The sequence below is a fragment of the Natator depressus genome, chromosome 2, assembly GCF_965152275.1.
Source record: "Natator depressus isolate rNatDep1 chromosome 2, rNatDep2.hap1, whole genome shotgun sequence".
NCBI classification, from domain to species: Eukaryota; Metazoa; Chordata; order Testudines; family Cheloniidae; genus Natator; species Natator depressus.
In genome coordinates, this window is record NC_134235.1 from 7,972,033 (window position 1) to 8,044,121 (window position 72,089).

The following is a 72,089-nucleotide window of genomic DNA, read 5'->3' on the forward strand; positions in this document are numbered from 1 at the left end:
ACCCCATGTTTTTGTGCCTGGTGACTCAGCCGTCCAGCTGAGTCTCCGTCTTTAGTTCATGCTTTCTGAGGTCCCAGTTGTCCCAGACTGAGTCCAAGAGTGTCTTCAATACAAACAAAAACCCTTCCTCCTTCTCTGGGGTGCTTCCTCAGCCAGTCTTCAGCTCAGCCTGCGGCCCCCTTACAATGGACTCATGCGCCCCCTTCTTAGGGGGCCAGCAGGGGCACTCACTCCCATCCTTGACTTTGGGTTCCAGCCCAGGGTCCTGTACTGCAGAGCTAGGCCAGCTCCTTTACCTCTATTGCTGTTTTCCCTGGGCCACTTCCTACCTCACCTCTTTACTTCCCCTCTAGGTCTCCCAGTCTCTTCCCTGCCTGATGAGATTCTTGGCTTCCCTGCCTAGAAAGCCTTCCTTACTGACTCTCTCCCTGCAGCTTCCTTTCCTGCTCTGAGCTTTTCCCTACAGATTCAGGACCCTGCCAGAGCCTTCTTGTTCCCCACCTGACTTTTCCCTCCAGCTATTTCCTCCACCTGAGCTCTGTGAGCACTTAAACCAGGCTCCTTCTATACAAGAATCCCCTGATTTCTCACAGGCAGGGCTCATCCTGCAGTCAGGGTTGGTTTAGCCTGAGGCTCTCCAGCCCAAGGGCAAGTCACCCTGTTACACAGTTATTTAGAGAAGGACCTTCACCAACTTGGAATAAGAAAGAACATTAATAGAAACACATCTGCTTGGCTGATCATTTTTCTGTGTCCGTCAGCTCTTGAATTCTGCATTCCAGGCCTTGTTGACACTGGGAAGTTATACCAGTAGAAACTAAAGTCTGAATTTAAACTGATATAGTTATACCAGTCTAAATATATTGGCTTAACTAACTGGTAAACGCTTTTCTGTGAAGATAAGCCTTCAATCCAGCTTCTCGTAGGAACAGAGGAATTGCCATACCACGAGGGCTGACAGGAAATTTCCTATAAAAACTGGTTTCTGCAGATGCATCACAGTCATATGACTAGAGTGACCATATTTTCCTAAAGGGAAAATGGGACACCAAATGGGGCCAGCCCAGGCCTGCCTGCCGCCCACCCAGGGCTGGCCCGGCCTGAGCTGCTCTCCCAAGCACTCCCTCCCACACAACTGATGGCAAGAGAAAATGGAACAAATGCCCAGTTTTGCCAAAAAAGTCAGGATGGCTGGGACATGTCTTAAAAAAGGGACTGTCTAGGACAAAACGGGATGCATGGTCACCCTACATATGACTCGCATGATGCACCATGGTGGTGCAGGAAAAGGGGAAACCATAGTGCATCATGGGAAATGTAGTCCAGTCAGGGAGCACAGTTCATATAGGAGAGTGGGAACATAAGGCACCTGTACTACAGCTCCCATGTGATGCCACAGAAGCATTTCAGAATAGAAAATTACGGTTTTCAACAGAAAGTTCCAGATTTTTGATTTTTCCATGGGGGTTGGGGTCAAATTCCAACCAGCTCTACATATCAGATCAGATCAGTCCAGCATCCTGTCCCTGCATTAACCAGTACCTACTGTTTCAGTCCCCTAATATCATGACTGCATCATGGGCAGTCTAACCTAGTGGTCAGAGCAGGAGACAGGAGTCAGGCTGGGTCCAATACCAGGAAGTCACAGTTCAAGACAGATCAGAGGACAAACCAGGTGTCAGGAGACAGGCAGGGTCAGGTTACCAAGAGATCAGCAGCAGGCAATAGGAGCAGGTATCACAGGGGAGGTAGTCCAGAGAAGGGAGAACCCACTGGCATGGACAACTTTCTCTTCCTTTGCTGGGTTCATATAGAAGCTGTGAACCAATCAGAATGCCCAGCATTCTGCCAATAGATTCCAGGACTGGGTTGTCTGTCATAATTCAGCTCCTATTCTGATGATAGCTAGGGTGGCAGGTTGGAGTGAACTAGTGCCAAAGTGCCCTGTGGACCAGCGTTCAAGACCTGTGGTTCCTGACACCCAGGAGCTTAACATCATATGTGTTGCATGAGATAGAAGAAAGCGATTGAGCCTTATGGGATTCTGTAGCTGCGTCTTTGAGACAGAGCTGCAACTTCCTGTCACGTCCAAGCACAGTGAAAGTCTGTCCATCCTAGTTTACATAATAACCCCCCACTAATAGTGCTGAGTAGGATGTGAATTCAGAACCACAGCACAGACCAACACAACCTATGCTAAATTAGTGATTCCATTGGCTGGCAACAGTAGAAGGCTGTTATCCACTAAGTGGACTAGCTACTAGAATAGGACAATACACATTAGATCTCTGAGTTGATTCAGTTATGCCTCATTCAGTTACAAATGCTGCGGGCAGATCTCAAAGTGTGATCATGGATGGTTTTTTTCGTTGCCATCACTTAAATTAGAATATCCACCAACACAACCAAGCATATCTCCGGACTATATTCTCGCCTGAGACAGTGAGGCTTAGTTACTATTGGAAACAGCAGCTAGTCAAATTCTCAGTCACATTGTCAGGAATGGTAGATTTGAAACTGAATGGTAATTGCTGTGATCGTTCCCGCTGAGTGAAGATTTTCATGAGTACTAGTGAATCATACCACATTTCTAGAGTGGCCAATAGAAAACCCTTACACAAGCCTTCATTTTCATGATCAAAAAGTATAATTTCTACCCCACTCTGTCAATATTAGATTGGGTCAAGAGTGGGATTGTAAATTGTGAATGGCTTTTCCTTGCTTTCCTCGTTTTCCTCGCTTATCTGTGAACGTTCACACAAACGATTCTTTAGTTCCATGACTATTTGAGGAATGGTTGTTCTTTATGCAAATACCCATATTTATATGTGGATAACGTTATTTGCATTGAAATATTTGCACTTAAAGGGCTTTCTAACCTAGCCGGCAAAAGCATAATGAGCTCCAATGGCTGGAAGTGCACATTGGACAATTCAACCTAGAAATAAGATGCACATTTTAAATAATAATCCATGGGAATACCTTCCTAAGGGATACTGTAAATTCTCCATTATTTGAAGTCTTTAAATCAAAATCAGATTTTTTTTAAAGATCTGCTAGAGCCCAACCAGAAGTTCTTGAATCACTTGGTGAAATTAGATGGCTGTGATTATAATAGTCAGTGATTATAATAATCACTTCAGTCCCCGATAAAATCATGGAGTAGGTCCTCAAGGATCCATTTTGAAGCACTTGGAGGAGAGGAAGGTGATCAGGAACAGTCAACATGGATTCACCAAGGGCAAGTCATGCCTAACCAACCTGATTGACTTCTATGATGAGATAATGGGCTCTGTGGATATGGGGAAAGCAGAGGATGTGATATATCTTGACTTTAGCAAAGCTTTTCATACGGTCTCCCAGAGTATTCTTGCCAGCAAGTTAAAAAAGTATGGATTGGATGAATGGATTATAAAGTGGATAGAAAGCTGGCTAGATTTTCGGGCTCAATGGGTAGGGATCAACAGCTCGATGTCTAGTTGGCAGCCAGTATCAAGCGGAGTGCCCCAGGGGTCAGTCCTGGGGCCAGTTTTGTTCAACATCTTTATTAATGATCTGGATGGTGGGATTAACTGCACCCTCAGCAAGTTTGCAGATGACACTAAGATGGCGGGAGAGGTAGATACGATGGAAGGTAGGGATACATTCCAGAGTGACCTAGACAAATTGGAGGATAGGGCCAAAAGAAATCTGATGAGGTTCAACAAGGACAAGTACAGAGTTCTGCACTTAGGAAGGAAGAATCCCATGTGCCGCTACAGACTAGGGACCGACTGGCTAAGCCGCAGTTCTGCAGAAAAGGACCTGGGGATTACAGTAGATGAGAAACTGGATATGAGTCAGCAGTGTGCCACTGTTGCCAAGAAGGCCAATGGCATATTGGGCTGTATAAGTAGGAGCATTGCCAGCAGACCGAGGGAAGTGGTTATTCCCCTCTATTCGGCACTGGTGAGGCCACACCTGGAGTATTGTGTCCAGTTTTGGTCCCCCCACTACAGAAAATATGTGGACAAATTGGAGAGAGTCCAGCGGAGGGCAACGAACATGATTAGGGGGCTGGAGCACATGACTTACGAGGAGAGGCTGAGGAAACTGGTCCTATTTAGTCTGCAGAAGAGAAGAGTCCAGGGGGATTTGATAGCAGCCTACAATTACCTGAAGGGGGGTTCCAAAGAGGATGGAGCTCGGCTGTTCTCAGTGGTGGCAGATGACAGAACAAGGAGCAATGGTCTCAAATTGAAGTGGGAGAGGTCTAGGTTGGATATTAGGAAACACTGTTTCACTAGGAGGGTGGTGAAGCGCTGGAATGGGTTACCTAGGGGGGTGGTGGAATCTCCATCCTTAGAGGTTTTTAAGGCCCAGCTTGACAAAGCCTTGGCTGGGATGATTTAGTTGGTGTTGGTCCTGCTTTGAGCAGGGGATTAGTCTAGATGACCTCCTGAGGTTTCTTCCAACCCTACTATTCTATGATTCTATGGTAGTGCCATCTCATAGGGGCATTATGATCTATCAGGTATTTTCTGTCTCTGGATTTCTATGATCAGTGAAAATCATTACTTACCAGACTTATTGTAAGCCATGTAATTTTTTTTTACCTTTATGCAGTAAAAAAATCAAGTCATCTTCCATCTCCTGCTCAGTCAAAAGGTGAATTACCTTAATTTTCCACTTTGATCTCTTTATTCAATAGGGAGCACTGGAGTGTTGTATTCACAGTGGCCTGTGTTGCTAAACAGAAATACTGTTGCACCTTAAACCAGTTTGAGCTGGTTCAAATGAAGCAAGGTTCCTACAGAGAATAGTGTTACCAGCCCTGCCTATAATGAACTGGAACATTCACGCCTAGAGGTCTCAAATGCATGGATCACCATGGATAGGTCTGTCAGAGAGGATGGGGCACAATCTTCTGGCCATTTACTGATGGATGAGTTTGCTTTGTGCAACCCTGGTCATTTTGGCATCCAGTAGCAGTGAGGAGTCCAAAGTGGCTATGGACTGATTTAAAGATCTGAGGGCAGATGCTCGTCACCAGGAGGCAGGTTCTTACCTGTTCTTACCAGCCTTGCCTCTATTTCAGATTTTAAAAGTCTCTTCCTTTGGGTACTTGTGTTGCCTGCTCTGTGCTGGCTTTTCAGATCAGGCTGAAGACACTTTTACTGCCCATTTTTAAAAATTGTTCTTCTGAATTGCTGGAACCAGGTGATTTCCACACCTGAATGTGTAGCACCCTCCCTTTTTTTAAGAGTGGACACTGTGGGCAAGATTGTGACTTGGAGAAAAGGGGGAGTAACAATTCCACTTACATTCCTGGGCGGGATACCTGGATCTTGGCCCCAGAGGCACAAGAATAAGGAGGCACTGCATGCCTGTTTATTCTCCATCCCCATCCAGAGAAGCTAGGACGGGAGAGAAGTCGGAGGAGCCTTGGATCCAAATCCAGTACCTATTAGCCAGCTCAGCACAAAGTAATTTACTGCTGGTATAAGCCAGGACTAGGAGCAAAAGGATGAACAAAACCATGCTCTGAAGTGTCCCTAGCTTGTGTTTGCCAGAAGCTGGGAATGGGCGACAGGGGATGGATCACTTGATGATTCCCTGTTCTGTTCATTCCCTCTGGGGCACCTGTCATTGGCCCCTGTCAGAAGACAGGATGCTGGGGTAGATGGACCATTGGTCTGACTCAGTGTGGCCGTTCTTATGTTCTTAACTGTGATTCAGGCCCACCTCTGAGTCACACTGTCTCCCAGGGCTACTGTGCGGCTATGCCTAAAGCCCCAATCTAGCCCTACATTAATGTATATTTGTGCTCATTTGGCAGGAGTTTGTGAAAACATGATTTTTCTGCACACCAGAGCTCCTTGCTGATGTAAGAATGCCCAGCACTGCCTTGAAAGTCAAAAACCATTACAATAGCTCTTTGCCGAGGCAACCCAGTTAATCTGAATTTCACAAGCCACATACCTTTTTCAGAAACGATTGCACGCCATATTACATATGGTGTGTGCCTGTTAATTGTTTTCAGTAAAGCAAATGTTACTAAACCCGTGTTATCAGCGTGTTAAACATGTAGTGTGTTGTCTTGCTTTGCTCTGCTGTCCAACCATACTTCATTCATACAAAAACTCATCTGGGCGGAGAGAATTTGACCGAGATCTAATGCAAACCAAACTGTATCAAATAGATTTCTTGGACACTTCTGTGGATGCACTGTGTGTGTAACTCAGAGTAGCTAGGATATGAAGCCTAAATGTGAAGGCTGAAGTTATTTGTAAATAAATGGTTTATCTAAAAAAAAGAGAGAGCATCAAGATTTCCTGTTGAAAAAGACGTCTGTGTGGAATGTAAACAGACATATGTGTGGAATATTCAACAGTGCCGACAGGCAGAGAGGCCGTGACTTACATTTATATCTCACCTTTCATCCAGAAAGATCCCAAAGTGCTTTGCAAGCAAAATTATATTTAGGAACCCACTACTGAAATGGAGTCATTTCTAGGGTGGAACATGGCACTTAGGAACACTGAACAATCTGTTAGCACAGGAGGGGAAGAAGAATTCTGTACAGCAGGGGAATTTTAGGAAGTATGGGCATTGTGGGCCTGTGATGGAGTACGCACCCCACACAGGCCCTGAAAGGGTTAATGTGGGCCTGAGGGGCCAGATAGGGTACCTGGCTGCACCTGGAGGGAAAGCCAGGATTAAATGAACAAGATGCTCAGCTGGGCCGGAGTAGGTTGGATTATCAAGCCAGGAAGTTGCAGCAGAAAGGGGATGCAGGGAGAGAATGTGGGAGCAAAGAGGAGGGGAGGTGAAAACCAAAGAGGGAGGAAAGGAGTACTTGTGGCACCTTAGAGACTAACCAGTTTATTTGAGCATGAGCTTTCGTGAGCTACAGCTCACTTCATCGGATGCATAGCATATTGTGGAAACTGCAGAAGACATTATATACACACAGAGACCATGAAACAAAACTTCCTCCTGGGATTGTAGCCCTAGGAAAAGAGTCAGCCCCAGAGGAGTTGTGGGGAAAGGAAGCCTGAGAGAGCTAGATAGGAAGAAGCCCAGGGAAACAGCAGCAAGGGGTGGAACTGTGCAGATCTTGGCTGCTCGTTATAGGTTCCCTGGCCTGGGGTTGGGGCTGGGTTCCCCCTACTAGTCCTGGGACAGCTGGTCCAGAGACTTCGTTTCAAAAGAAGGGGAGGAGTATAGTGACCTGGCCAGAGGGCTGAGTCATGAAGAGGGAACTCCCTGAGTCTTGGGGAGAGAGAGGGGCCACTGTGTGAGGAAGGGGATGTCAGACGGAGTCAATGGAGCAACATTGATTGACACGAGCTGAGGTTTTAGTCCATCATTTCTTTTTTATCTTTGTGTTATTTAAAAACAAAATAAAAACAAAATGTTATGAAGGTGATTTTTTTTCTCTAAATCTTTTCAGTTTTAAGGTATTGCAGCTTTCTCTACCGTTTGGTAAAAGCAATCCAGTATTGTTGGCAGTGGATAGTGCTACATTTCTCTCCTATTGACTGTTTAAAAATAGTTTTTCTTTTCTTTATCCTGGGGGCAAAACAATCATTTAGATAATTGAGAATATAAAAAGTGATTTTCTTTGACATAACTACAGTTTAAACCCCTGTCAGATAAGAGTGAGGTCAAAGAGAGCATCTGGTAAAAGACTCCCATGAAGGCTTGTATGAGAAAGCTGAGCTGCTCAGAGACTTTTTCTGACCTGGTTAAAACACTCTCTGACATCAGGTTATTTTGTGTTTCTCAAGCTTAGGCTTCAGGAATCGGCATTTTGCAGTATTTTGAGGATATCTAGCTTTCCACTGTGGATAGAGAGAGGAGTGGGTTACCTTGAAGCTGATGGAGTTTTGCTGTTGACTTCAATGGGGCCAGGGTTTAATCTGTTTAGAACTTGGAAGTGCTGGTGAAAGGTGTTAGTTCAACAACCCGGTGGCCCAGATTGCCCAATCATAGAATCATAGAAGATTAGGGTTGGAAGGGACCTCAGGAGGTCATCTAGTCCAAACCCCTGCTCAAAGCAGGACCAATCCCCAACTAAATCATCCCAGCCAGGGCTTTGTCAAGCCTGACCTTAAAAACCTCTAAGGATGGAGATTCCATCACCTCCCTAGGGAACCCATTCCAGTGCTTCACCACCCTCCTAGTGAAATAGTGTTTCCTAATATCCAACCTAGACCTCCCCTACTTCAACTTGAAACCATTGCTCCTTGTTCTGTCATCTGCCACCACTGAGAACAGCCCAGCTCCATCCTCTTTGGAACCCCCCTTCAGGTAGTTGAAGGCTGCTATCAAATCCCCCCTCACTCTTCTCTTCTGCAGACTAAATAGGACCAGTTCCCTCAGCCTCTCCTCATAAGTCATGTACCCCAGCCACCTAATCATTTTTGTTGTCCTTTGAATGACTCTCTCTAATTTGTCCACATTCTTTCTGTAGTGGGGGGCCCAAAACTGGACACAGTACTCCAGATGTGGCCTCACCAGTGTGGAACAGAGGGGAATAATCACTTCCCTTGATCTTCTGGCAATGCTCCTACTAATGCAGCCCAATATGCCGTTAGCCTTCCTGGCACAACAAGGGCACATATCCAGCTTCTCATCCACTGTAATCCCCAGGTCCTTTTCTGCAGAACGGCCACTTAGCCAGTCGGTCCCCAGCCTGTAGTGGTGCATGGGATTCTTCTGTCCTAAGTGCAGGACTCTGTACTTGTCCTTGTTGAACCTCATCAGATTTCCTTTGGCCCAATCCTCCAATTTGTCTAGGTCACTCTGGACCCTATTCCTACCCTCCAGCGTATCTACCTCTCCCCCCAGCTTAGTGTCATTCTGTCTGGCTCAGAATTATCTCACACTGGGATGCTTTTCAGGCCAGGGCTGGCAGGGACAATACCATGGAGACCAACCTTCCTCCCAATACCACCCCTGATTCCTCCAGCCTTCCCCCTCCACAGACATGGACTCTGATCCATATTGATCACCCATGAAAGAACTTCCTTGGGATGGGGGAAGCTCTCCTCTTTCACAGCCCATGGAGGATACACAGATTTGAGTCCATTCTAATAGCAACATCCATTTTCGTTAGGAGACTACATTCCATCCTGGCAGATAAGGACTTGGCCGTGGTTAGTCACACCTTCATCATCCCATGCCTGGACAACAGCAATGCAATATACCTGGGCACAAAGCCATCAAGCCCTTAGGAAACTCCAACCAGTGCAGAATGCTGCAGCTTGTCTCCTTAGCAACGTGGGCTACCATGAGCACATCACACCTGTCCTCTGCTCTCTGCCCTGGCTTCCCACAGAATAATTAATCAAGTTCAGAATCTCAGTCCTTATTGTCCAAATGCTCAATAGCCCAGGCCCAGAATATCTGAAAGCTCTGGGACAGATACCATAGCCAACATATCCACTCCTCAGGCTCAATGGAACTTCCTACCACAAGACTGGAACTCATCTGTGCAGGAGACAGGGTGTACCTGGGAGCTGGTCTGAGACTGTGGAATGAGCTCTCACAGGAGCTAAGGACCATCCCAAACCTCCCCACCCTCCACTCCAAAGTGCGAGGCATACTTGGTCAACCTCCCATCGCTAACAAACAGAGAGGAATGTGTATATTTCAAACAAAACCAAAACCTGACTGAAACACAACTCTGCACATACAATTCCTCCCATAGGGAGGGGAGGAGTGAGAGACTCAATCACACATGACAGATATCAGTCATGTCACTTAATGATGACTGAAGGCACTCAGATACGGCAATGGCGTGGGCCATATGAGAATCTATCTGGAATAGACATGCTGAAGAAAAGGGGATTATCCAGCTCACGTTTATGGATGAAAGAAACATGGTAGGTGGTCAGAGTTCATGAGTAACAAAAAGCACTTAATGTAATCTTACCCTCAACAGTTCATTCACATGGCTATGTAACCAATATGAGATTATGAGGAGGCATTTCATGGGATAGTGCATGAATCACTGTTCGGTCCTATCTTATCCAATCTTGTTATTAAGAGCTAGATGAGAGCACAGTATGAAATTCAATTTTTTTAAAAAATGCATGCTATTACATTTGGGGAGATATAATTTGAACCCCAGAGCAGCAGGGAGACACCTAGGAAACAGTGATGCTAAAAGAGGCCTATGGGTAAACTAGACACCAGTTTGCACTAGCAAAAAATGGTCAGTGAAATTCTGGACTGTGTATATGGAGTCGTGTTACAGAGCAGGGATCAAACAGTTCATTTTTATATGGCTCTGGTGAGATCACATTGGCAATACTGCTTACAGTTCTCAGTACCAAAACTATATCAACAAGATTAATTGACTTCATGAAAGAGACACAGACAAGGTGAAGGAAACGAGCAAGAACACAATATTTAATTGATTAAGGGGGAAAGGGGGTTGACTTGTGAGGAAGAGTTAAAAGGACTAAAGCCCTGATCCAGCTAAGATGTTAAACCCATGCTTAACATTAAGCATGTAAGTAGCCCCACTGCTGTCAATAGGATTTCTCGTGTGTTTCAATGTAAGCATGCAATTAATTGATTTGTTGGATCAGTGCCTAAATAAACGGAGCTTAGCCAATTGTCAGATGAAGTGGAATATAACACTCATTGGAGGATGTGATGACAAAAGAGAGAGATGAATGGTTTAGGGTTTTATAGGGACAAGTGTGTTATAAGGAGGAACCTAGAAGTCATTGGATTCAATTATGAAAGAGAAATTGTAGTCTAAATATTAGGGATAACTGCCAGCTAGTGGACGACAGAAGTGTCTCCCGGGAGACTGGTGACAACATTACTGCATTAAAGTTGGAAAGGACATAATCTAGGGAACCCCCCCTGCCCTGCGCTTGCTGGGGGAGGGAATGCATGACCTAAAAGATCTTTTCCATCTTGTACTTCTAGGGATCTATGAAATAAACTTGCCAGCCTCCTCAAAAACAAAGCATGAGCTGAATCAATCTCAAAATGCACCAATAAGAAAGATGGAAAACAGCAAAATCACATTTCAAGATGATATGGCTGAGAATGACACGGTGAGATGGATGCAGTGAGCACCTCTTGTCAACTGAATACACAACAAAGAGCAAGACTGGGCGGGGCGGGGCACGCATGGGGCTCAATGATGAAGTCAATAGCTAGACTCCCACTGAGTCTAAGAGAAGCAGGATTGGACCCCAAGCAGAATAGGTTGTTGCATTTTGGGGCAGGAAAGTTTACAAATGTAACTGTGATTTCTGTCCACCATCATCTCACTGCTATGCACAAAGCTGTAAAAAGGACTAGGATGAGGCAGATTCTATGGAATACACCCCAAAGCTGGGTGTAAGGAAAACACTCATTGGCAGGGCAGCCTAGCGGTCAGTCAGGCTGGGATCCCCAACTAGGTTCTCTGCTGAAGGCTCAATGTCTGTCATTGTCCTCTCTTTGTTGTAGGGGGAGCCAGGCTCACCCTCTCCACCAGGCTTTGATCTGGAGCCTAATGGTAAGCAGCTACATCTTGGGGTGCTATGCAGCTGCCTCCCTAGATCTATTCCAAACCACTGTCTCCTCTTCTCACAGGGTAAACTAAAAACCAACTACAAAATTAAGGTTTTGGACATTCAAAAATCCCCAGTCCCTCCTTTGCAGGTTTGGTCAGGCCAGAATCTCCAAGGCTCGGGCGGCAAGCCATAAGAACATAAGAATGGCCCTACTGGCTCAGACCAAAGGTCCACCTAGCCCAGTATCCTGGCTGCCAACAGTAGCCAGTGCAAGATGCCCCAGAGGGAATGCAGAGAACAGGTAATCATCAAGTGATCCATCCCCTGTCGCTCATTCCCAGCTTCTGGCAAACAGAGGCTAGGGACACCATCCCTGCCCATCCTGGCTAATAGCCATTGATGGACCTATCTGCCATGAATTTATCTAGTTCTTTTTTGAACTCTGTTATGGTCTTGGCCTTCACAACATCCTCTGGCAAGGAGCTCCACAGGTTGACTGTGCGTTGTGTGAAGTCTTGTAAGCTTCTCTTAGAACAGCTGGTTCATTGACTAACCATCAAAGTCATTTGAGTTACTCGAAGGTACTCAGTCTCTCAGCATACCTAAGGAATATGATCTTAACATAAAACAGACTCAGTAAATATATACCATAATGTAAGTTGCTGAAAAATGCAGAAAGGAATGCTATATACAGTGCTGTTAAAACATGTATTTATATTTTTGCAGATTTCATAGATTCCTAGATTCTAAGTCCAGAAGGGACCATTGTGGTTATCTAGTATGATTTCCTATATTGTACAGTCCATAGAACTTCCCCAAAGCAATTCCTAGGGCAGATCTTTTACAAAAACATCCTGTCCTGATTTAAAATTGCCAGTGATGGAGAATCCACCACAAGCCTTGGTAAATTGTTCCATGATTAAACTCTCAGTGTCAAAATGTAGGCCTTCTTTCCAGTCTGAATTTGTCTTGCTTCAACTTCCAGCCGTTGGATCATATTAGACCTTTTTCTGCTAGATTGAGTAGCCTATTATTAAATATTTGTTCCCTATTAGGTACTTATAAATCTGCAATCAAGTCACCCCTTCACCTTCTCTTTGTTAAGCTAAATAGATTGAGCTCCTTGAGTCTATCAATATAAGGCAGGTTTTCTAACCCTTTAATCATTCTCCTGGCTCTTCTCTGAACCCTCTCCAATTTAGCAACATCCTTCTTGAATTGTGGACATCAGAACTGGACACAGGATTCTGGCAGTGGTCGCATCAGTGCCAAACACACAGGTAAAATAACCTCTCTATTCCTACTCGAGATTCCCCAATTTATGTATCCTAGGATTGCATTAGCTCTTTTGGCCACAGTGTCACAGTGGGAGCTCATGTTCAGCTGATTACCCATCACAACCCCCAAATCCTTTTCAGTCACTGCTGGAGAAGTCACTGCTTTCAAGAAGGTACAAGGAAAAACTGTTAGTACATTTCAAATTACTTTGTATCCATGATCATTTTTGGAGTAACAGCTAACACAGGAGAAGAAGTTTAACATCTGTCCAGTCTATATTTCCACATATTCATAGATTCATAGATACTAAGGTCAGACGGGACCATTATGATCATCTAGACCAGTGACCAAAGACTCTCACTGACTATAATAAAGTCTGGATTTCCCCACTAAATATTTTCCAGGAAAACAAAATTTGGATTTCCCAGCTCTTTGTTTCTTTTGTCTTATTCTGAAAATGATAGCCAGATCTGTTCAAAGCAACAATACTTCTATCGGTGTCACCTGTGAGCTTTTCCATTACGTTTTGCCAAACTACACAAGGGGGACACTTCTCGTTTTAAATTCTGCTTGATGCTGCAGACATCAGGTTTGTGAGCTAATACATCGTGGTTATGTTGGTCCTTTCATTCAAGAATCTTGTGATAATTTACAAATAATCACAATAATGATAAGAGCTGTACAAGAAAAAATGAGGGAAAAGAATAAAAGGGAAAGAAGGGGGAGGGGGAAGGAAGCAAAATCCAAACATTGAATTGGTTTGGTTTTTGAAAACCCAAAATGAAAGTTACAATTTTCATTTTATCTGGAACTTTTTCTGTTGAAAATTTAAATCAAAATTGAAATGTTTTCATGAATTTTGACAGAAATGTTTTTTCCCCCAACCAGTTCTATAATGTATGAATCAACTAATTCTTACAACTCCACAATCAGGCAGGCATTGTTATTATTATTATTTTATTATTAATAATATTCAAGTTTTACGGATTTGGAAAACTGAGCAATGAAAATCTAAGTGACATGCCAATTCACACAAGAAGTTTGGGGGTAAAACTGGGAATAGAATTCAGGTCTCTTGATCACAGAATTAGCCCTTCCTCCCTGTTAAGTACAGGTATGTGAACGCTTTGTCTTGAATGTCCCTAGTAGTAATACTAAATACCAGTACTTCTCAGTGCAGGAAGTTGCCTCTTGGATTACACTACCCAGAATCCTTAAGAGGAAGATGAGTATATACGTGTTTATACAGGAAAAGAAATACAGTATGCTGCATTGTTAGCAATAAACCTCATGGTTCTCTGGAACTCCTTAGAGGAACAAAATTCCAAGTCTACAGCATAAACCACGGCCTTCATTAATGATTCATATAGCTATGAAGGATGAGAAAAGAAATCAAAAGGGATAATAATAGTTAATTAAACTTTCTGAGAACATGTAGGAATTCTTTTAGTTATCAGGATTCAGGATGCTGCAAACGATGTCCATTGTGACAATCCCCTGGCTTTTAAAGTAGTCGATTCGGAGCCTGCAGCTTTGACAGCACTGCCTCGCCAGAGAGATTAAATGTTTAGTGCCACGCAATGTATTACTGATGCTCTTTTGACAGCATTTCATGCCTCATTTGCTACCAAACTTATCAGATTTTAGTCAATGGCCAAAGACTAAACTGACTCTAAAAGGGCTCCTTTAAGGTGTTGATACATGAGATTAGAACAATTCAGAAATAATCTTGATCTTTTCTTCACCCAGTGCATAAAGCAGTGGTTCCCAACCTTCTCTAGTTAACTCACTGCTCATTTAAAAGGAAACACTTGAAGTAACTATACCCTTGAAACGATTTCCATTTATGTCTCGCTTATAGCAGGTAAATCATCTCAAAAGGTACCATCAAGTGGTTGTAGGACTGCATTTAAATTGGATGTAACTATATAAATAAAAGAACACGCATTAAATGGAGGAATGGGGAGTTTATGGAATCTGATATTAATGGAAACATTTCCCTGATTTATTTTAATTATAATGAAAACTCTCTTTAAAATGTATTGAAACACACCAGCCTTGTGCTTCTGCATGGGGACCAGAAAGTGAAGCTGATTAACTACTGTATAAACTCCATCCAAAAGTCACCAGCATTGTGGTAGGTGCTGTACATACACCTGGTAAAAGACTGTCCCTACCCCAAAGAGCTTACAAAGTAAGCAAACAAGAAAGACAAAGGGGGGAGGGAGGGGAAAAATTACCAGCCCCATTTTAAATGGTTGGCAAAGTGGGTCACAAAGAAACTGAATGACATCCTGAAGATCAGTGAGAGACCTGGGTATTGAACCTAGGAACTATGGTGTTGAAGGTTACATACACTAGAAAAAGTCACCTGAATTCCAGTCTTGTTCCTTAACCCCCAGATCATCTTTCCTTTCCAGTGGTAGCCACTTCAGTATGACATGCACCATATAATGCAGGACATTCCATCTAAAATAGCAGATGGCCACACCAAGCTGTCACAGCTTCAGTTCCTTCAGGTCCCGACAGTGGGTGAATCCTCCGTGTCGGTATATCTTCAGTGGAACCGGTGTATACACTAAAACCCACTAACCCTTTGGTCGAGAGCTTCCCTCCGCAGGTTACAAGCAGGGTTGTCTGCTCACACATACTAGGAGTGAGGCTAAGGCTGTCACATTTCTCCGTCCCCTGTTCCCTCTCTGAAAGAGGCTCATTACCTATGTTTGGAAGGTTTACAGAAGCTGCATACTGGCTCCCAACAAACAAGGGAGAATCACAGTTGTAAAACTGTATAAACAAGAGTACAGTTCGGTCCCAGTGTCCTGTCTAAATCCCCAAAGTACATCCCATTTCACAGAAGAATGCCTGTATCCCAGGGCATTTTAAGCTGCTCTCAACTCCAATGCTTAAGACCATGGGAAGCTGTCGAGGCACTCAAGCTGGACGTGTAAGGCTAGGGATGGCTAACTTCAGCCTGAGGCATGCATTTTTCTTTTATCTCACCATATTGGACTGGCAGCAGAGGACCATAACTGGCCAAAGCATAACATGACAGGCCAAAGCATAACAGAGTGGTTTATCTACTAAACAGACTTTCATGGCTGGTACAGTGCACACCTTATGGTTTACTGATGGCAACATTTCCTTTGACATAGTCCTTAAAAGGCCCCCTGTTGACCTGCTAATTTTTTATCTTGGCATTTGGAAACCCTTATTATAAAAAAAAAGCCCCACCCTCCTTTCCTCTTTGCATCTGAGTTTCAGGAAGCTCTTTAGCTAAATCAATTGCCAGTAATTTGAGTACTATTTCTGACTGTGCCTAAATCATATTTGATTGGGCGTATTGTGTTAGCTCTTACCATGAACTGTATTTCACTGCATCTGAATTATTCCAAGTGTTCCTCTAATCCTCTCACTTTCCTTCAATTCAAAGATGAATGTCTTGGTTTTACACAACGGTATTATCAAAACCTCCTTCTCAAGGCTAAGATATCTGCAAGAATCATTTTTCATGAAAATGTGTGGCCTGACAAAGAATTATTATAATGTGTTAGGGAGATTAGTTCATTTTCACTCAATTTCTGCCTTCCCATTCATCACGCCAACATTGCCAGGACTTCCAAAATAGTCTATGGGAGGCAGAAAACTTGGGCATGATATTTTCTGTCTTGTTATCTGTCCCTTTCCTAATGGTTCCTAACATCCTGTTTGCTTCTTTGACTGCCGCTGCACATGGGGTGGATGTTTTCAGAGATGTTTTCCACCCAGAGCAATAGGTCCGGGAGAGGTAGGTGGTCAGGTGGGTACCCATGCATGTGTGCTGGCATTTGCTGTGGATTCAATGGTATTTCACTGTCACTTTAGCAGCAACCACTGATGCAGCACATCCTCCCTTTTCACCACCGACAGTACCTGGGTAGAGTTATTGAGCATGTTGTCAATTCTCAGCCATTTTTGCCTTTATTCATTTTAATTCTCTCCTTGTGCATTAATGTATATCTCAGAAAAAGTGGAGTGGAATTTAATGGAACAGAAAAAAAAAGGCAATTCTCTAGCCTGAGGGCTATTCCCTGCTGACTAGCACAAGCCGGCCGCAAATGCCCTTCTGGCATTAAAATCTGTGAACAACGGAGCTTCTCTGAGGCAACACCTACAGCTCAAACCATTGTGTGTAGGGTCCACGTGAGCTACACACCACAGTGAAAAGCAAGCAGCATCCAGGCGGGGGGGTGCAGCTAAACATGCCAGCAAAAGGCTCTGGCAGAGGAGAGGCAGCAGGGAAAGGCTCCAGCAATGGGCATCTGGCAAAGCCTTTTCCCACTGCCTTTCCCCTGCCAGAGCCTTTCTCCATTGCCAGTCTGTTCCTGTGGTAGCAAAGAGGCAGCAGGACTGCTAAAACTCGCAGTTCAGACATGGAGGCACAGCTTGTGTGAATGGAGAGCTGTGTAGGGTATATACATACCCACGCCCTTCTTCTTTACTCTCCTAAATTTTGCCTCACCATCTACAATGCTGTTTATACCTGCACTTGGGGGGCAACCCATGCTTGGACTCTACACACCTAAGTAAATATTTCCAAGAATCCTTTGTAATGGACAGTGGCAGACAACCGCAATGCTGGGGATGCTGCCAGCTCCTCGCATAATAGAGCTACTGGCACGCTCATCTCGGCTGTTTCTGATTTCTTGCATTGTGCCTCTTTATAAGAAGCATGTCTCCATCTCTCCTAATGGTTTCACAGCCTTTTCCGGTACTAAAGTCTCCCAGATTTTGGAAATTACCAGTCAGCGTATGCATCTGAGAGCTGCTCATTTACCTCTGTCTGCTTCCAAACTTGCCACCTGTCCTACCGTTTGCTCCAGTGGTTTGGACACGATATTGTCATCTTCAATTAAGGTGTTTCATGTCTCTGAGAACAAGCTATTTATAAACTGGCTGAGAAGAATGGAATCTTTTATAACAGCCCACTGTTCATATTTCCCAACTTGCAGGTAACCCTAGTGATCTCGTCACCACAATACCCTGGTCTTTTTCTCTTTAGTGGAGCTAAGAAAGCCCTGCCAAAGTTAACCTACTGTGCTGTTGCTAATGCATGTACAGACTTCTTTTGGTGCTATACATGGGCTTGTCATTCATATCTGCTGTGCAAAATAACCTAGCCTTCCTCATGACTTTGCAAACATTTTTCTTTGAAGAGCTCTATCGGAATTCTTCACTGATGGATCTTCACTGGCAGCTTGCTGAAAGAAAGCTTTTGCATCAGCATCTAGGAAGCATCCAGAATCTTGCTACTTTTTCATCAGTCCATTCACTTACCTTTTCATTAGCTGATATTTTCTCATAACATCTGAAAACTTGCAATCTGGAAGGGCATCCATAGATGTTATTGCCACCAGCTGTAATCAGAAGCCAGGAGAACACTTAACAATCCTACTTAAATAGCAGGGAGAGAGACTTCTACCACAAGTTTCAGTGCTCAAGGTGAGTGCTCTCATAAATTACCCCTTCCAGCCAGACTACAGACCTATACATGGTACAGAGAAAGCCTTGATGGGTGATCTCCTTAGGTCACTGGATAGGGGCCAGATGACGATGTCTATCCTTCAGTGGCTGGGTTGGAGTCAGTCTGAGAGTCTGGGGGTCAGGAGGTGGATGCGGGGCTGGCGTGGGTCAGTAACAGGGCTGGAGCAAGGTCAGAGTTGGGCATGGACTAGGCTGAAACAAGGCTTGGGCAAGGCCAGGGCAGGAACAGGAGCCAATCTACAGCAGGCTGGCAGCCTGGGGAGTCTGTTACACTGCAAGGTAGCAGGCGGGTACCTGGCTGGAGAGCAGGGCCAGTGAAATGTCTGTGTCTGGGAGTCATCTGACATTGGCTCTGCTCAGGGTCAGGCTGTTGCAGCACGTCTGAGGGCTGGGTCACTGCAGGCTCTGCTGGAGGGGTGAGTCACGGCAACTGAGTGAGCAGCCCTGGCCTGGCTGTGGGTTTGCCTTACATCAGTTACTTCCTTCCCTGGAGCTTGGGCTGAGCCAAGGCTAGGCAGGCCATTTGTCCGGTTTTAAGTGGGATAGTCTTGGTTTTGTGTGATTTGTCCCCAGTCCAGTACTGATATAAAACCAGGCATGGTTTACACACAGGACGCCATTTTGAAAAGTGTGCCATCCTGCCCCCACCAGCATGACCTCACACACACAGTGTGCATGATCGCAAGATTGTGTCACATGGAAGCCGCCATTTTGAGGAGCGAGGTCATGCCAGCAGGGGCAGACTGGCACACTCTTCAAAATGGTGCCTCTGTGCAGCGTGACCTTGCAGATACGATGTGTGCACGGTCATGCCCCCTGGGATGAGGTCACGCAGGCAGGGGTGGGGTCTCGCAGGCAAGGGTGGGCCCGTTCCGTTTGCAGAAGCACTGGAATGTCTGGTATTCTGGGGACGCACCAGAGGCTTCCTTAGCCAAAGTGCCACTTAGAAGTGGCACCTAGTGCAGCAGGCCGCATCCCACTTCCTAAGCCGAGCAAACCAATGTGAACAAACCATGCCAGTGCTCCACACTCTGCTTTGGCACCAGCTAGACTCAGGTCCATTTCAAGGTCCTTGACCTCCTCTCTAAACTCGGAAAGGTCAAGGGCCAAGTTATCTCCCGGACTCCCATCCTCCTGGCAATTTATGACAACTAGAGCTAGGGGTTTCTCAGAGAAGAGCCTGCTTGCACAATCAGTCTGGCTTAGCCTGAATCTCACTAACTTGGAAAATACTGCAAGATGCATCCTGTTTAAATGAGATTTCCCCCAACCAATTGTGTAGTAGGACCTCCAAACAACCATCAGCCATCAACCATCTTGCTTTATCACTGCAAGAAACTAGCTTAAAGATTTGGGGAGGAAAAGTAGTACCTTCTAGATAAAAGTTACGTATCTGGCATCCCATTGAGTGCTCAGATACTGTAGTAATTAGTGCTAGAAAAATACCCATAAATAACTAAGTCTCAGCTCTGTAGATAAGCTGTGATGACAGCAGCAGGTAGTGAAATTCTTACCTTGTCCACTCTGGTCATAAAGGTCCAGACCTATTATCACAATAGAAACACAAATATAAAAAGTCTCAAAGTAAAATGAAAAGTCACTTCTCATTGTACAACCAGGGAGAAATGCGACATTAAACAAACAGGAAGAATCAAGAGTGGAAAGTACCCTGGAATATTAAAATGCTGTTTGTTGTAATAAATGTAAGATGTTATTTTATCCCAGGCTTGGACATTTGTATTAAATATATGATTTTTAATCTTAGTATTATTATCTGTATTACCACAGGGGACTTAGTCATGGACCGGCACCCCATTGCGCTATGGGCTGTACTAACACAGAAGAAAAAGAGGGCCTTTGCACCAAAGAGATTACAATCTAAGAGTAAGACAAACCACAACACATGGATACAGACAAACCGACAGTGGAGGACAAGGAAACAATGAGACAGTACTGGTAAGTATGACAGGCTGTGGTCTCAGCACACCAGCAGCCCCTATAATTTGGGACTATGAGAATCATCGGTGTGTCATGTAATATTTAATATTTATTAATATGAGAGTAGCAGCCAGAGGCCCATTTTGCTAGGCTCTGTGCAGACACATAGAGACAATGGGTGCCCCAAAGAGTTGACTGTCTAAAGAGACAAGACAGATAAAGGGTGGCAGAAAGGAAGCGCTACTATCCCAATTTACAGATGGGGACCTGAGGCACTAGTAGATTAAATGACTTATCCAAGGTCTGTGACAGACCCAGGAACTAAATCCAGATTTTGTTGAGTCGTAATCTAGTGCCTTAACCACAAGATTGTTCTTACGGTTTATAGAAAAGTCATAGTCAGCACTTGGGTGAAGGAGTGAGCAGATGAATGATCTTCTGCTGGTTTACCCTGAAGCTGCATCCCTTGTTTCCAGTAAGCATATGAGGCTAAGATTTTGTCATGGCTATTTTTAGTAAAAGTCACGGACAGGTCACGGGCAAAAAAGAAAAAAACACGGGAAGCTGTGACCTGTCCGTGACTTTTACTAAAAATATACCTGACAAAATGGGGGTCTGCGGATCCCCACACTGCCTGAAGTGGGGCACCTGTGCAGGGGCTAGGATCTGTTTGCAGCAGCTGGGGGCTGCAGGGTACCCCTGCCACCTACAGCTCCAGGAGTCCCCCACTGCCTGTGGGAGCCGGGAGCTGTGGGGTGCCCCTGCCTCCCATGTCACCTGGGAACTGCGGGGCTGTGGGGTTCCCCGACCATGGCAGGGAGATGCAGGGCTTCTTGCTGCCCATGGCGGCCAGGAGCTCAGGGGTTTGGGAGGTCCAAACCCACCGGGGTTTGGGAGGTCGCTGGAAGTCATGGATTCCGTGACTTCCGCGACCTCTGTGACTAAATCGTAGCCTTAAGCATAACCTAATGAGGTAGAAACCCAGCTTCACTGTGGTCTGACAGTCAAAGCATCCAGGTCACATTCTGCTGGGCTAAAACAACAATCGAGGAAGATTTATTAAATCCGCATCAGGCCACGGAGCCAAAAGCTTTAACGGAGGCGAGCCTCTGAAATAAGCTAATCTGGGGCACTTCTAATGTCCAGACCCAAGGCCCACCAGAGCTTCCAGCTGTTAAAATACAGGCAGGCTCTGTTTTGCACCTCCGTGAACAGAAGCCAGGAACCCTCCTGTCCCTGAGACAGTACAATTATATGTAGGGTGTTGGAGGCTCAATGCCTGTAACTGATTGCTCTCCGCGCTGAGGCTTCCCCCACCATGGGGCTCTACCGCACGAAGCACAGGAAATGATGCCATGCAGCCTGACGGCTGGAAACGGCCCTATCGGTGCAGATTGCAGCCTCTGCCTGCTGATAAGAAAGCGGTGGAGTTTACAGATGGAACATTTGTGGCAGTGATGTTTTCCTTCTCCCCGGCTAACGGTGGCTGATCAGAGGAGAACAAAAGCAGACGAAAGGCAGCACGTCTCGTCTGACCTTGTCATTCTAAATGGTTGTGGCATTGCCAAGAACACTCGCCACCCTCTCTGTCTTTTTCTCTCTAGCCTTTTTCTATTTCCCTGGTACAAAGTTCCACCCGCAATAAACAAGGGGGAAAACTACAAGAAGATGGGGAAAAAAATGTCATGATGATCCCTACTGACTCTGCCCAGATGCATCCTCACTGCTAACTTCTCCCTGTGACATAGCTACACACTTCACTGCCAGCAGTTAATTACAATTGTTTGTAGCTAGGAGGAAGGAGGTTAGTAGGTAGAGACTAGGAATGACAACTGGGTGCTATTCTCAGTTCTGCTTCTCAATGCACTGGGTGACGCGGACAAGTCATTGCTCAGTGTCTCATTTTAGCCACCTGTAAAATGGGTATAATGCCTAGCTACATGGCAGGAGGGGTGAGGATTTATTAACTAACTATTACTTGTTTTGTAGGCCTTGCAACTCAAGCAGTGCAATGTACTGTCTTGGGAACACTTTCATATAAAGGTAATAATTTTGGGGTTAATTTCCTTTTTGTTTGGAGAGACAGAATTGACTGGAAGAATTCCACTTTCCATGGCATCAGTTTGCCAGTTACCTGAGATTTCTTAGGATGCCCATAGGGGCTTTCTCAAGGAAATTCTCTTGTAATTAACTGACTAGAAAGTCGTCATTAGCACAGTGAAAGGGTTGCAGTGAGGAATCCTCATCATGTCTGATGTACCCTAGCCAGGACATGAAGGGACTGAGCTGGATAGATTAGGGCTTCTGAGGGGCAGCACCCTTGCAGCTGCTTTAAGGGTGTGGGGTTGAATTCATTATGAGGCTGGTATGTTTGCTGTGACCAAACAAAAGAGGTGTCTCCACAGCCGATGCTCCCAGCATTGATGCTGTTAAATGGAGACCCCTGGCTCCATTTAGTCCCTGGTAAGCTGCATTTGTAATTTATTTTAACCATTGCACTGCTGTTTCCCTCTGCGTCCTCTGTGGGAGAACAGAAGCCAGCGCAATCCTCACTGCAGGGTTGTGAATCCCTTTTCTACCAATTTTTGAGCCTTCCTTTTCAAGGTTTTCTCACGGTTTACCATGAACACTAGCTAGAGAGGGCTGCATGGCTCTGCCCATAAGGGATGCCTATGGCCCCTGCTGGCACAGTGAACTCGGCTATCTAGGGGCCTGATAATTGTCATTAAGGCTGGTGTATGGCATGAATCAAGGTGCTTGAACAACGTGAAGCCTGCGGCAGAAAGCCATTTTCTTTGGCCAGAGATTTCACACTCTTTCCTCTCTTCCTAAATGATCCAGTCACCTTTAAAAAACAACTGGAATAATCCACAGAGCCCTATCCTGCTATTATTATAACCTTGAAAATAACTAAGGCTTTGGGGTTTATAGCCATTAAGAACTATTACTCCAGACACATTTTACAGCAATGAAAGCATGGGCACCAGCCTTCCAGTCATTGTAGGCTCCTTTGCAAGGCTGACCTTTGATCTTTCACTAGCTGGTGCTGGAAATAAACAAGTTTTTGTGTTGTTCGTATTATTATTCCTTGACCTCTGAAGGTGTCCCTCTGCCTTTTCTGCTAGCCTGGTTATTAGAACAAAAATGTGGCAGGTAACTGGCTTGACTCCTCTTTCCCCCCCACCCCCCGTGCCACCCTGGCAGCTGTCTCCAGTGACAGTGTAACCCACACACCACCAGGGTCTGTCACCGTTACAAATGGGAGCTAGTCCAGGATTTCAGCTGGGAAATCTGAAGCTCGGGACGCACTTCCTCAGCTAGGGGATGTATGTAACCCACACGCCTTCTGGGTGTGGTGTTGTGTCCCAATTAGTGGCACCAAGACCACTTAGAGAAAGCAATTAATGAGTCTGCTCTACAGCCTTAGCTAACAGCCAGTTGGCTTTTAGCTCATGCGGTAGAGGCTCATACACTAAGCTCCAGAGGTCCCCGGTTTGATCCCGCCCGCCAAGGACTGTTACAAAAGCACTGTTTGCTGGAGACACCCCTTTGTACGCAGCTAGGTCCCACCGGGCCAGATCCAGAGCAAGTGTAACTTGGCACAATTTCATTGACTTCATTGGTGCTGCCTCCCTTTACACTTGTTGATGATCTGGCCCTCCAGATCAAATGGCACTGAAGCCATTCCTGGCACAGAAGACAATGATGCTATCCCCATGGACACCAGCTGAGGATCTAGACCCATGTCCTAGAGGAGTAGGTTTATTTCAACCACATTTATCGCCCAAAGTGGAAACATGTAGGGAAGGGAGAAAAGTGGGACAGATTCCAGCCTAGAAAGAAGAAAAGGAAAGTTATCGGTAGATAGTACAGCCTTTCTGATTTCCCAATGAAACGTTAAAATAATTGAGGTTGATGAGCAGGGTAAATTTCCCAAGAGTAATGCCTATTAGAAAATGAAACTGTCTCTCCATGGAAGTGATTTTAATCTTGTTCCTTGAACCATTTAAAATGAGATGGATCAAAGCCCCAGAGACCATCTTGTAGGGAATGATCTATATTGGCATCAGGGATGGCCTAGCTGGCCTAGCTGTAATCCAGTTTCAATTTCTCTGCTTCTACTCAATATAATGTTTGAATTAAAAAAAAAAAAAAAAGAAAATTTGGTTCTACCCCCGGTCTCTGCAGGCAATATGCAAAGTGACTGAGTTTCACTGGAAGTGACTGCATGAAATGAACCCTCATTTGAAGTCAATAAAAGGCCTCCCATTGACTTCAGTGGTCTTTGGATCAGGCTCTTAGTGGATTGGACATAGGGATGGGAGACTTGGGGCAGTATTTTCAAAGTTGCTTAAGGGATTTAGGTGCCTCATGACCACTAAAATGAATAAGAAATGGGCATTTGAATCCCTTAGGAAGCTTTGAAAAATTTCATTTTTGGATTCTAATCCCAGGTCTACCACGAGTGTGTGAGGTAGCACTGAGTAAATTATTTTCCCTCGCTTTGCCTCAGTTTCACCTTTGTAAACTAGTTTACTTATGGCACAGCTAGAGCTAGGTGAATAATACAAGGCAAATAGTTTATTTGAGATATTTCACCTTTTCTTCCCTGCTCACAAATTGCCTGCAAGCAGATTTCGATTTTCTCAAATATATTCCATATTTGACATTATTCACTTGACTAATTTCAGCAAATCATTTCTGGGCCGTAGCTTATTCATGAGCAAGTTTGCTGCGAGTATTTGACATTTCAGGTTTGAATCTTGGGATTTTTGACTGGACAAAGGTCACACACTACTTTTCCATTCCTCAGTTAGACGTGCAACTTTTATGATTGGATTTTGTGCAAGAATATTTGTGATTGTGAATTTCAAATGTGCTTCCTATTTATAGTCTGCAATAATCACTTAACATTTACTGCTTTGGTGAACATTAATGATTATTATTATTTGGTATTTGTATTACTGTAGCAGCTGGAAGCAGGTCATGGGCCAGGACCCCATTCTGCTAGGTGCAGTACAAACAGTCTTACTAGAAAATAGTCACTGAAAGCAGCACGAGCCCATTCAAAGAGAATCAGATCAAAACTTTCAGAGCACACTTATACAGCTTTTTCTGCCTTTTTTCACCCAGCTGTACCCTTAAGTGTCATGTGGCTTTATAATGTATGCAAAGTGCTTTGAACACATCGAGTTCTATATAAATGCCAATTGTTATTAGTCTCATTACATTTGGCTAATATTTAATACTAAGATGCTAATGGGGCTTACTATAAAATAGTTCTGACAAGTGCTAATTATTATTAAAGAGTCTCCTCTAAAATTCTTTGTCCATCTTTCCATGGTTGTATGAGTTGCAAACTCAGTTTTTAGTATTTTCCTGTTTGCCCGGAAACTCGCCAGCCCCCCTCAAAAAAGCTGTAAAATGTCTCTTTGGTTAATAATAAAGACACTGAAGTGGTTATAGAAGCCTTTTGTCAAATGCAGATTCTACATATCCTGCCCCACCCCCATTCCTTTTATATCTCTATCATCCCATTTGGCTGGAAATTAGCATTATCAGGCAATTTCTGAAAGAGGGGAAAAGCAGATGAGAAGAGGAAAGTGAGTTTGGTAAGGCCACACGGTTTCTGTGGTGAATAACCTGCATTGTTAGAGTTTCATTTCAGTTGTGTCAGTTTCCATTTCTCACCCGTGTTTTATTTTGAATGCTGTTCAATTGGCCGGCACAGTGCACCAAATATTTATTCTTTTCCTATCCTCGTGGTTTTGTACTGAGAGTGGAAATATAAGTTTGGTTGAGGAATCGCTTGTCACTTGTTTTTAAAAAAAAAAACAATGGCCCAGTTTCCGTGCTCTATTACCCTGACGGAAATCTGGAGAAACACCATTAACATCAATTGTATAACACCAGCTTTGCATCTGGGTACCTGGGAACAGGAACTGATTCGATAACTGATTGCTATAATCGATGTCAAAGGGACGAGATCAGAGATATCACTAGGGGTTTAGACCAGGTTATATTATCAGAGAAAATCTGTCTGTGCTTTGGTTAAAATGCATAAGAAGAAATTATATTAGATTGATAACAAATAGTAAAAAAAATAAAATCTATTGTATATAGTGTCATTCACTCTGACGGATTCCCTGCATAATTTACAAACTATCATCTCAATTCAGAAAAACACTTAACCTAATGCTTAAGCCCTAGGGACCTCAATGGGACTTAAGTGTGCGCTTAAAGCTAAGTATGTGCTTAAGTACTGCCCAGAAGAGGGATGTTTTCCTGAATCAGAGCCCATATGTGCCATCCTATTCATACTGAACTCACTGGGAGTTTTGCCTATGGGTGCAGGAGAAGACGGGCTTCACTGTGAGAGAAGATGGGCTTGTAGTTAAAAGATGGGCTTGTAGTTAAAACTCTGGACTGGAGCTCAGGAGATGTAAAGCAAAGCAAGCAGGCCACTGCATTTGGTACTTGCTGACGATTCCAAATGGCCTTCAGATGTAGCCCTATGCAGCGCACATGTTGGAGGCACAGCATGTTCAAACTGCAGTGCCTGGCGCTGGGCGATTGGAAGGGGTGTGCGGCCATGGCCCTCAGCAGCCCCGTCCTGCTGCTTTGCGGTGTCTAGCATCACTGGCAGTGCTATCTTTCCTCATGCTTGCACTTAAGGAGCTCAGTTAAATGGATCTGTGGGCATGCTGCCCTCAGTGGTTTCCTGAATTAAATTGCAACCCACTAGCCTCAAGGTATTGTCCACAATATACAGAGTACCATCATTACAGGCACTGGACCACATTGCCTCCTTAGATAGGTTGCATGGTTCATGAGTTAGTTGTGAATGTCTAGCAGACAAAGAGAGCTTGAATCTAATAGATCAGCAACACAAATATTTTAATTTCCAACTCTGCTGATACTCATATAGGATCTTGCAAGGTGCTGAGAGCTGATTTCAATGGAATTAGTGGGTATCCAGAACCTCTAAGGAGGCACACAGCACCCTACAGGTTTGGGCTGTGACCAGGGTTCGGGGGGTTGGGGGGCACACTGAGATTGCTTAATTAGGGCAAACTGCAAAGAATGGGGCAAACAATCCCCCAAACTGGTGGTCATTCCAATACTTAGATTCACCAAACCAGCAACAAAACAGTTTCTTCAATACCTTACCGGTTACCCAGAAGACAGAAATACAGTTCCCTTAAAGCAACCCAGCCTTGAGCTCCCACCCAGACAGATAAGTCAAATATGATGAGGATTACTGAAAATCTTATTAATCATATAAAAAGTTCTACCAATTCCAAAGGATCGGACACATGACCTGCCAGGTCAATGAATATTTCAGATCTTACCCAAATACACGTTTACAGCCAATTCCTATTAACTAAACTAAGATTTATTGAAAAAGAAAAGCGAGAGAGTACTGGTTAAAAGATCAGTGTACATAGAGGTATGAATAGAGTTCTTAGGTCAGTTTCATAGTACAGATGGTGAGCTTCAGAGTTGCCAAAAAGTTCTTTCAGAATTAGTTCAATAGGTCACAGTCCCATGTTCAATATCAGGGTGGCCCAAACTGTAGCTGGGGATCTCAGTCTTCCCCTGATGAAACTTAAGCAGATCTGAGAGAACAGGATCAGAGCCCTAGAATTCTTTTTATAGTTCTCTGGCAGTCTCTTGACAGCAAGTATTCCTTGAGTGCAGCATCGTGACTTTGAAGTAGAATCACCGATTTCTTTTGTATACAAAAGTAACTAGTTGCATTCATCAGCATAAGGTAATTATTCATGAAGCTTACTACCGACTTCAAAGAGATATATAGACAATGATGTTATGACATTCAGGTTTCGTCTTAATGTTAATATTTCCTTTTTGATCCCTGAATCAATAGAATATAGTAACAGACAGGAACCGTCTGTTTACATGGCTAACATCTAACAAGATATAGGTAAACACGTACAATTAGTATTTACCTCTAATTCTCTAACAACACAGGTTTGCATTTCAAAGCTCTAGTCTATCTAACATGAAATAGCCCTAATTGCCATTTACATACTTTTTTATCATGTCTCTAAAGGTCAAATTTGGGTCATTTAGCCCGCTAGTTGCTTAACCCTTTCTGGCTTAATGTCACAGTTGCCAATACGCTGTTATTCCAGTGCAGCACACAGAGCAGGAAGACAAGGGGAAGAATGAAGAGAGAGGTTTAGTAGTGATGGCCCTAACCTGGGACTTGTGAGACCAGGTTCCATTCCCTGCTCCTCCACAGTCTTCCTGTGCGCCGTTGGGCAAGTCATTTAGTCTCTCCTCGACCTTGTTCCTCATCTGTGAAATGGGGCTAATTGCACTGCCTTACCCCCAGAGGGTACATTAAAGATTGTGAGGTGCTCAGAGACTAACAATGATGGGCACCATCTGAGATAGAAATAGTCACAGTTGTCTTATGTCTTAGAGGTTTTTAAGGCCCAGCTTGACAAAGCCCTGGCTGGGATGATTTAGTTGGTGTTGGTCCTGCTTTGAGCAGGGGGTTGGACTAGATGACCTCCTGAAGTCTCTTCCAACCCTAATCTTCTATGATTCTATGTGCTTAGTTGAGTTTTCATGCACAGGCTATAAATTAAAATACCAGGGAGATCTGGACATATTAACTGCTAGGGACTGATTCTGATTAAAATGGGAAGGAGTTTATTATTCCATAGGTGCAAATGGATCTATTTTCCCCTGAAGCATTTAGAGGGATGTATCCTTGTCAAGGCACCCTATGTCATTTCAGAAAGCCTTATGCCATCTGGAAGAACCAGCTCAAGGTATCTGTGTCACAGCATGCTAAATTACAGGAAGGTTTTAAGCTTCTAAATAATTGCTTTTGAAGAGGGAAAACCAATGTTCTCTGGCCTGTTTTAATTTCCCTTCCCCATTTGTATGGCTGATGTATGCCTAAAGTGTCACATTAAAAGGCACTGTACCTTCTGCCCCAGTGTCATTTTCACAGTCTTAATCCTGGCAAAATCAATGACTGTCCAACAGACTCAGCATCAGGGAGAGCTTGAAAACTCTATTTGTTTGTTATAAACCAACAGGCTGGAAATCATGAGAGCAACAAATCAGGATTGATCTGCGGTGCAGTCTGGCACAGAAGAACAGGGCCTTGCAGCAAGAAGGGCATCGCTTGGAAAGCGACGGAGCAGCAGAGGGAGGCAGACTTTATGGCAGTTTTGGAACAGAAGCACGTTGCTGTGTTCCCACCAGTGGAAATTTGAGGGAAATTTAAAATTCTGCCTCAATGTTTCTATCATTTTTTTTTCTGCACAGATTTTTTTTAACAAAGAAAACACTGATTTCACCCCCACACCCAAAATACTGAAGTTTTTCCCCCATAAAACATGTCCACCATTTTTGACCAACTCTAGTTCAGAGATTTGGCCTTGCCTGGATAAGCACCCAGGATCTGGCTATTTCTCTAATCCATACCCGAACACCTCAGTTCTTGGCAGGTCTCCTGAAAACAGACTTTCTTGCAAGATTTCTAGTAACTGGACTGTCAACCTAGCACTGGATTGGAAAGCCCTTGTGGGATTGTATTAGCTTTCTAAACATAGTTACTTGCTGTAAGAGAATGAGTTGTGTGGGACTCTTGTGAGGCATGAGAAGGTGCAGCTAACACAAGTGACAGATGCGAGTAATGCAAATAACTTATGAGGCCTTAGATAACTGATTAGGGCATTTTATATTTTCAGAGATACAAAAAACCTGACAATAATAATAATGGGTGAACCTCACAATGACTGGAGGTTCAACTGAGTCCCTCAGAGATACTTATGTCTCTGAATCTCCTGGATCTAGGGGTACCAGATGTCCCAATTTTATAGGAAGAGTCCCGATTTGGGGGTCTTTTTCTTATATAGGCTCCTGTTACCCCCCACCCCCTGTCCCACTTTTTCGCATTTGCTGTCTGGTCACCCTACCTGGATCTTCAAAACTGGGATGGAAGTCTGGTAAGAACAGGTCTACATAAAAGATTTCTTGTATCTCCTACTTGTCCAGGCTGAAGAACAGCCATTCTTGGGGATAGTTTCCAGTTGGAAACAAGAGCAGAGGTAGGTGAAAATGAAAACAACTGGTGAAGTCCTGACTCCACTGAAGTCAGTGAGAGTTTTGCCAGGATTTTGCCCAGTGTATCCAACTCTTTCCTAAACTTCAAAACATATTCAGTTCAAGTTTAGAACAAATTAAGGTTGGGGATGTTCTTATTTGACCCACTTGACTCAGCCTGAAAAGACTTTTATTTTAAAATCAAGGAAAAGCAACAAGAAAGGTCAAAAGTCAAGTTCTTCATGAGGGAGCACACTGTGTCTCTCCTTTTCTTCTGTAATAAGCTACAGCAACTCAGAGAACAAAATGGCCACTGTCACTGCAATTCCTAGAAATTTAAAGGTGCAGTACACACACAATAAGGGCATGACAGGTTCATAGCTATGCCACGTGTATTGGAATCTACAGATGAACTCAGCAAATCCTGTGGAGTCAAAGGAAAATGTACTCCTTGGGGAACTAAAGCAGTGGAAACACCATCACCCAACTAATCCGGATAGAGTGACTAGCAAAGCCATTTTGATACCATGCCATTGCGGAACATACTGTAGCACTGAAAAGAGCTTCTTAATAGGTTACAGATCATATGGACATGCAGTGACAGACCTTCTGCGGTCAGTGGGCATTGAGGGACCTTGCAGGATCAGCCCCTGTGTGCAAAAATTGACAAGGAAATCCTACTTAAGCAAATAAGAAGAAGTGAGAGATCCCCAGGCTCAATAAACCCTTTTGGCTTGGAGATCACCGGCCCTTCACAGTCCTGGTTTGCAAGATTTCTGTGACCGGTTAGAAATAAAGACAGTGCCAATTTCTGCTGTTAAATGCATTCTTTTTTAAAAAAACACACTTGGGCACGAAGCCATGGATCTTGCTTAGTGGGTGGTTATAGTTGTATGTAAAGAGTGGAGATTAAATTAAGCAACGCGGAAGGTAGTGCATCTTTTCTGGGCAATTACACATACCTTGTGTAATCTAATGAGCTGTTACTGGCCTCTAATGTAACATTTAAAGAGGGTTATTGTCTTTTTTCACAGTTTGCTGGATTGTAGACGTTAATTGATTTCCCAGGGAAAGTTCTCCCCCCTCACCCTATCCCTAAAGCCCTCCACCTCCTTTAAAAAAAATACAGAAATAGAAATGTAGGCAAATGACTACAGTCATCAGTGATTAAATACAGCATCTTTAAAGGAAAGGTAAGGTCAGTAATATCTTCCCTAGTAGTAATCTCCAATAAAATAATAAATAATAATAATCATCATAACAATACTTAACTCTTATATCCATAGATCCCAAAGGATGACACTATCAAATAATATTAATAGTTTTTGAAAGAAAAGAAAACCTATCAGTATTAAAACTGTACAGTTCTGTTACAATGACCCCCCAAAGCCTATGAATGACAGTGGAACTCATACAGTTATTTAGGCCACAGAAGACTGCAGTAGGGTTGTGAAGTAGATTCATTTCCCCAAATCTTCCCTCTCCTATATGCTTGAAATTTACAACTGGTCCCCAGAGACAGGGACCATGGTTTTGATGAAAGAGTGGTTAGGACTCGTTCCTGTTTGCATAGAAAATACATTAAAAGAAAGACATTCTCCACAATAAACATCAACACATTCATCTCACAACTCAGCCCCGCATCACGCCCTGTAGGTTAGCAAACCTTTCTCCTCTTGGTCTCATGGAGGAGGTGAATTCTGGAGCTGAGGCCCCTTCAGTGAAGACACCCACCCACTGTCTGCAGAACTCCATTAAATTGAGTAGGGATTCGGTGAATGGACCACTTACCTGGGCCCAGGGAATGTAAGCTTGACAGTCCCAGTTTGTACAGGGGCTCCTGGAGGGTGACTGCACTGGGCTTGGAGACTGGGCTATCATCTCCAGCCTAAGATGTCCCCTTCAGCACAGGGCTAAACCATATCACTGGGAATGCCAGTGCCACTGCCATGATATACCCATTCTGTGGGTAAATAAATGATGTAGCTTTCAGGGCTGTCAATCCAGCACTTTTCCCCAGCTGGATTCCCCTATCCAGATCCTTCCTTCTAGCACTTCCTTCATTAACATATCTTAAAAGGGCACTGTAGCAGACTGGGTCGGCTGAACTTCAGATGGATGGCTGGAGAATGTATTTTCCAGCTCTCCATGTGCTAAGATGAACGGCAACAGTTTTGGTGGCTCAGAGGTGCTAATGTGGGTAGTTATATAGAGAAACGCCTGCTTGGATTCCCCACCTAAAAGCAAGCCTAGCATAGAGGACTTGCATGCCAGTGCAGTGTAGATTATAGGACTAGAGAGATTGGAGAGACAATTCTACTGAGCAGCAATGAAGATCATAAGAGTAGGGAGCTAGTAGGCAAGGTTCTCATTTTCTCTCCTGTTTCTTTTTGTTCAGTAAGTGACAACAAATGGATATTGGGGGTTCTTTAAGGTGTGTGCTACAGGAGTTATAGGTGGGATTGATAGCACTGCCTATTATGAATGTTGCTGGACACGTTCCATTATAAGTCTCTGTTTTTCAGTTGTTTATAACTTTGCCAAATTTTAATCATTCAGGCTGAAATGTTCCACAGACTATGTCTAAGGGGTCCACAAATGTTTGTTGTTGCCATAGAACAGTGGTTTTCAGCCTGTGGTCTGTAGACCCCTGGGGGTGTGTGCAGACTACAGCTAAAATTTCCAAACGGGTCCACACCTTGTTTCAAAAAATGTTAGGGTCCACAAATGGAAAAAGGTTGAAGACCACTGGTCTAGCTAATACTTAGTCCTGCCTCCGTGCAGGGGACTGGACTAGATGACCTATCAAAGTCCATTCCAGTCCTACATTTCTATGATTCTACAGGGTAGACTGAGATTGGATGAGAAGTCCAGGGAGGGAAACTAGGACTGGGAGCCAATGGGTGGAGAGGGGGAGACAAAGATCAGAAGATGAGCCAGGATTGGGGAACTGCAACTGGATGCGCCAGGAAACTGGGGTCAAGGAGTTGGGGCAGGTGATGGGGAAGTGGAACTGGCTGGGCAAGGAAACTGGGACAGACATGATAAGACTGCGGAGCAGAGGCTGGGACTGGGTAAGCAAGGAGAATGGGATTGGGATAAGGAGCCTTGTGTGGGGAAGAGACAGGACTGAGACAGGTGGATGTGGATGGGACAGAAGTGGTCACACTTGGAGGAAATGGTCAGAAGACTCTGCCACCGGAACCCGATCCCCTCCAGAGCCTGGAATGGAAGCTAAGATTCCCAAATGTCCCCATTGTTGTTAGGAAATAATTGTGGCACCCGCTGGCGGATGTATGTCTGATCCCCATCTCGTGCTGGTCCAAAGAGAGGATGACAACCTACTGCTCCTATCAGTTACTTTGTTGTCTCAAGTGGTAGAGGTCTGTGTGGTGGATCTAAAGGTTCCGACCCTGCTGATGAAGGATGTAGCTGTCAATACGAGGCCACGTGATGGAATTTATGTTTTTTCAGCTTGCTTTTTTAAATAGTAAGGTATGTTAAGGAAAAGTTAGCACACGTGACTCCATTTTGGTTTGGGGCCCACCATTGTCTAAAAGCAAGCACATCATACACCAGGAGGAGTGATCCTTAGATACTGAATCCCTGTGAAAATCTTCCTCCTTGTCTCCAGCCTGCCTTGACTCCCAGTATCTGTTTTTTGTCAGTCTCTAACTCCCTATCTCTTGGCCTTTGATGTGAGGCCTCCCATCCTGATAATAAAAGTTACTGATGCATGGCTTTAGGACCATGCTGTGTAATTAACATACTGGTTTAGCACGAGGAATGCACCAAGCAGGGATAGGTGGTAGATAAGAAAAGGGTTTGTTTATTGCTCAGGTTTCCGATACACGGGGCAACGTGCTTTGCTAAAAAGTATATAACCTTTGTATAATCTGTATTCAGGGTCCCCTCCTGGCTAGCAGGGGGGCACCACGCTCCGAGCGTAATAAACTTAGTGTCTTTTGGGAACTCTGCAGTTGTGGACTTTGTTTATGTGCCTCAGCCTAGATTCGAACTGTGCATGACCTATCAGGTATAATTCGCAGCATTGGTGTGCATGTCCTACCAGGTGTAATTCATAGCATTTGTGTGCGTGTCCTATCAGGTATAATTCGCAGCATTGGTGTGCGTGTCCTACCAGGTATAATTCGCAGCATTTGTGTGCGTGTCCTCTCAGGTGTAATTCGTAACAGGTAATTATACACACAAAGCTATTTTAAAAGAACATTATTAAGGTTGCAAGTTAAGCACCCTGTGAGGGGGGGTACCTCAAAAAGGTGGTGAAATGGTTAATATGGGCCTGAGAGGCCAATTAACACACCTGGTTGTGCTTGGAGGGTGGGCCAGGCACAATTAAAGATGAGTCCCAGCTGGGGGAGGAGCTTGTTGGGTTCTATAACAGGAGGAAGCCCACAGTAGAAGAGGCTTCAGGGAGAGAAGGGAAAATCCTGTAGTTTTTCTCTGGGTAGTAGTGAGCAGAGAAGTTGGGAAGGAGTTAGCCATGATAGCAGAGGGTTGCAGAGTGAAGGGGATTCTTGAAATGGGTCTGAGAAAAGGCCAACCCATGGGCAGACAGCCTTGTGGTGGACTGGAGTTGAGGATCTAGACAAGGACAAGACTCCAGGGAGGTAGTCCCTGAGAGTCAGTGGAATAGAGACATGTGGAGGCCTCAGGATGCATTAAAAGTTCAATCCAGGAGAAGGGGCTGAAGTTGCTTTAATTGTGGCTGATGTTTGAGTTTGGTTAAAAGACTCCAAGGAGAAGCCTGGGGTTTGGAGCTCTGATAGGACAGTGGAACAAAAGAGGAGCCCAAGAGGTCAGAAGATAGCAAACATGATGACACAGTATTGTGTAGAACACTGTTCATATAGCATAATGATATCCCAGAAGGGGAGAGACTTTAAAATGACCTGGCTGTAGGGCCAAGTCTCAAAAAGAGAGACCATGGCAGTGCTGGGGCAGCGGTCATTGGGGGGCGCTAGATAACGAACAAGCTACTATGTAAAGCCCAGTCACAAGGAGCACACCTGCGGTGAGTGCAGTCTTTTACACATCCCACAGTTAGGGCGTGTCAGAATTGAGGTCACCTGTGCAAGTCAGCCCCCTGGTGTGCGTGCATTATAATACAGTCTTTAATTTCATGTTCGGATCTTATTTTTAACACAGAATGCTTGCCTCCTTCCATGCACAGATTGGACCTGCCCTCAGGATGAATCAGGATTGTGGATTAAAAGAGGTTCTGTCTGTAGGACCACTGTCTCATTTGTTGCAGAAATGGGAAGGTGTGTAGTGAATGAGACGGGATTGCAGGAAATGAAAAGACAGTCTCATGATCAAGGCATTTGAATGCTGCCTTGGAGAACTGGATTCTCTCCCTGCCTCTGCAAGTCACTTAAACCAAACTTTTCCGATGTGCTCACTAATTTTCTGTGCCTCATTTTCTGGGTTCCTGATTTAAGAACCCGGGGGTCTGATCTGTAGATGTGCTGAGCACTCACCGCGAGAATTGATGTCAATGGGAGCGGTGACTATAAATGTCCAAAACAAGAGCTGCTGAGCACTTGAAAACCTGCCCCCTGGTCATTTAGCATGTGCTAAAAGGCTTGAAATCCCAAATTCAGAGCATTGTACAGAAACAGCCATTCAGTGTTCCTTGCTCAACAGCCAGTAACATAAAGAGAGAGAGTCAGACATCAATCATCTGCTAATAGCACTTATCCTTTCGATATGGGTATATCAGTGGATCAGATGGATGTTTTAGTGTTGGTGGCAGTTTCCGCTTGGGTGAGAGGCGAACATTTTCACATCCGCCAGCATGAATGAGGTCAGTTTGCAAATACAAACTGGTAACCGTAGGTGATGCCAGCACTGCTGTCTGCCGAGAGCATGTGTTTCCAACCGTTATAATTCAATCCAAGTCTGTCACACAACCAAGCGTGGGAATGTTTGAATTCCTGACAAGACCTGACCCCACATGGCAGAACCTGCTGGAGAATCTGTTCATTGCTTTAATATATGGAACAAATGGCAGGGAGTTTCCCTGAAACCGTCATATGCTGGCATCTGCCAAAGGAATCATCCCATGCCTCCCCTACCACTGACCCCCTGGGTTGGCACACAAAAGTGCTCGCATTTGCATAAGCAATAAAAGTGTAATTAAAATCTCCAACACAATGAAGTCATCAGGAATGTTGAGGCCCTTGGGCAAAAGGAAAAGCTATAACAAGCAATCAGTAGTTAGAATCCAATTAAACATGCCTATTAAGTTGCCCGTTATTGGCACTGACCATTGTAAATAAAAAATATTAATACCTTTTGGTCATGGTGTTAAGTGCTAAATAAATACATAAATATTCCTTCTACACTTAATGATGGCTAGGTATCCAGATAGTGTATTTGCTCTGTACAAAGAGCTTCCAGGTATTTTGAGCATGAAAAGCAATACAGACTCAATTCTCTCCTAAGCATTAATTTCTGCTCTTTTTCATGTAAGTACACTTTTCTGGACCTGAACCAGTGTTTGTCTATTATTGAAATCTAGTTCTGAAATAACCTTCCCTGCAATTATTAATCCTTTATAATTAAACTGGATATTTCTGGAAATATCCATGTGTCTCTTCGGTGAATAGAACCAAGATTTTCAAAAGGGATGAGTGAATTTTTGATGCCTCAATGTTTTGGGGTGCCCAACTTGAGACAGCTTAAAGGGTTCAGAAAAGGTTCAGAGAAGGGCAAATAAAATGATTAGGGGTTTGTAATGGATCTCATATGAGGAGAGATTAAAGAGGCTAGAACTTTACAACTTGGAAAAGAGGAGACTAAGGGGAGATTTGATAGAGGTATATAAAATCATGAGTGGTATGGAGAAAGTGAATAAGGAAAAGTTATTTACTTGTTCCCATAATATAAGAACTAGGGGCCACCAAATGAAATGAATGGGCAGCAGGTTTAAAACAAATAATAGGAAGTTCTTCGAACAGCACACAGTCAACCAGTGGAACTCCTTGCCTGAGGAGGTTGTGAAGGCTCGGACTATAACAGGGTTTAAAAGAGAACTGGATAAATTCATGGAGATTAAGTCTATTAATGGCTATTAGCCAGGATGGGTAAGGAATGGTGTCCCTAGCCTCAGTTTGTCAGAGTGGAGAGATGGATGGCGGGAGAGAGATCACTTGATCATTACCTGTTAGGTTCACTCCCTCTGGGGCACCTGGCATTGGCCACTGTTGGCAGACAGGATACTGGGCTGGATGGACCTTTGGTCTGACCCAGTATGGCCATTCTTACGGGCCTGATTTTCAGAGGGTGGGTGTTCAAGTCTCTTCGAGACCCAAAAATGAAGGCACCCAAAATCACTAAGGGCCTAGACTGTCAAAGGAATGTAGGTGCCTATCTCCCATTGATTTCAATTGGAGTTAGGTGCCTATATCTCTCTGAAGATCTGAGCTTAATCACTTTTGAAAATCTTGGCCTTGGTGTCTAAAATTAAGATCCTAAGACCATTTTCTGGCACCCAAATAAATGCCTGGATTTTCACATATGTTGAGAACTCAGCAGCTCCCACTCATTTCAGACAGAGCAACACTTTTGAAAACATAACAAATGCTCATCAACATAGAATCATAGAATCATAGAATCATAGAATATCAGGGTTGGAAGGGACCCCAGAAGGTCATCTAGTCCAACCCCCTGCTCGAAGCAGGACCAATTCCCAGTTAAATCATCCCAGCCAGGGCTTTGTCAAGCCTGACCTTAAAAACCTCTAAGGAAGGAGATTCTACCACCTCCCTAGGTAACGCATTCCAGTGTTTCACCACCCTCTTAGTGAAAAAGTTTTTCCTAATATCCAATCTAAACCTCCCCCATTGCAACTTGAGACCATTACTCCTCGTTCTGTCATCTGCTACCATTGAGAACAGTCTAGAGCCATCCTCTTTGGAACCCCCTTTCAGGTAGTTGAAAGTAGCTATCAAATCCCCCCTCATTCTTCTCTTCTGCAGACTAAACAATCCCAGCTCCCTCAGCCTCTCCTCATAAGTCATGTGCTCTAGACCCCTAATCATTTTTGTTGCCCTTCGCTGGACTCTCTCCAATTTATCCACATCCTTCTTGTAGTGTGGGGCCCAAAACTGGACACAGTACTCCAGATGAGGCCTCACCACTGTCGAATAGAGGGGAACGATCACGTCCCTCGATCTGCTCGCTATGCCCCTACTTATACATCCCAAAATGCCATTGGCCTTCTTGGCAACAAGGGCACACTGTTGACTCATATCCAGCTTCTCGTCCACTGTCACCCCTAGGTCCTTTTCCGCAGAACTGCTGCCTAGCCATTCGGTCCCTAGTCTGTAGCGGTGCATTGGATTCTTCCATCCTAAGTGCAGGACCCTGCACTTATCCTTATTGAACCTCATCAGATTTCTTTTGGCCCAATCCTCCAATTTGTCTAGGTCCTTCTGTATCCTATCCCTCCCCTCCAGCGTATCTACCACTCCTCCCAGTTTAGTATCATCTGCAAATTTGCTGAGAGTGCAATCCACACCATCCTCCAGATCATTTATGAAGATATTGAACAAAACCGGCCCCAGGACCGACCCCTGGGGCACTCCACTTGACACCGGCTGCCAACTAGACATGGAGCCATTTATCACTACCCGTTGAGCCCGACAATCTAGCCAGCTTTCTACCCACCTTATAGTGCATTCATCTAGCCCATACTTCCTTAACTTGCTGACAAGAATACTGTGGGAGACAGTGTCAAAAGCTTTGCTAAAGTCAAGAAACAATACATCCACTGCTTTCCCTTCATCCACAGAACCAGTAATCTCATCATAAAAGGTGATTAGATTAGTCAGGCATGACCTTCCCTTGGTGAATCCATGCTGACTGTTCCTGATCACTTTCCTCTCATGTAAGTGCTTCAGGATTGATTCTTTGAGGACCTGCTCCATGATTTTTCCAGGGACTGAGGTGAGGCTGACTGGCCTGTAGTTCCCAGGATCCTCCTTCTTCCCTTTTTTAAAGATTGGCACTACATTAGCCTTTTTCCAGTCATCCGGGACTTCCCCCGTTCGCCACGAGTTTTCAAAGATAATGGCCAAGGGCTCTGCAATCACAGCCGCCAATTCCTTCAGCACTCTCGGATGTAACTCGTCCGGCCCCATGGACTTGTGCACGTCCAGCTTTTCTAAATAGTCCCTAACCACCTCTATCTCCACAGAGGGCTGGCCATCTCTTCCCCATTCTGTGATGCCCAGCGCAGCAGTCTGGGAGCTGACCTTGTTAGTGAAAACAGAGGCAAAAAAAGCATTGAGTACATTAGCTTTTTCCACATCCTCTGTCACTAGGTTGCCTCCCTCATTCAGTAAGGGGCCCACACTTTCCTTGGCTTTCTTCTTGTTGCCAACATACCTGAAGAAACCCTTCTTGTTACTCTTGACATCTCTTGCTAGCTGCAGCTCCAGGTTTATGGAAAATAGATCCCGTTAAGCTAATTTGATATCATTTTTTATGAGATTACAAATTTGGTTGATAAAGGTAATAGAGTTGATATAATATACTTAGACTTCTCTAAGTCATTTGACTTGGTACCATATGACATTTTGATTAAAAAATATAAAATTAACATGGCACATGTTAAATGGATTAAAAGCTGGCTAGCTGACTATTGTAAACAGGGAATAATCATTGAGTGGGTGTGTTTCTAGTGGGGTCCCGCAGGGATCTCTTCTTGGCCTTATGCTATTTAACATTTTTATCAATGACCTGGAAGAAAATATAAAGTTATCACTGATAAAGTTGGCAGATGCCAGAAAAATTGGAGGAGAGGTAAATAATGAAGAGGACATGTCGCTAATACAGAGTGATCTGGATCGCTTGGTAAAATTGGGTGCAAGCAAACAATATATATTTTAATACAGCTAAATGTAAATATATACATCTAGGAACAAAGAATATAGGCCATACTTACAGGACTGGGGACTGTCATAAATATAAAGAGAAGGGTACCACCTTTCTGTATATAGTGCTATAAAATCCCTCCTGGCCAGAGGCAAAATCCTTTCACCTGTAAAGAGTTAAAAAGCTGAGGTAACCTTGCTGGCACCTGACCCAAAATGACCAATGAGGGGACAAGATACTTTCAAATCTGGAGGTGGGGGAAAAGGCTTTTGTCTGTCTGTGTGATACCTTTGCTGGGAACAGATCAAGGATGCAAGCCCTCCAACTCCTGTAAAGTTAGTAAGTAATCTAGCTAGAAAATGCGTTAGGTTTTCTTTGTTTTGGCTTGTAAATTTGCTGTGCTGGAGGGAATGTGTATTCCTGTTTTTGAGTCTTTTTGTAACTTAAGGTTTTGCCTAGAGGGATTCTCTATGTTTTGAATCTGACTGCCTGTGAGATTATCTTCCATTATAATGTTACAGAGTGTTTCTTTTATCTTTGTTTTGTTCTTCTAATAAAGTTCTGGTTTTTTTAGAATCTGATTGGGTTTTAGGGTCCTAAGAAACCCAAGCTGGTCTCTGCTCAATTTGCTTATTCTAAAGCCTCCACAGAAAAGCAGGTGTAAGGGCTGGGGGGGATTGCTGGGGAAAGAGGAACTCCAAGTGGTCCTTTTTCCTGGTTCTTTGTTAAAGCGCTTGGTGGTGGCAGCATACCCTAGACCAAGGGCAAGATTTTGTGCCTTGGGGAAGTTTTTAACCTAAACTGGTAGAAATAAGCTTAGGGGGTCTTTCATGCGGGTCCCCACATCTGTACCTCAGAGTTCAGAGTGGGGAAGGAACCTTGACAGGGACTCTATCCTGGGAAGCAGAGACTCTGAAAAAGATTCAGCGGATAATCAACTGAACAAGAGCTTCCAGTGAGACTTTGTGGCCAAAAGGACTAATGCGATCTGTGGATGCATAAACAGGTGAATCTCGAGTAGGAGTAGAGATGTTATTTTATCTTTGTATTTGTCACTGGTGAGACTGCTGATGGAATACTGTGTCCAGTTCTGGTATTCACAAATCAAGAAGGATGTTGAAATATTGAAGAGGGTTTAGGGAAGAGTCACAAGAATGATTAAAGGATTGGAAAACATGCCTGATTGTGATTAAACTTCTTGAATCTATCATCTTAACAAAGAAAAGGTGATGTGATTATAGTCTATAAGTACCTACATGGGCTTTTCAATCCAGAACAACAATATTCAATGGCTTGAAGTTGGAGCTAGACAAATTCAGACTGGAAATGAAGTGCAAATTTTAAAGGGGGAAGGTAATTAACCTAGAATCATAGGACTGGAAGGGTCCTCGAGAGGTCATCTAGTCCAGTCCCCTGCACTCAAGGCAGGACTAAGCATTATCTGGACCATCCCTGGCAGGTGTTTGTCTAACCTGCTCTTAAAAATCTCCAATGATGGAGATTCCACAACCTCCCTAGGCAATTTATTCCAGTCCTTAACCACCCTGACAATCAGGAAGTTTTTCTTAATGTCCAAACTAAACCTCCCTTGCTGCAATTTAAGCCCATTGCTTCAGAGATTAAGAAAAACAATTTTTCTCCCTCCTTCTTGTAACAACCTTTTATGTACTCGAAAACTGTTACCATGTCCCATCCCAGTCTTCTCTATTCCAGACTAAAGAAACCAATTTTTTTCAATCTTCATAGAATCATATAATCATAGAATATCAGGGTTGGAAGGGACCTCAGGAGGTCATCTAGTCCAACCCCCTGCTCAAAGCAGGACCAATCCCCAACTAAATCATCCCAGCCAGGGCTCTGTCAAGCCTAACCTTAAAAACTTCTAAGGAAGAAGATTCCACCACCTCCGTAAGTAACGCATTCCAGTGTTTCACCACCCTCCCAGTGAAAATTTGTTTCCTAATATCCAACCTAAACCTCCCCCACTGCAACTTGAGACCATTACTCCTCATTCTGTCATCTGCTCCCACTGAGAACAATCTAGATCCATCCTCTTTGGAACCCCCTTTCAAGTAGTTGAAAGCAGCTATCAAATTCCCCCTCATTCTTCTCTTCCGCAGACTAAACAATCCCAGTCCCCTCAGCCTCTCCTCCTAAGTCATGTGTTCCAGTCCCCTAATCATTTTTGTTGCCCTCCGCTGGACATTTTCCAGTTTTTCCACATCCTTCTTGTAGTGTGGGGCCCAAAACTGGACACAGTACTCCAGATGAGGCCTCACCAATGTCGAATATAGGGGACCAATCACATCCCTCGATCTTCTGGCAATGCCCTTACTTATACATCCCAAAATGCCATTGGCCTTCTTGGCAACAAGGGCACACTGTTGACTCATATCCAGCTTCTCGTCCACTGTAACCCTTAGGTCCTCTTCTGCAGAACTGCTGCCTAGCCATTCGGTCCCTAGTCTGTAGCGGTGCATGGGATTCTTCCGTCCTAAGTGCAGGACTCTGCACTTGTCCTTGTTGAACCTCATCAGATTTCTTTTGGACCAATCCTCTAATTTGTCTAGGGCCCTCTGTACCCTATCCCTACCCTCCAGTGTATCTACCTCTCCTCCCAGTTTAGTGTCATCTGCAAACTTGCTCAGAGTGCAATCCACACCATCCTCCAGATCATTAATGAAGATATTGAACAAAAACTGGCCCGAGGACCGACCCTTGGGCACTCCACTTGATACCGGCTGCCAACTAGACTTGGAGGCATTGATCACTATCCTTTGAGCCCGACAATTTAGCCAGCTTTCTATCCACCTTATAGTCCATTCATCCAGCCCATACTTGTTTAACTTGCTGGCAAGAATACTGTGGGAGACCATGTCAAAAGCTTTGCTAAAGTCAAGGAACAACACGTCCACTGCTTTCCCCTCAACCACAGAGCCAGTTATCTCATCATAGAAGGCAATCAAGTTGGTCAGGCATGACTTGCCCTTGGTGAATCCATGCTGACTGTTCCTGATCACTTTCCTCTCCTCTAAGTGCTTCAGAATTGATTCCTTGAGGCCCTGCTCCATGATTTTTCCAGGGACTTCCCTCATAGGTCATGTTTTCCAGACCTTTAATCATTTTTGTTGCTCTTCTCTGGACTCCCTCCAATTTGTCAACATTCTTCCTGAAATGTTGCGCCCAGAACTGGACACAATACTCCAGTTGAGGCCTAATCAGCACAAAGTAGAGTGGAAGAATTATTTCTCTTTTCTTGCTTACAACATTCCTGCTAATACATCCCAGAATGATGTTCACTTTTTTTGCAACAGAGTTACACTGTTGACTCATATTTAGCTTGTGGTTCACTATGACCCCTAGATCCTTTTCCACAGTACTCCGTCCTCAACAGTCATTTCCAATTTTGTATGTGTGCAACGGATTGTTCCTTCCTAAGTGGAATACTTTGCATTTGTCCTTATTGAATTTCATCCTATTTACTTCAGACCATTTCCCCAGTTTGCACAGTAATTTGGGACCAGATCCTCAAAGGTTTTTAGGCACCTAACATAAATACTTGTGTCCAAGCCAGCACTGGAACTTGGGCTCTCTGATTCCTGTGCTTGTTCTGTTAGATTATGGTGTCAACTGATAGCTGAAAAATCTTTGCTGTCCATAAATTGGCAGGTACCTACGCCCACCTTTGCCCCAGTGTTCAGAAGCCTTTGCATCCTTGCATGGGTAACTTAAAAGTTCTCTAATTACAATATAACAGCAAGACCTCTTCAAAATGAGTGGAGCACTATCCATGGTGCTAAAATATTACCTTGTGTTTCCCTTAATCTGAGCTGCTCGGTTCACTGTGGTAGGCTTCACTGATCTGTCTAGTACATCTACTTAGCTTGTTTAATTTTCATACAACTGCTTTATCAGTCTAACTCCATGATGTGCTGAAATGACAACATCTGCATGTGTATACAATATTAGTGAACCTGCAACCCCAGAACCAGGTTTAACCAGTGTTTTTAAAGACTCACAAGGCATCTGAACCATCAACCATTGCACAAATCAATCTGGATGAGATGCTTATGAAAACCATTCAGCAGTAGCTATCTGAAAACAGTTTCAACCAGTTTCCTTATTTAGAGATGGCTCCTTTAAGACTCAGTTTAGCTTAATTCTTAAAGCAATTTTACAATGAGGGAAATAACAGATTAAACTGTTTTCAGGGTGTGGAACAGACTGTAGACCTGGTTGTCCCTCCTGCTGTGTGGAGCACCCTTCCCAAAATTTAGTAAGTCCCACAAAGGAGCAGCTGCTGCAGGGCTCCCTGCAGCCTCATGCAGAAGCAACTAGAGTTCACAGTGACCAGGAGGCTGGCCATTGGGTTAGTGGGTGGGAATAGGGCACAGCCACAGAATCCAGCCCAGCATGGCTTGGTTTTCTCCAAGGTCTTGCAGCCCAAAGAAAAGAGGAGTAAAAAGTAAAGTGGTCACAGGGAATTTAAAGTAGGCATCTTGGTGCTTTAAGGAGCTGTGTATTGCCAAGTGGTGGGCCTGTGCCATGCATCTCTATTGGCTTGGACATGGGTGGCAAGCTGTTACTCTATTCCTGCTGGGTGCTTACCAGTACATCCCTGCCCCACTCAGATGTCTGTGCCATTTCATTGATCGTTCCCTGGTTGGAGCAGTCATATTTCTATGATTGTGCCCTGCTCACGTGTGCTTTTTGGCTGATACCCAGAGAGAGGAAAGACAGATTGTGATTCCCAATATCATAATGAGCCCGAGCCTGCAGCCATTAAAGTCAATGGTAAAAAACCTCTAATGGTCTTCAATGGACAAGAATCAGGTCCTAAGCCAGTTTACACTCAGCGGAGTCCAGTATGAAGCTAGCCTGGTATGTTTTATGCAATTAGGCCCCGATTCTACAGATGGAAATCAATGAGCTAGGCACAGGGGTCACACTGCAGAATTGGGCTTTCATTTGTCTCTACTATAACTGAGTCTTCTTCGGCTTAAGGTGTGCCTAAGAGATCCTCAAAAAGGCCTGTCTATAACAGCAGAACATGCTATATAAGTTTTCAAGGGAGGAAAAACCCATGAAATTAAAAATGGAGATATTTGGCAGGGACAACAAGCTCGCACTATTTTGAGCAATGAAAATCTGCTGGCTTTCTTCTTAACTAATTAATGCAGAATGTCAAATCAGAAATCAGCAAGTTAGGCAGAATAAAGAACCAAAAAAATTAATTAGCTTTTCGTAAAGATCATAAAGTGGAAGAGAATCTGGTGGAAGGGAAATGTTAATAATTACACACTGTTCTTTGAACTCTAATTAAAATGTTGAATTAAAAAGTTACAGAGAAATTATTAGCAGCCATGTTACACACAGGAAAATCAGTCAGAGTAACAAGAGAAGAAAAAGAAAAGGGTGGAAAACGTTTGGTAATTGAAAAAGTAAGTTGAGCACATTTTCACCTGTCAAAGGTTCTGATTTGGGCAGGTGTGTTCCTGATCAGGAAGGGTGGGTACTTAACTTTAAACATGTATTAAAGTCCCACTGAAGCCAATGGGGACCTAAGCAGATGCTTAACTTTAACTGAGAAGGGATGGATTTTGGCACATGCTTGTTACCCTGTCACTTTAAGAAACATGTAGACAAATGGAGAGAGTCCAGAGGAGAGCTAGAAAACGATAGAAAAGAACATAACCTATGAGGCAAGTTATTTAAAAACCTGGGCATGTTTAGCCTAGAGAAGGCTGAGTGGGGACCTGATTACAAATACGAGAAGTGCTGTGCTAAAGAGGACAATAAGCCACTGTTCTCCATGTCCACTGCAGGTAGAACAAGAAGTAATTGGATTAATCTGCACCACGGGAGATTTAGGTTAGATATTAGGAGGATCTTTATGCGCTGGAACAGGTCTCCAAGAGAGGCTGTGGAATCCCCATCATGGGAGGTTTTTAAGAAGTTAGATGAATACTTGCCAGGAATTCTCTAGGTTTACTTGGTCTTGCTTCAGCACATTAGGTGACTTCTTGAGATCCCTTCCAGCCCTACATTTCTATGGTTCTATGATTCATGCTCCATACAGTAAATATGCATTTTTGGGGCTCAGCTGTACGTAATACAGGAGCTTTGCTTCTGCTCTCATTGGTATGCTAGTGTATTATGTCTGTATGCTATTACTGTTCTGTTGCTATTACAGTAAAATCTGTTCTACCCAGCAATTCACCACCAGAAAGTTCTATAAACCTGCATTTCTGAGCGTCATTGAAATTCTGGTTTATAGTCTGGTTAGCATGAGGCCGGCATGGGGGTCTGGAGTGCAGGCTCTGGGAGGGAGTTTGGGTGCAGGAGGAGGATTGGGGCTCGGGCGGGGGTGCGGGGTGCAAGAGCGGGGGCCACTCACCTCAGGCGACCTGTCCTGGCTTCTCCAAGGTGGAGGCGCGGCAGGCGGTTCTACTCTCTGTCCCCCCAACCCCCAGCATGGCTCTGCAGCTTCCATTGGCTGGAAACCACGGCCAATGGGAGCTGCGGGAGCTGCGCCTGTGGGCAGAGGCAGCACGCAGAGCTGCCTGCCGTGCCTCTGCTTAGGAAGAGCCGGGACAGGTTGCCACTTGCAGGAAGCCGCCCAAGGTGAGCGGCCCCCAGATCCAGCACCCCACACCCCCTCCCGTGCCCCAACCCCCTTCCCCGAGCCCCCTCCTACCCCCAAACTCCCTCCCAGAGCCCATGACCCTCACCCCGTCCCACACCCAAACTCCCTCCCTCTTAGTTAACTGGCATTTTTCTCTCACCAGCACCCTCCATTCTCCCATCATGCTGGATAAAACAGCTTTTACTGTATTATTATTCTTTACTTATTTTACAGTGGTGCCCAGGGGCCTCAATGGTAATCAGGGTCCCATTGTGATAGGTGAAGTACACACACATTACAAGAGACTCTCCCTACCCCAAAGAGTTTAGAATCTAACTAAACAAGACATACAAAGATTGGGGGTGAAGGGAAGTAACATTATCCCTAGTTTACAGCTGGGGAGCTGAGACACCCAGAGATGCTCAGAGTCACAGTCTGGAGCAGTGCCTGGAATTAAACTCAGTTCTGCTGCCTCCTGTTTCAGTGCCTGGACTACTAGACCAGCCTTCCTGGCTTTTGAGTTCTTCCGCAGTCTCTCTCGGAAGAAAATAAATCCTTTCAAAAAGTAAGTAAAAGAGTAACAATGATTACCATTGTTCGCGTGTGGAATGTTACAGCAGGGAGTATAATTATGGTACCATCTTTAGATTCATTATATTATTATATCAGCTCATAGGTGCTCAGATACCATGGAGATAAGCGTGGGGTACATTGTCTGAATTTATTTCGAGCTGGATAATAACATATTGATATTGCACCTTTCATCCTGACGGATCCCAACGAGCTTCAGAAAATAATCTATCCCCTCCCTTCCCAACATGCTGGTGAATTGGCTCAGGTGGGAGAGATTTCCACTTCAATACCACTTTTTGCTGCACTCTTGGATCAATGTGGGGGTCTCCCATCCAAACACTCACCAGACGCCACCCTTCGTGTCTCCTTGAGCCTGGGAGGTGGTAGGAACGTTCTAGTTCAAGAAGACAGAGGCAGAGTTTGGAAGGTGAAACAATTCCAAGCCCGGGGAATGGAACAAAAGCAGTAGGGAATCCAGAGAGTAGATGGGATTGGCTCATCTGGGGAGGAAGTCCCAACAAGTTCAGGGAACACTAGGGGGGATTTGGGAATGGGGTGGGGGAATGAGGTGGGAGAAGGGAACTGGATGACAGGGAAGGAAGGCAACACCAGGATCGGGGAGAGAGTAGGAGATGTCAATGAGTTGAGGCTTTGAATGGAAGGCAAAAGTGGGAGCAGGACCCCTCAGAGGGGATGGAAGGAAAGAATTTGAGTGGGATTCATTCCAAAGCAAACTGACTCATAAGGGTGGGGAGGGAGCAGCAGAAACTCTCATTTATCTTCTGAACAATACCAAATGCCAACTTGGCACTATAAAGATGTGTTTCAGGGAAGCACTTAAGCACCAAAGTCAATGGGACTTAAACACATGCTTAAAGTTAAGTACTAGATTAAGCACTTTTCTGTCGTTGGGCCCAGGAGCTGATCTAAAGCCCACTGAGGCTGGAGCTTCTCTGTTGATTTTGGGCTTCAGATCAGGCCCTAGGTGATACATAAGGAAACCTCCAGCACCAGTGTCACTTTTGTACAGTAAGATGCATTATAACAGGGGTCTCAAGCTCAAATCACCACAAGGGCCGCATGAGGACTAGTACATTGGCCCGAGGGCCGCATCACTGACACCCTCCACTGCCGCTGCCCCCGGCCCAGCCCCCACTCCACCCCTTTCATGAGGCCCCATGCCTGCTACACCTCTTCCCACCCCTTCCCTGCCCCCATTCCAACCCCTTCTCCAAAGTCCCCACCCCAACTCCGCTCCCTCCCTGCCCCTATTCCAACCCCTTCCCCAAATCCCTGCCCCTGCCCTGCCTCTTCTTCGCCTCCTCCCCTGAGCAATTGGCTTCCCACTCCTCCCCCCCTCCTGGAAAGCACTAAGTGCTGCCAAACAGCTGTTTGGCGGCGGGAAGCGCCTGGAGGTAGGCAGAGGAGCGGGGACGCAGTGTGTGGGAGTGGAGGAGGGGGGCAGCGGGTGAGGGGAGCTTGGCAGCCGCAGGAAATAACTCTGCGGGCCGCGTGTTTGAGACCCCTGCTTTATAGCATTGCACGGTTACCTTATGTTAATGACATACTATGAGACTCTTTGTTTTACCAGTCAAACATCATTTCAGCTAACTTAGACAAAGTCTAACACAGATCAGGCACACAAGGGAAGAAAATTCCAAAATAAAATGAACTTGATCTCACCAGCTATAGTGCTAGCTGGCAGCTGTATTTAACAATGACAATTTCCTGTGGATTTCAATGTTCTTCACTTGGATCCAAATTCATAGGCTTCAATTTTTAATTCATCTTTATAAATTTAAAAAAGGCTTCTTCAAACCACAATAAGCTTTTCAAAGGCTTTCAGTGAGAGTTTGAATATTGCAGTTTTAAGTACACATACAGGGCCAATTTGTTTTCAAATAGGCATCTAAAATGTCCCTACACAAAGTGCATGGGGGAAAAAACAATCACATTTACATGTGAAAACTGAGATATAGAGCCCAATTCTTAACTGGCATAAAGGGATGTAGCTCCATTGACTTCAATGGAAAAATTATGATCTACAGTTCCTTGAAAACTTCTGCTCAATGTACCACAGTGATTTAAAAAAGCAAATACAATGCTAGGATATATAAAGAATGGGACAAAAATATATGAATAATATTAGTGGAATCAGTGGTATATTGTCACCTGGAACACTGATCTCAGTTCCGGTCATCTAATCTCAAAAAAGATACAGAACAATAGAAGGGGTAAGAGATAGCTAATAAAAATAATTAGACACATGAGGAAGATGTCCATATAAAGAGAGACAACTGTTTAGAGGAGACAAATACAAGGGAACATGATTGAAGTATTAAAGTTGCAATGAAAGTAAAGTAATGGTTTCTATGTATCCTGTCATAATTAAAGAATAAGGCAACACTGCATGAAATGAAAGGCAATACATTTAAAACCAAGTAAAAGAAATATTTTCTTTTGTGCACAATGTATGACTAACTCATGGAACTTCGTGCCACAGGATATCAATGAGGCCAAGAGTTTAGGAAGATTCAAAAAGAATTTGAGATTTCTACCGTTAATATCCCCATTACATGAAATATTAATATGTATGTGTGTGTGTGTGTGTGTGTGTGTGTGTATCATTCTGAAGTACAGTGATGTGAAAGGTGTATGTGAAGTATAAATCACCATGCTTCAGGACATAAGCAAACAATTTTCTGATAGGGTTAGGAAGAAACATCTCCTAAAAGTAGATTATTCCATAATTGTCCGTTATGGGGATTCTTGCACTTGCTTTGGAAGCATTAGCTACTGTTCACTGTCAGAAACAGGACATTGGTTTAGAAAGAGACCAGTGCTCTGATACAAATCATCTATTCTTATGCTGTCCTATAACTATTTATTGGATAGTTTAAATTAAAGATGTCTGTCTTATTTAGAAAGCTATACCCAGACCCATCACCTCTAACTCCTGTGGCAGATAATATTGACTTTAACCCCAATAAAAGCCTGAGGACTTTTGACATTTGGGAACATACAGGTATATCACAATTTGGCCAACTGTTTACAGAAACTCACAACTTTATCTTCTATGGGTGTTTACAAGAAAAGAGAGAGACAAAAAAATTCCATTCCCATGGTCTATAGACCCAGCACCCTTTCATGATACCTCAATTTATAATAATTGATAAGCTAAAGGCATCTGTTCAAGTCATTATGTCATCAATCACAGAAAACATCTGTAACAAGTCGTCCCTTTTCTTGATTCCCTAGACATATTTTCTAAGGGTCAACGGGTCATGGTAAGAGGAGGGACACAATCCATCAGAGCCAAAACACTAAATTTAGCTAAGGTTCATTTGAAGTACAAAGGATTATAGACACAGGACATTGTAAGACTTTGTCTCACCTACAAAGGATTATGGGAGTTTTGATCCATTTGCTAACAGATACAAAACACTTTGGTTCAACAGTTAACACCTACAGTTGAGGCATTTTTCAAAACATCCCCACACAAAGGCAACCCTAAGCAGAAAATCGACAGAATTTGAAAAACTACTTGATGCATCCATGAAACACAAAGGCTTAATTTCCACTCTATACAAAGGCATCTCTAACTGTTACTTAGAGGAAATAGCTATGAAATGTCACTGTAGGCATAACACCAATACTGAGGAATGGGAGACTGGGCAATGATCCCCCTCAACTCAATAAAAAAATGAGTAAAAGAAAATTATATTAAAATGCGTCATTAATGGTATATAATTCACATTAAAATTGAATGAATTTATGGTGCAGGGATGGGAAGATGCTGTAGAGAATGTAATGAAATAAGACAATTTCACCACTTATGGTGAACATGCCCCAAAATTAAGACATTTTGGAAAGCCATGGGAGACTCCATAAGGGAGATAACAGGGTATAAGCTGCCAGATAACCTTTTATTATTTTATTATATTGTCCAGAAAACTCTGTCTCATAGAAGCCATACAGAATGGATCACTCCTCTCCAAGTTGCTGCTAGAATTACCATAGCAAGATAGTGGGAAAGAAGTGAGTCCCCTAAAACTATTGACTTGCATCTAAACAATTTGGGAAATTCTGGTACTTGAAAAATTAACTGAAGTCAGAGCTCTACGGGGGAGATGGAAAAAAGATAACTGCTTAGAAATCTGGTGGAAGGTTTTGGAGTTTCCTGGAAAGGGTGTGTGAGGGAGTAGAGAAACTGCTGTACGGCACAGCGGGGATTAAAGAAAACCTTTGGGTTCACCTAGCCCCGCCCCACTTTACCTGCAACCAGAAAAGAAGGGAGCCTGGCTCAGTTGGGGGCTGACTGGCAAGGAGGCAGGAGCTCTCTGCCTTCCTGCACGAAGGGATGGATCAATGACCCGCCAGCCAGCACAGCCACATGAGACAAGTAAGGGCTCCCATGCCAAGGGGAGGCTGCAAATAAATTCAGCGCTCATGGCAACTGGATTAGCAGGGCCACGCCCAAACTGAAGAGACATGTAGGAAGTAGCCCAGGGTAGTGGGTCTTTACTCCTTGCTGGGAGGGAGACCCCATTTCCCCTGTTTAGGGATTGATCTACACAGGGTCCTGGGCTAGGACCTGGTAGAGAGGGAGGGTCCACGTCCCCCTACTGCCCCCTCTGGCCTTACAGACAAAGACCAGTGATCTAGCCATTAGGCCACCTGGCCACAGAAGATTTTATCACAAGGGGTCATTGCTCACCACCAAACCTCATAGTTTGAGAAATATTTTGAAAACTGAGGAAGGGACAAACCCCTTCAACAACAGTCAAAGTTAAACTCAAAATTAAGATATTAAAATTGGGAAAATAGATAGGAGGGAAAAGGAGAGAAGCTTAATATCACGTAGAGTTTTGATAGAGCAACTAATAAACAGGCTATACATCTCAGTGCAGAAAAACCAGACATCTGGACCTAAACATACGATAATGAAATACTTTAACTGACAGTATCGACTGACAAGACTGAAGAGGAAGACATCGAGTACAGAAGCATCCACCACAATATGTAATCAAGACCACAAAGCTGATGGAAGAGGTTGGTAGCAGGTCTCATCAGTACAGCTTTAGGGACTTCCATAGGCTAATTTATAACTGTATTTGTGTATATAGCAAGTTTATTTACGCTATAAAATAAGTTATATAAGATTTCTGTTATAAGCGAATGGATCAGGTAATAAATGAAAGAAAGAAAGAGTCAGCTTATATTGGTTGTTCACAAATTGTTTTCTTCAATTATTTGCTATTTGTGTTGTGTAAGTGGTTATCTGAGACACAGGGTATTTTCAATTCTGTTCCCTGCCTGGATCATAGGAATGTACAAGGTTAACCGGTAAGCATTAGGCTTACCGTTAACCAACTTTAACTGTTAATCCCGGTGGCCCTGTACCAACTGGAGGGACCCCAGCCCATTTAATTGTTTAACCGGTTAACTTTTTTAACCGATATTTACATCCCTATTGGATCACTGCAATTTTTTAAACAGAACAATAAACAATCATAGAAATGTATGGCTGGAAGGAGCTTGAGAGATCATCTAGTCCAACCCTCTGCACTGAGTCAGGAGCAAGTATACCTAGACCCACTCTGACAGGTGTTCATCTAACTTGTTCTTTAAAATCTCCCATGACAGGAATTCCACAACCTCCCTTTTTTCTATTAACTTTTTATTCATTTTTAAAAGATATATACGGAAAAACAAACACAACAGGCTATACATAAACTTCTCATAATGCATAAACTTCTCAAAAGCGATTAACCATTTGCAACCTAACCTTAGCCATGCTTAACACATTTAATTGTATATAATATGAATGGTTAAAGTATAAACCAATTATCTGTATTACACAATTTACAAACAAACGTAATTTGTTTATAAAAAATCCAACCAGTTTTAAAAAAAAATATTAAAATAAGATGAAGAATAGAAGCAAAATTCAGGGGAAGTAGGTAGAGTGCCTTTAATGCGATCATTCAGATACTTCCAGGAAAGCATCCCATATCTCTGATTTTTCTTGGCTATTTCTGTTACAGTACCCAGTTCTTTCCATGGTGGCCAAGCTTACAATGTCTATGCCCCAGTCATCACTTGTTGGTTGCTTTTTGGAGTTCCATTTTTATACTACTAGTCTTTTAGCAATTATTAGTGCTCCACTGAGCCAAAGTTTTTCCAGCTTTATTGAGTTTCCAGTTAACATCCAGTAGGTTTGAAATTACATGTTTAGCACATAACACAATTTTATTTGATAGGAAAAATAACTATAATTAAGTTCTGCCCAAAAGCATATGGACATAGGAGCATTCCCAAATCCTATGGGTAAAGTTAGCACCTGATGAATCACAGCACCAGTGTTTGCCTGACTTAGGCCTGGTCCACACTAGGGAGGGGGGAAATCAATCTAAGATACACAACTTCAGCTATGAGAATAGGGTAGCTGAAATCACTTACTTCGCCTCCTCGCCGCTCAGAATCGACGGCTGCCGCTCCCTGTCAACTCCGCTTCCACCTCTCGCCCTGGTGGAGTTCTGGAGTCGACAGCAGAGCAATCGGGGATCGATTTATCGTGTCTACACTAGACGCGATAAATCGATCCCCGATAGATCGATCACTATCCGCTGATCCGGCGGATAGTGTAGACGTGGCCTTAGTGACATCTGCTTTGATTAGTCGGAGACGGGTCCAATGCATCCTCCATACGATTTTCAGATGGATTCATCTTCAGCTGAGGTCCAAGGAATAGTTGGAGCATGGGTTACAATTTGTTTCCATTGGTTAGCAGAGAATAATTGGCCAAATTCCTCCTCCCATTTCTTTTGTAGGGGATCTTTGTTTAATTCAAATTTGCTGGCCAAATGTGCAGATAGTGTTGCCATAGGTCTTGGCAAGCTGGGTAATATCTGGAGAAATTGAAGCAGTTCAGGTGGGTGCATGGGGAGCAGAACAATTACCTTCCTTATCACCCCAACATGATATTAGCCTTTTTTTTTTGCAACTGCATCACATTGCTAGCTCATATTCAATTCATGATCCACTATAACCAAGAAATCCTTCTCTGCAGTACTACTGCCTAGTCAGTTACTCCCCATCTTGTATCTGTGTCTTTATTTTAGCTTTCCTCAGTTTAGTACTTTGGACTTGTCTTTACTGAATTTCATCCTGTTGATTTCAGACCAATTCTCCAATTTGTCAAGGTCATTCTGAATTCTAATCCGATCGTCAAAGTGCTTGCAACCCCACCTAGCTTGGTGTCATCTGCAAATTTTATATACATACTCTCCACTCCGTTATCAAAGCCATTAATGAAAATACTGAATAGTACTGGACCCGGGACAGACCCCTGCAGGACTCTAGTTTAACAGTGAACCATTGCTAACTATTTTTGAGTACAGTATTTCAACCATTTCTGCACAGCCAATATGGTCATTTAATCTAGTCCATATTTCCTTAGTTTGCCTATGAGAATGTCATGTGGGACTGTGTCAAAAGCCTTACTAAAATCACAGGGTCCAGAGCCCGGGCTCCAGCCCGAACCCGGAAGTCTACACAGCAATGAAACAGCCCCATAGCCCGAGTCCCGCAAGCCCAAGTCACTTGGCATGGGCCAGCTTCAGGTGTTTATTTTAGAGACCAAAGGCAAGCACATTTTCTCTCAAGCAGAGAGGGGAATGCTGCATTTAGTTTGGCTGCCTGTTTCCTCTGAAGCGTCAGGTAATGACCCCAGCTGAAGGCTGGGTAGGGTACCAGAGTAACCTCATGGCCCCTGACCCAGTATGGCAAATTCTATGCTCCAGACATTTGATTCAGAAATACAGTATAGACTCCAGGGAGCTAACAGACCATGATCTGCACTGGAAGCTTTAGGGGGGTTATTTTCTAAGAATAAAATTTGACTGGAACTTTAATAATTAAAACCAAACCTTTAAGGGGAGAATATCATCTGCAGACCTTATTTTTGCGGGGAGGGGAGTGATGTCACATGATCTCCCCCTTTCCTCACTTCTGTACAGCACGGTAGGGTTTGGGGAAGAGACTTCCACCCCACCCCTGCTCCCAGTGGCTAAATAACACCTTCATATATATATATATATATATAAACTGGTTTCTCTCTCTCTCTCTCTCTCTCGTGCACTCTGTGATATTGAGAAGCGGCGCCTGGAGCGACTTGTTCGACACGAGCGCTCTGTCTCTGTCTTCATGCTTCCATTTCATTTGCTCCTGTTGGAAGCTGCCTCGGCTGTGTCCCCGGACTCTACATCGCAAGACAATATGCCCAAGCATTGTGCCTGCGGCAGACGGAAGGGGAGGCAGGCTGCTGCCAGTCGTGGAGGTTAAGAAGCTTGGCTTGGTCTTGCTGCTGCTGTGCCTTTCCTTAGTGAGGTATAAGGCCAGATCCTCAGCTTGTGTAACTGGCATGGCTCCACTGGAGAGAGTCACACCAGCTGAGAATCTGGCCCAGAGGAGCATAGACAGATGAGGTCAGTCTTTCCACCTGTGCAGGACTATTCCTCCCCCTGGCCCTGCACAGCGGACCCTTCACTCGGGCTGTGCATGAATGGAGCTGCACATAATGGAGTGAGTAGAGATGGGGAGGTGCCTTTCTTCACAGCACTCTCCCTTGCAGGACCTGTGCAAGACATAATACAACTGGGGTGGGGTCCCTCTTATGTCCTTCTGAGACCCCGGCCCCAGCTGCTTCTGAGAAGCCACAGGGGGCTTGTGCCAGCAGCTACTATGGGAGCCATGCTGCCTGGCGTCGGGGAGGGAGTAGATTAACAGTGCTCCTTGCAGGACCACTCCCATCTGCACAGGGAAAAAAGCTTTTTTTCATTGCAGAGGCAGTATGGTCTAGTGGCCAGAGCACTGGACTGGGACTCAGGAGACCTATGTTCTCTTCCCAGGTCTGCCATTAGCCTGCGAGGTGACCTTGGGCAAGTCATGTCCCAGCTGTGTGCCTCAGTTTCCCCTCGTGTAAAAATCGGAATGATGAAATGGACTTGCTTTTTAAAGCACTTTGGGGTCTGCTAATGTAAAGTGCTTCCCTGTCAAAGAGTTTGCAATCTCAATGAAAAAGGGAAATGAAATAAGTATTATTATTCCACCTCTGTGAATAGCAGAGCTTTTTAGTTCACTGTTCCAAAAAATCAGAAAATAAATAATTTCTGGTCGACCTGAGAATGAAATTTTTGGCAAATTCTAAACTCAAAGTTTTGGTTTGGGTCAAAGAAAACATTTTTGAGCTTTTTTTACTTTTTTTTTGCTTTTTTTTCTTTACATTTTTAAAATAAAATTGAAGGCGATTTTGACACGAAAAGTCACTGTGAGCCCTCCCCAAAAAATCAAAACATTTCATTTAAAAAATGTCAAAACAAATTGCTTTGGCCTTTTCAGAGTTTTCCAAGATTAATTCAACCAAAAAACCATAAATTTGTGAAATGTTTTCATGTCGCCGAATCTGCATTTTTTGTCAAAAAGTTTCAGCCGACAAAATGTCACCCAGCTCTAATTATTATAATTATCTCACAGATGTGCAACTGAGAGACTGAGTTAGCCAGGATCACATGATCATACAGTAAGTCTTTGGCAGTGCTAAAATTTAAACTCGGGTCTCTTAGGCTATGACTACACTCTAAGAAAGCTTACAACAACACTGCTGTACCGATGCTGCTGTATGATCTCCTTTGTACCCACTCTATACCAACGGGAGAGGGATAGCTCAGTGGTTTGAGCTAAACCCAGGGTTGTGAGTTCAATCCTTGAGGGGACCATTTGGGATCTGGGGCAAAAATTGGGGATTGGTCCTGCTTTGAGCAGGGGGTTGGACTAGATGACCTCCTGAGGTCCCTTCCAACCCTGGTATTCTTTGACTCTATGAGAGCTCTCCCATTGACCTAAGTAGACCACTCCCATGAGTGGTGATAGCCATGTCTGCAGGAGAGCATCTGTCCGCACCAGAGAGTGCTGTCCATACCGGAGCTTCTGTTGGTGTAACTTGTGTTGGTCAGTGATGCGTTTTTACACACTCCTGAGCGACATAAGTTTTATTGACAAAGGGTAGACCTAGCCTAAGTCTGATACCTGAACAAGACCAAGAGCTCCATGCTGAGGACTTTCTAAATCTTCTGATCAGTCGGTTTCAGTACATAAAGGGCCCCCACAGCTGCACCTCATGCTCTGACTTTCTCCTTTCCCTTCTCACTTCTGCAGCTTTCATGTAAGCACCAACAGCGTAGGTTCTTCTCTAATCAATATTCAGGAAGGCTTTGCATTGCTGACACCAACCATTCTGAAGACTTGGCTAGTCAAAGAAAGTACATGAAAGTAGCCATCAGAAGGAGAAACTGCTCCTTAATCAGAGCTTTCTTGTTGAGGGATTTAATCTCTTTAAAACCATATTTTCTGATGGTGCAAAGAACAAAAAGGAAATTCTTTGATCAAAGTTTACTGAGTATTTCCTGTCATTTGCAATCAAACTGCACATTGCTTACTCAAGAGACCCAAAATTCCACCTTTCCGGACTAGTCTTTAGAGTAAAAATAATTGTGACGATGCCTACAGTGCAAGAAAACCTGGCTGTATTGTGTATGGTATCTTCTGTGCAAACCCTACTCCAAAGCCACTTGCAAAGTTCATGAATGCAATTACAGAGTTAAATAAAAACCAGAGGAATTAAAAGGTGTCAGCAAAGGAAGAAATAGGTTTGCAGAAGAGCTGTGGAATGAAATGGGAGGTGATGATCCAGTAAATCCAGAGAGAGGCACATCTTTCTAGCTCTCCGGAGCGGCAGGGGATCGCAGAGATTGTTTTCAGGTTGTGTGGAGGTACGGAGAGGAGACCAACGTTGGGTAATTTTTAGTGGTTTCTAAGAGTTATTGGTTACCATTGTTCTCTCTCTGAGGCCTGGCTCCCAGGGTTCTAAGGGAGCCGATTTTACAAATGGAGGAACATGAAAGCTACTACCAATAACACTTCTAAAGCCGCCCTCGAATGTTTCTACAAGTAGCACAGGCCTCCCAAACAACTGTGACGAGAAACTTCGTACCATACCTACACCCAGCAAGGTACTATCCCCCCGATCCAGCAAACCGTGTAGGCCCGGCCTTAACTCTAAGCGTGAGTGGTACCACTGAACTCAGTGGGTCTCATTCTGATCTCATTTTACATGGGTTCGCACCACTGCAACTCAGCTGACTTCAATAGTTACTTCTGATTCACACCGGTACGAGACTAGAATTAGAAGCCATAGGCTGGATTCTCTGATCTAAGTCGTCTGTGCCCCTTCCCCCCAAAATGCCCCCTCCCACCTCAGCACTCCCATTCCTGGAAAAGCAGGATAAGTGACATGTTGGGATCGGAGACAGGGCAGGGAGAGGAAGGCAGCATGGTAGATGCTCCTTCCAACTTTAACCTGCTGCAAATATCTTCCTCCTGACTTCCTTCTCCAGCGTGACCAGGAATAGCTCCGGGTAGCCGGGGGTTAGAGAATCTATCCCATGACTTGCATGAGTAAAAATTACTCAAGTGAGGAGAGATTTGCAAAATCAGGACTCCTTGTTTCTGACATTTGGTCTGACTGGTGATATCAAGAGTCAACACAGATTGATCATTCCTTCCCTAACCTCCCCCCGGTAGCAATTATTTGATACTCTTAACTAGGGTAGTGTACAAGGTTCCTGCATGGCAATGTAATCAGCACACTCCCTGGGTGCATTGTGAGAGATTCAAAACATTCCTTGTGACTCATTTTTTAAAAAAGTGGTATTCAACAGAGTTTTTGCCATGCATTCCTATTTCAAGTAATTATGTTAATAAAGGTTATGGTAATGCTGATGGGGTTAATGGGGACTCCATTGGATAAGATGAGTTGGGCTGATATCAAAAGCTCCTGGATTAACCCTTCTCTTAGCATAAGTATTTTAAGTTAAAATAATTCTCAGGTAACATTTGTATCAGAGGCAAATTAACTGGGTTTTGCTAAAGAAATGATCTTAGCAATTCACTGTATTCTCTGCCCTACTTTGCTACACTGGAGTTGAAATGAAATGCTGTACTATAATGAGGAAGGGAGTGTGACTTAGTGTTTGGAGTAGGGAGAAGTAAAGGAGGGAAGAGGAGAAGAAGAGAGGGACAAGAGGCAGAAGAGGGAGATCAGACAGCAGCAGGAGTCATACCACAATCCAACCAACCTCATGAATCTGTCTTGGATACCAGCTAGTTCTAAATAGCTTCCAATTTGCATGCTGTGTGCATCCATGGGTCACTGCTTGGCCATCCAAAGGATCTGTTCTTCCCTCATGTTAATATGTTGAAAAAACACTCTTTAAGCGTCATATTAATGGGATAAAAGATGACAGTCAGGATCACCCCATATCTGCCTGGCAGCAGCTGGAAATCAAAAGGTTCCTAATCTACACCGTATTCCACAAATGCTTCATAACATTCAACTTGCTAGCCTCTATCTGAGCTGCTCTTTTCCTGGCATGGTTTCTTGTCAGTCTCTGGGGTATAAATGCAATTGTACGCCTCATCACGGAATCATAGACATGTCAGGCCAGAAGGGCCTCGAGACATCATCAAATCCAGCCCCCTGCACTGAGACTGGACCAAATAAACTTTCCCCCAACTGTCAAAGTTGTTTGTTGCTAATTGTCAAAATGGTGAAAGGACAGCGGGAGCTTTGCCTGAGCTAGGGTTGTGTAAACATTGAGGGAGGCCCTAAGGATTTGAAGATGCCCAGTAGAACCACAGAGTTATGGACTCACTGGTCAACCACCCACCTCATTTGGAACTGGACGTCTGCAATCAGGCAGCAGCAGAGACAACAAACAACAACAACCCCCAAAATAAACAAACAAACAAAAAGCAAATACAGTGCAGTCCTGCGTTAAACATAAACTACCAAAAAAAAGGGAACATTAAAAAAAAAAGGTTTGACAAGGTAAGGAAACGTTCTGGACTTGTTTCATTTACATTAAGCTGGTTAAAAGCCGCATTTTTCTTCTGCACAGTAAAGTTTCAAAGCTGTAGTAAGTCAATGTTCAGTTGTAAACTTTTGAAAGAACCAGAACGTTTTGTTCAGAGTTATGAACCGCCTCCGTTCCCGAGGTGTTCGTAACGCTGCGGTTCTACTGTCATAGGAAAACAATTGCTTTGCTGTTATTAATAATTGTTTGTCTTACTGTAGCACCTTGAGGCTCCAGCAGACTTCAGATCCACTTTTGTGCCTGGCGGTGTTTGCACACAGCCCCAGCCCCAAGAGTTTACAATCTATAAACAAACACAGACCAAGGAAGTATTATTATTCCCATTCTACAGATGGGGAACTGAAACCCAGGATAGATTTCATGACAAGGCCAAGGTCACACTAGAGTAGCGTCCTCAGCCGCAAGACCATCCTTGTTCTCATTGGAGCTGTACTGATTTATATTCTGCACTGCTCTGACTACAGTAAGGAATCTGTGGGCACCTTCCTTTTGTAACCCCAGCTTTTTCTTTTCTCTATGTTGTTAATCGATAAAATTCATTTGATGAAGAAAGAAATGAATAAGTCATTGGCTCCTGGAAATTACCACTTTTTTTTTTAACTATACTGTATTCCTCAATGTTACAGGCAGGAAAAGTAGGGAACATTGAAATTGTATCTTAAATTCCAGCTATGTGGCAGGAACATACTTTATTTTACATCTCTCTGCGTAAAGATCAGAATATCTATTTCCCCCTCCCTCTAACTGGTGTATTAAATGCTTGTCAGAGCTCTTTGCATGATGAGCAATAAAAGTCCAATTTCAAAATGACTTTGCAATAAAAACTTTTGAACAATGTGTGTGAAATAAATGTTCTTCCCCTAACTTTTCACTTTCAAGAAAAGGCGAGGTTTGGAACATGCCTAGGATTATTTCCGATATGCGATTACAAGGGATGAGCAGAAAGATCCTGCCCACTGCACAGAAATACAGGCTGTTGGAGTGCAATCGTGTCAGCTCCCCTGAGAAAAAGCAAGGAAGTGTTTGGATGGGTGACCTTGGGAAAATCCAGTATGCTGTAGGAAGTGGTATTGGTAACTCAATAGTTTCCGACAGAGTTCATTTGGATGTTCACTTAGGGCCTGTTCCAAAGCTTTTTGAAATAAAAGGGAGTCTGTCCGTTGACGCAATGAACTTTGGAATGGAATGCTGGTGGAAGACGCCCTTGGATTTCAGTGGGCTCTGGATCAGAGCCTTCACCTGCACTGACTCTTTATCCCTTTATGGGTGCACCTGCATTGTAAAGCCTGGTTTGTGGGACCCGGGCTTGTGGACTTGGTGTTTCCAAGCCTACGTTTGGGTGTCCATACTGGGGTATGAGCCTGGGCTTACAGTTGTGGGACCCGGGCCTCACAGCCATGCTAATGCATCCATATGACACCAAGCAAACTTTCTGACTTGGAAGCTCCACAATTGATCCTTGAATTTAGCCATTATTGATACGCTCAGCAAATGTTCTTGGGAAGCGGTTTTACCCCTAAAGATGTACAGAAAGTTTATATGTGTTGGTTAGTCGCTAATGAACATGTGCTTGCTTCATAGTGGTTTTTTTTTTTCTGTTTCCTGATTGGAGGAGGGTAACTCTTATACTCTTGAGAACAGCCGGAAGAAGACGTGAACTCTGGTGAGGTTTTTTGGGAATGTTGTTTCCCTGCTGGGTGAAACAGTTCCGGATTTCGCCCAAAATGGAATCCATAGCGGGACTATCACCATGTGTTTGTGGGGAAAAGGTTGGGGGGGATGATACAGAGGCAACCTGCAGTGCCTTTGCCACATCTATTTCTGTGGATAAGCGGAGGGCAGATCTCCAGGGTCGTCAGTATGTGTGACCTATTCAGCACTGGTGAGGCCACATCTGGAGCACTGCGTCCAGTTTTGGGCCCCCCACTACAGAAGGGATGTGGACAAACTGGAGAGAGTTCAGCAGAGGGCAACTAAAATGATTAGGGCGCTGGGGCACATGATTTACAAGGAGAGGCTGAGGGAACTGGACTTATTTAGTCTGCAGAAAGAAGAGTGAGGGGGGATTTGATAGCAGCCTTCAACTACATGAAGGGGGTTCCAAAGAGGATGGAGCTCGGCTGTTCCCAGTGGTGGCAGATGACAGAACAAGGAGCAATGGTCTCAAGTTGCAGTGGGGGCGGTCTAGGTTGGATATTAGGAAAAAGTATTTCACTAGGAGGGTGGTGAAGCACTGGAATGGGTTCCCTAGGGAGGTGATGGAATCTCCATCCTTAGAGGTTTTTAAGGCCCGGCTTGACAAAGCCCTGGCTGGGATGATTTAGTTGGGGTTGGTCCTGCTTTGAGCAGGGGGTTGGACTGGATGACCTCCTGAGGTCCCTTCTAACCCTGACCATCTATGAGTCTATGACCTCTTTCAGCAGCACTAAGGTCCCTTCCAAACAATACAGAAGAAACAGAAATCTGCCTCTGAGTGCTAGGCTGAAATTCTGATCCCCCGAGCACAGACTATCACAGCAGCCACAAGTCACACGGTCCCCCTCAGCCGCTGCTTTGGAACCCACCATTCCAGCTGGCAGCGGATAGTGAGGCAGAAACCTGGCTTCCACATCTCCTTTCCCTGACTCCCAGGGAAGGCATCTGAACCTCCTGAAGAGTGTCATGGATTGCCTCTTTCTTATGTCATCTGTTCCTACTTGCCCACGGATAACAGCCCTGTCAATCACAAGCATTTCCCGCACTACACGCTATATGGCTGCTCCCACCACAAACTCCAGAGCTGCACTGTGGAAGGTCTGTCCCTTGTGCGCTTTTCTGAGAGGCGCTGCGAAAAGGGTCATACTTTTTAACCTCGCCCATAGTCCTACGGCGTGTTCCAGGAAGCAGATCAACCAGTCTACAGTCGGGGCTTGTGCTAGGATAGCGGCATCACAAAAAGCCTGCGCACCAAAGATGGGCTTCACCTTCAACCCTGTCTCTGGTTATCTCTGGCTGTTGCTCTAGGAATCTGGATGCTGTTTCGTGGCTTGCAGCCACTTTGCAGTGTATGTAAATTACATCCCCATTTTTAGGGTAACTTTCTCACCCCTCCCATCTTCTGCCTCTCGAAAAGGGGAACAACTTGCATTGCAGTCGTCGCACAGCAGCGAGCGAGGACCCAGCTGCAGCACCCTCCCCCTGCAGCATGCATGCAGGGCTTGCACTTGCAATTGTGAGCACTTCTCCAAAATCAAACCTGAAGGAGCTGCACTAGCCGGGCCTGCTAACCCCTATGAAATGTCTTGGCTAGCAGCCCTTTCAGGGGGGAGGATCTAACTCAAAGAGCAGTCAAACATGGTGTGCAAGGGAGACTTCCCTCCTCCCCCTTATGTCCCAGCACCAGGGTGAATCACAATGTGGCAGGGGGCACAGGTAGAGGTTATAGCAATGAGAAGCACACTCCCCGTCCCCCCATGTTCAATGCAAAAGGAGATCTCTCTCCCGCTCTTCAACTTGGCTCAGAGAGAAGGCTCTCCATGACTTTCCCCTTGTTGAAGTGAGGACTCACCAAGCAAGGGAATCTGAAACGTGAGCAGGATTGGACGAGGTGGAGGTTGTGATAAAACCCTGGGGTCCTGATTCCCAGGCCACTGCTGTAACCACTACACCACGCTTCCCTGAAGGTGTAAACAGTGCACAGGAATGACTCCAGTTACCCTCTGTGAGCAAACCTGGTGCCTTCCCTCACTGCCTTCTCATCCTCTAGCATTCAGCTCAGCCTCTGAGCCAGGGCGGCATGGCTGTTTCCAACTCAGCATGACCGCACGGGAACTGTGACAAAGTGGTCACAAGGGTTCCATGATCTTTAGCCTGGAATAGAGGAGAAGAAAAGCGTGTGTCGGGGAGAGAGAGATCCCAGCTCGACACTGAGTATTGGAGCATTTTTCTTCGGAACCTGCAGGGACATGAAGATGAATGGGTACGCTTGTTCAAATGGCAAAGGATCAAAAAGCAATTTGCTCTGACAAGGTCAGAAGGGGCAAGTAGCGGCGTTTTATAACACTTCAGAAGGGGGGGCAAGCATAAATAGAGTGTGCATATACAGGAGAGGAGGAAGATAGTTTACAGTGAACGATACAGCAGCAGCAAAATAATGGAGTGTAATGGGAGAAATTGTGTATGTACCACTGAATTCATTCGGCAGCCTCACTGTTTTTGAGGCCAGCTAACTGGACACAAAAGTGGTGCAAGATCATAGGAAGAGCTGATAGAAAACGAGGCAGAGAAAAGACTAAAGCAGGATTTGTGTCTGATTAATGACAGACACTAGAAGAGATGGGAGTAAATGAGAAGGAAGGTATTTCTCAATACTTGCTTTGAGTGGACAAATACTTTTCATGTTGACAACATTATGCATAATAACACTCATACAGCACTTTTTCCATCAGTAGATCACAAAGTGCTTTGTAAAGGAGGTCTGCATTACCCCCATTTTATAGATTGGGAAACGGATACAGGGAGACATTTAAGTGACTTGTCCAAGACCATCTCAGAGACCAGTGGCAGAGCTAGGACCAGAACCTAGGTTTTCTGATGACCAGGTTAGCGCACAAGGCATTAGGCCACACTCATGTAAAGCCTGATCCAAAGCCCATCGAAGACAGTGGACAGCCTCAAAGCACGTTGATACTACAGCTATCCAGCCATGAATGGAGGGGAAATTTGGGCCACAGACATCATAGCAATCTCTTAGGCTTCTGAAAAGTCCGATAGAGTGTAATGGGGTGACACCCACCTCTTGTGAGCGCCCCCTGGTGGAGGGTGTGCAAGCCTGCAGTTTTCCTCAATTTCTCAGCTCACGGTGCCCCCTGTCGGCCACTGTGCTTGTCAGATAGGTGGTTGGTGATTCAGCCCTCAGCCAAGTCACCCACAGTCCATATGCAAACAAACCCCTTCTGGGATACGTTGTCCAACCAGGTCTATCTCAAATCCCTCAGTAATGTCCTGTAGCACTCCGTGGGCTCAGTCCCTTCACAGTCCAACAGGGTCCCTCACAGTACCCCTCCATTGGCAACGTCTCTGTAGCCCTCCCTGGGCTCCGGTCCTCTGTCTGAACAACAGGGCCTCTCTCAGTACCCTAATGACAGGTTTCAGAGTAGCAGCCGTGTTAGTCTGTATCCGCAAAAAGAAAAGGAGTACTTGTGGCACCTTAGAGACTAACAAATTTATTTGAGCATAAGCTCAAAACTTATGCTCAAATAAATTTGTTAGTCTCTAAGGTGCCACAAGTACTCCTTTTCTTTTTTCTCCATGCTCTAGTTGGCCAGCTTATGTGCAATGGTTCCTGCTTTGGGCTGCAGCAGTGCCCCCCAGGGATTCCTTCCTGGAGGCTTTTTACCTGACCTTTAGTCCTCTGACCCCATCTCTCTGGCTGGGTCAGTCTCAGTTCAGTCCCGTTCCAGAGGGTAACAGTTCTGCATACAGTCCCTTCCCTGAGTCTGTCTACACTCCCTTCTCTCAGAACACAGCCACTTCCCCAGTGGCTGCTGGGGAGTGCCAGCGGGAACCCCACTCACTACTCCGGGTCTCAGCCCAGGGACCCTCTAAGTAGCAGCTGTGTGCCTTGAACCTTTACCTAACTGTGCTTCCCTGGGCACTTCCCCATAGCCCATCTTAATTGAATCCTGGCAGCCATCCAGAAGCTATTCCCTTACTTCCCCAGTCCCTGCTAGCAACTACCTGTTTTAGCCCTTGCAGCCAGCCAGGAGCACCCCTTGCTCCCCCAGACCCTGCTAGCAGACCGATCTATCCAGCCCTCTCAGCTCCTGCAACCAGCCAGGAGCATCCTTCGCTAGCCCAATCCCTGCTACCAGACTGATCTAGCCAGCCCTTACAATGCCTACAACTAGCCAGGAGCACCTCTTGCTCCCCCAGTCCCTGCAAGCAGACTGAACTCACTCTGACCCTGTTCCTCCTTTTATATGAGCCTGCTGGGCCATCATTGGCTGCTCCCTGCAGCCTTTCTGATTGGCTGCTTCCCCTGCAGCTGCTCTAGCCCTCTTGGAGGATCTCTCCATTGCTCCTTTCCTGGGATGAGTGTAGATGGGTGTGGCAGGAGGCCTTTAGGCCTAGTCTACCCCATCATGTCTTTCATGTCCCTCACACAACATAGGTAGGGCCTCATCAGAACAACCCACACTTAGTAAACTGCAAGGAGCTAAACTGATTTACCTTGGAAGGACATAGGGGTAAGCAGACTCTGAAAGTATTTGAACATAGCATTTGAAGGTGTCTAGGTACTGCAAGCCTGAGCCTTCCAACACTCATCCATCTCCCCTCTGGAAAATGTCTCCCCAAATGGTGACCACTATGCAAATTAAAGCAAATAATCAACAGTTTAATAGTTGTGTTTCCTAGGGGGGCACTAGTTAGTGGTTACACATTGATTCTCTGAGATACTTATATCTATAAACATGGGTTTATAAAGTGCAACCATTAATTAGGTTCTCCTGGAAACATGCTCTGGGGTCTACTATTATTTTGCAAGTAATTGACCCAGTGAGGGATTCTTTTTTTTCTTCTTCTTTCAGTAAATTAGTGATGCTCAGAATTTTCCAAAATCCAGTGAAAATGTAAGCTGAGGTGGAACAGGGTGTGTGTTATCTGCCATGGTGCAGGGTTAGGGAATTGCTATAATTGCCTTTCAGTATAGTTCAAATTCAATAAATCTGTGGATGGAGGTACTAACCATGAAAAGCAAAGAGGAAGGACTATTTATTTTCTTAAACAGTGGCCACACAGGGTTTCCCATCTCTGTTAGAAGCTGGATCTCTGTATAATTGTCAGTGACAACAGGAATAAAATAAAATGATAAAAAGGGACATCTTCTTTGCTATGAGCTTGGAAGAGAGTTCAAAGAGATAGAGATGGCTGTTTGAGACACTACTTTGCAATTTCTCCTCTGGCAGCATCTCTGAGAGTTTTCTAGAGCTCAAACAAATGGTGAAATGGATTTCTCTTCTTCAAAAGTCAAGGGATGGTCAAATACATTCTACTGTAGCACAGTGAAACTAAATTCCAGCCCCAATGCTCCACCTGAGTCAGAGGATATTTATTTTATATATTTTTGATGATCCTTAAAATGGTGTTTATTGATCCCCTCCCATGCCACATCACACATAAGACAAACTACAAAGCCACCTTCACAAATAATGGATTGATCCAATGTTGGTTTATAATAAACATGTCAGGCTCCCCAGGGAAGAAGTTCAGATATTTCCTAGAAAGAGCAGACTGGTTCGGTATCACACCAGGATTGCTGTGTCCAAGGGTGAACCTCAGTGGACATGTCTTTTCTCCAAAGCAGAACGTCCCTTGACCTGCTCCTTTGGTAAATGGCCTGTATATTTTTTTTTTCCTCAGTGGGCACAATAAAAATGTTGCCTACTCCAGCAAAATTTTCACCATTTACTACACAGACTCTGACTGGAAACCCGCAGCATCTGTATCCAGAATCTCCACAAACATGGCCTACATATAGGCACAAATAGAGAAGGAAATCCTGGGGATTGTAGTTGGTAATGAACCTTTTTACAGTTATGTCCCTCAAACAACATTTGTGACTGAAACTGATTGCAAGCCTTTGTTAACCATTTCAAAGGGTATGTCTACACCGCAGTTGAACTCTGCAGCTGGCCCATGTCTATGGGGCTCATAGGGCTTGGGTCTAAGGGGCTGTTTCATTGCGGTGTAGACGTCGCAGCTCTGTCTCCAGCCCGAGCTCTGGGACCCTCGCAGGGCCCTACAGCCTGGGCTCCAACCTGAGCCCGAAAGTCTACACCACAATTAAACAGCCCCTTTAGCCCAAGCTTTGCGAGCCAGATTCAGCTGGCACAGGCCAGCCATGGGTTTCTAGCCAGCCAGGTGCCAGCTCATGCCAAAGCCCCAGGCCTCCCTGAATGCTTACAAATGCATGGCTGGAAGCCAGGCCAATTCACCTGTGCATTTGCATAGATCAAAGTGATTGCTAAATGTATAAGAATGTATTTGGTGTTTAAACTTCATGAAAACTAATGGGATGTTACTTGCATTGTTTTCACTTCTCAGTGTCCCATTATCATGTAATAGCAAACATTACATTGTATATATCCCTGTAACTAAATAACCCAGGGAATGAAAAAGAAGCCTTGTATAATGCAAATGAATAACTTGAACAGGAAAGTGCTAATTTCAAAGCAAGGGGTCATTGTGTGCGATGATTGCATTCCTCACTCTCCGTCATCAAAGGAAGAACCAACATGGGTGGTGACCCTGTCAGCTTGATTACTGTGAGAAGAAGCTGTAGGAATGGATTCAGGGAAAGATCCTGTACCTATGGACTGCTTAGATTCGAACAGGGTGGAATAACTGAATGAGAAGACAGATCCCCAGGTTATTCTGGGTAGTCCTGAGAGACTTTCAGGAAACTGGAGGATTACTACATCTCTGCTACCATTTGTAATTATAAACTGTGTCATACATATAAAGGGAAGGGTAACCACCTTTCTGTATATAGTGCTATAAAATCCCTCCTGGCCAGAGGCAAAATCCTTTCACCTGTAAAGGGTTAAGAAGTTAAGGTAACCTCGCTGGCACCTGACCCAAAATGACCAATGAGGGGACAAGATACTTTCAAATCTGGAGGTGGGGGGGGAGGGGAAAGGTTTTTGTCTGTCTGTGTGATACCTTTGCCGGGAACAGATCAAGGATGCAAGCCATCCAAGTCCTGTAAAGTTAGTAAGTAATCTAGCTAGAAAATGCGTTAGGTTTTCTTTGTTTTGGCTTGAAAATTCGCTGTGCTGGAGGGAATGTGTATTCCTGTTTTTGTGTCTTTTTGTAACTTAAGGTTTTGCCTAGAGGGATTCTCTATGTTTTGAATCTGACTGCCTGTAAGATTATCTTCCATTCTGATCTTACAGAGTTGTTCTCTTATCTTTTTGTTGTTCTTCTAATAAAGTTCTGTTTTTTAAGAATCTGATTGGATTTTTTTGGCTCTTAAAAATCCAAGGCTGGTTTGTGCTCATCTTGGTTATTCTCAAGCCTCCCCAGGAAAGGGAGTGAAGGGCTTGGGGAGATATTTTGGGGGAAGACGTCTCCAAGTGGGCTGTTCCCGGATTCTTTGTTTAAATCGCTTGGTGGTGGCAACGTACCAGGTTTTTAACCTAAGCTGGTTCCCAAGGCAAGAAAGACATCTGTGCCTTGGGGAAGTTTTAACCTGAGCTGGTAAGAATAAGCTTAGGGGGTCTGTTATGCGGGTCCCCACATCTGTACCCTAGAATTCAGAGTGGGGAATGAACCCTGACAGACTGTGACTCACCTGTACATGTATTTTACCTGCTTTAACCGCTCAATAATTCTCATTTCCTTTTCTTAGCTAATAAACCTTTAATAAGTTTACAGTAGAACTGGCTACCAGCATTGGTGTAAGATCTAGGGTACCAATTGATCTGGAGTAAGTGACTGGTCTCTTGGGCCCTGAAGCAATCTAAATGTGGTGAGACATTTGGGGCAAGTGACCTTTTATCACAAAGTCCAATTTGTCCGGGTGGCAAGAGAGACTGGACCGTCTAAGGGAACTGTCTGTGACTCTGTGGTAACACTGGTATAGTGATCCGGGAGTTCACATTTTGTACGGGCTTGGTGAAATCTAGTTATAGAACATACCAGCAGTCTGGAGTGTCTGCCCCTTTTTTCTGACAGTCTGCCCTGAGGTAGGCACTCATGGTCCTGAGCCACTCCAGACAGCGTGAGAACATGGTTACCATTTACCTTTTCAGTGAAGATTGAAGCAAAATAGGCATTAAACACCTCAGCCTTCTCAATGTCATCAGTAATTAGCTCTCCTTCCCTGCTAAGTAGAGGACTTACATTTTCCTTAGTGACAGGTTTCAGAGTAGCAGCCGCGTTAGTCTGTATTCGCAAAAAGAAAAGGAGGACTTGTGGCACCTTAGCGACTAACCAGTTTATTTGAGCATAAGCTTTCGTGAGCTACAGCTCACTTCATCGGATGCATTCCAATGTTGTAGCTCACGAAAGCTTATGCTCAAATAAATGTGTTAGTCTCTAAGATGCCACAAGTCCTCCTTTTCTTTTTCCTTAGTCTTTCGCTTGCTCCTAATGTATTTTTGAGTATGGTCTTTCAATCACTTATGCACCCACAATATAGTAATTTAATTTAGTCCACATTTCCTTACTTTGCCTATGAGAATACCGTGTGGGACTGTGTCAAAAGCCTTTCTAAAATTAAGATATATCCCATCCACAGCTTCCCCCCATCTACTACGCAAGTAACCCTATCAAAGAAGGACATTAGGTTGGTTTGGCATGATTTCTTCTTGACAAATCCATGTTGGCTATTACTTATTACCCTGTTATATGCTGGGTGCTTACAAAATGATTGCTTAATTGTTTGTTCCAATATCTTTCTGGTACTGAAGTTAGGCTGACTGGTCAGTAATTCTCCAGGTCCTCTTTGATCCCCTTTTTAAAGATAGGGACTATATTTGCCATTCTCCATTTGTCTGAGACAAAACCCATCCTCCATGAGTTCTCAGAAATAATCACTGAACCAGTTCTGAGAGTGCTTCAGCAAGTATCTTTCATGAAGACTGAAGCAACATAGTCATTATGGATCTCACCCTTCTTCATGCCATCTTTTGATAGCTCTCTTTCCCTGCTAAGTAGAGCAGTGGTTCCTAACCAGGGGTACATGTATCCTTGGGGGTGTGCAATGGTCTTCCGGCGGGTACATCAACTTATCTAGATATTTGCCTAGTTTTACAACAGGCGACATAAAAAGCACTAGCCAAGTCAGTGCAAACTAAAATGCTATACAGACAGTGACTAGTTTATACTGCTCTATATACTAGACACTGAAATGGAAGTACAATATTTATATTCCAATTGATTTTATTTTAGAATTATACGGTAAAAATGAGAAAGTCAGCAATTGTTCAATAATAGCGTGCTATGATACTTTTGTATTCTTATGTCTGATTTTGTAAGGAAGTAATTTTTAAGTGAGGTGAAATGTGGGGGAATGCAAGACAAATCAAACTCCTGAACGGGGTGTTGTCGTCTGGAAAGATTGAGAGCCCAGAAGTAGGGGATCTACACTTTCCTTAGTCTTTCATTTTCTTCTGATGTGTTTATAGAACTTCTTCTTATTGCCTTTGTCATCCCTTGCGAGGTCTTAGCCTTTCTGATTTGGCCCTACATGCTTGTATTATTCTTTTGTACTTGCCCTTAGCAATTTGTCTGTTTCCACTTTTTGTAGGATTCCTTTTTGATTTTCTGGTCATTAAAGAGCTCCTGATGGAGCCATGTTGGTCTCTTACTACTCTTCCTCTCTTTCCTTCGCGTCAGATAGTTTGTAGTTCTGCTGTTATTATTGTCTCCCTGAGAAACTGTCCTTTCTCCTGATCTACTTTTCCCTTTAGATTTTCTTCCCATGGGACTTTCCCTACCAGTTCTCTGAGTTTGTTAAAACCTGCTTTTCCGAAGGCCATTGTCTTTATTCTCACACTCCTTCCTTTCCTTGGAATCATGGAGCCTTATCATTTCATGCTCACTGTCACCCAAATTGCCTTCCCCCTTCAAATTCACTACCAATTCCTCTCTCTTGGATCCTCTTGGGAG